Source organism: Moschus berezovskii, chromosome 8 (assembly GCF_049115385.1).
Source record: "Moschus berezovskii isolate FMDL1 chromosome 8, NW_MosBer_1.0, whole genome shotgun sequence".
Classification (NCBI taxonomy): Eukaryota; Metazoa; Chordata; class Mammalia; order Artiodactyla; family Moschidae; genus Moschus; species Moschus berezovskii.
In genome coordinates this window covers 58,598,309-58,669,485 of record NC_142467.1, presented here as the reverse complement: position 1 = coordinate 58,669,485, position 71,177 = coordinate 58,598,309, and the positions used below count along the sequence as shown (strand labels likewise).

Here is a 71,177-nt window from a genome sequence, read left to right as displayed (position 1 = left end):
CTGACCACTCAAGACCCACCAGCCTCATCCTTCCCACAGGCTATTCGGAAAGGGGCCCTCTAGTTGGGACTCTTCTCAGGGGAGAACCAGCCTGACACCCTTCGGGCACAGAAAACCAGTTTGGCAGGAGTAAAGTGTCAGCAGTTTTGATGTCATAGTCAGGTGTGTATAGTGCCTGCCTTGGACACGCTGAGGGCTTCCCTGGTGGCTCAGATGGTAAAGAATCTGCCAGTAATGCAGGAGACCTGGATTCGATCCCTGGGTTGGGAAGATCCCCTGGAGGAGGGCATGGCAACCCACTGCAGTATTCTTGCCTGGAGAATCCCATGGACAGAGGAGCCTGATGGGCTACAGTCCATGGGGTGGCAAAGAGTCGGACATGACTGAGCGACTAAGCATAGCACTGGACTCATTGCATCCCATGGTCGCATCCCTTCCCAGGCTCTACATAGCTCAAGAGAAACTGCATTTGTTTTATTTTGTTTGTCAGGAGTCTGGGGCTGTGGACCCAAGTCAGGGGGGTGGTGGTTTACCATGAGCGGATTTTCAGGAGTTTTGCTGGGATATCTTGGCTGAGAAGCCCAGGCACAAAGAGCCTAAGGAAGTCTCGTGGAGACAGGATGTGCTCAGGAATCTGAAATAGGCAGCGTTTGTCCTCACAACTCCTCGGAGTCCCCTCAGCCTAAGACCTCCTTCCTTTCTCACCACCCCCCAGGGAGATTCAGTCTGGAGCCCCTTCCTTGAGCCTCCCTTACAGCCTCGGCTCCCAGCCTGACCTCCACGGCCCCTCCCAGAACGTTAAAACTTATTTAAGATGCTAATAGGTGATAATGACACCTCCCAGGGCCTGGGACCCTGGCAGTAGTTAAGGGTGGGAATTTCAGGCACCAAATGGAGCCAGCCTTTTGGCCCCCAAGTCATCCCGTCACCCCTGGGAGATAACTCCTTTTATTTCCAGAGTCTTCCATAGTTGGGAGATGTCCCCTTATCTATCGGAGCCCCCCACCCCCACCCCTGGTTCTGTGGTGAGGAAGGAGCCTGCAGCTCACTGAGCCGAGGGGCCCCTGGCCCAGCGAGAGGCAGGAGAGAATGAGGCAATTGATTGAGCCTCTGGGCGGCTTCCTGCCAAGGAAGATCCCTTTGTTCACCCTGAGCCTGGCCCTTCGGCCACAACAAGACCAGAGGCCCTTGGGTCAGGAGGCTTGCCCCCTTTATGGCCTTCTAATGGACCTTCCTTCCGGCCACTTGACCAAATGCCCCTGCCTGTGGAGAGGGGAGCGGCCCCATAGCTCTGCCGTTGGTCTCCCCAAGGAAGGACCCCTCCCCCCAGCCTCACCCTGTGAAAAAAACTAGCACCTCCCGGGCTGGAAGAGGATGCAGCCTGTTTTCCCACGGGCTCTTTCGTCTGAAGAAGCTGGAAGTTTCCGCGTCTCCCCAGCCGTGAGGAGATGCCCCATCCCCATGCCTTTCTCTGTGTTGTTTAGTTAACTCTCCGTTCACGGCTTCCCCGTACTGTGTTTCTGAAACTCCAGCACCATTTAGTCAGGACGGGTTGGCCTGCAGTTTGCATAATGCAGAAATGGTGTCAGCAGGTTCCAGGAGCCCTGGGTACCCCCAAACACCACCTCCCAACAATACCTTCGGCTCAGCCTGACACCCCACTGCCTTCTTTGTGTCTGTTGACCCCCAGTGTGTACCTTGTATCCTTGTATCCTTTCCTCCTCTTTCCTCGGAGCCACACTAACTGAGCACCTACTTGACTAATCCTCGAACTGTCTCCTGCCTCCCTGAGCCGTCCTGTAAATGACTAGCATTTGTGTGCCTCTGTTGAGCCCATACTCATGGCAGCTAACATCCTGTGACAATGTCCTGAGAGCCAAGAAGTGTACTGGAAACGTACATTAGGCTGCCGGTATTACCTCCTCTTTGCACTTGAGGAAACAGCCCAAGTCACACAACTCGTGAGCAGCGGTCAGGATTTGAAGGCAGTCAGCCTGCGCTCATGACCGTCATTAACACAGCATTTAAAAATTTTCCTCCGAAGTGTTTATTATGAGGAAAGCTGGAGGTCCTGGGATCATTTAAACATGAGCAGATGAAACGTGCTTCCTCCTGCAGCTCCCACCTCGGGGAGCTGATGATAACAGAGGTCATCTGCGAAGATGAGTAAGACAAGCCCAGAGATGACCTACTGAGGGAAAGGGCAGAGTACGTGCCGTGGTGAAGATACACAGAGGGCCTTTGGTACAGAGGATGGAGAAGCCACATCCGTTTGGGAGACTCAGGAAGTCAGGAAACGTTCCAGGGTGGGGGATGGTGTGGAAAGACAGATGGGGTTTGTGGCATGGTCCTCGGTGAGGAAGGACGAGAGTGAGGGTGAGGGGAATTGAAAGGCATGGGGACGGCAGTCTGATGCCTAAAAACTGCAGAAGAATGAGCGAATCAGACGGGAGGTAAAAGTATTCTGATTACAAGAGCCAGATCCCCGAGAAGTGAGTGCAGTAGTTGAAGACCGCGCACTGCTTGGGTCTAATTTCTGCTCCAACACTTACTTCCCAGCTCTGTAACAAGACAAATAACCCCTCCCCCATGACCCAGTTTCCTCATCTGGAAAGTGGGTTTAATTCAGGGCTAGGACCAAGGTGAGGTGGTTGAGGCACTTGCCTTGAGAACAGAAGGTAAGTGATGACTCATATCCCCCACCCCACCCCTGCCAAAAGCTCAGAGATCAAGACAAATAATAATTTCACGCAATAATTTTTGAGAGTCAAAATCAGTGCCAAAAATCCACGATGAGCACATTGTCAAAAATTTAAATAAGGAAGGGTCATACAGAGCCATATTGGAACCTAAAGCAAAAGGAAAAATCAGTAACACTGATCCTGTTTTTAGTTAAGGTAAAGGCACTCAGCTTATCTTGGCCCTGGCCCTGATAACAACACTAGGCTTTGGGTGGCTGCAAGGATTCAGTGAGATAGACATGGTGACTGGCATGGAAACTGACCAGGGAGCACCATGGAGTGTCTAGGAGTCTGAGGCTGGTGGTTGGGGTGAGAAATAACTGTTTGAGCACCTGCTCTACCACTCTGCACCTGTGAGATTCTGGTGGGAACCTATTCCTTCATCTATAAATGGGGAGAGTACCTTGCTCATCAGGCTGTAGGGTAGCCTGGGATGAAAGATGCTCAGTGCTTCACCCAGGACCTGCACGTGGAGACCAAGAGTCCCCTGTGATACTCAGCAAGTGGACCTACACACCACCAGGCTTTCTGGATGTTCTTGGCAAATTTCTGTTTGTTGGCTTAAAAAAAAAAAAAAAGCAACAAAAAACCCCTGGTTTTCATTTAATTAGACATTGAGGTGAGGGATTTAGCTTTATCCCATGGTCCTAACCACTAAACCAGTGCCTCACTCATATTCCTCTATGGCATTTGCTTCTGTGTGGTACTCCTGACCAGACTCTGAGAGGTTCCATGCTTCTGACTCACAGAGTCCTAATGCTCTGACTGTAGCCTGGTCCACACCTGCTGTATCTCTGCAGGCCGGGAGGGGTTCTGGATTATCTGGTAGGATTATCACTTGAATGCTAGGGGGCCTTGGCCTGGCCCTTCTCTGGTGCTTTCAAAACGTTGTCATTCAGTGAATGTCATTAAGGTGACCCCTTTAAAATTCATCCCCACCAGGGTCAACAGTCAGACTTAACTGTGAAATCAGCAGAGCCATTTCCCATTGCGTGGCCCTCAAGGCCATCTCAGAGATGAGGTCTGACTCTCCTATACAGAAGGGTAACATGGTTCTTGCCCTACATTATACCAGTTTCCCAGGGTAGGTCAGTCTGGGCTAAAACCTGGACTCCACTTTTTACTGGTTGTGGAACCCCAAGCAAATCTTTGCATGTCTCAAGCCTCAGTTTCCTCATTTGCAAAATGGTGCTGGTCTCTGTGGCTTTCCATGAGGATCAGATGGAAAATCAGTGGCCGCTTCCATGTAAGTTGTTTATCTTGACTCGTTTAGAACATGAATTGAGTGAATTCACTCATTGGGCATGTACTATGTGAATAGTTCTAGATTGTACAAGGAGATACAAAGATAATATATATTCCTTGCACTTAGTCAGCAAATCACATGGAGGGGATAAGAAACAAGCAAAAGACTGTACTGCAAGATATAACTGTGAAGTGTCTGACATGATAGGCACATGATAAGTATTTGTTGAATGAATCAAAGAAAGAAAACTAGAAAGACATTAACATTTAAGAGAGATCTGCATGGGGGCAAGCAGGCAGGCTTTGTGGAAGAGACTGAATTTAAGCTGTCAATATGTCATAGCTATTAAAAGATCTTTTTAGCAGGCACCAGAGATAGAACAATATATATGGCAGATAATACCCATACCTTGAAGGAGTTGACCCTTTAATGGGGAAGATGAATCATAGCAAATACTTAAGCATAACTCATAGTCACAAGTGTAAAAAGTGTTAGGCAGAGATGCTGGGGGACCATCAGCTCCTGAAAGACAGGAGCTGTGCTAATGTGTTTTGCTTTCTTTTCCTCTGTGCTTATGTAAGCTAGACCTGAAGGACAAAAGTTTTAAATTTACAGATGAAATTTTAAATTTATGTCTTCTTTGGATAGGTGTTACTTATCCAAGTGGTAAGTGGTACAAAAATTGTAAATGCCAGAGTGTATAATGAAAAGTCTCTACACATCTCCCTGGCAACAGTGAGGAAGCCACCTGGCCTTGGATATCACCCCAGATGTCCAGCCATAATCCAGCCACAGGGCGTCACAAAAGTGGGGTCATGCCATCCTCACTGGTTAAGACTTACCTTTCTCTTAGAGATTGTTCTAAACCAGCACATAATTTTTATGACTGATTTGTTCTGTTACAATTGGTGGACACTTGGTATGTTGTTTTCTTTTTTACACTTAAAAGACTTTATTATTTTTTTAGATATTTATTTATTTAACTGTGCTAGGTCTTGGTTGCAGCATGTGAAATCTAGTTCCACAACCAGGAATTGAACTCAGGCTCCCTGCTTTGGGAGCTCAGAGTCTTAGTCACTGGACTGCCAGGAAATCCCAAGACTTCATTTTTTTAAAGAAGTTTTAGGTATACAGATAAATGAGCAGAAACTACAGAGTTCACGTTACCCCTCCCTCCCCCAATTTTTCCTATTATTAACATTTTATATTAGTGTGGTGCATTTGTTACACTTGACCAACCAATATTGATACATTATTATTAGCTAAAGTCCATAGTTTACATTAGGGTTCACTCTGCTATACATTCTGTGGGTTTGGACAAATAGATAATGGCATATGGGGCTTCCCCAAGTAGCGCTGGTGGTGAAGAACCTGCCTGCCAGTGTAGGAGACTTAGGAGACATAGGTTCAATCCCTGGTTTGGGCAGATTCCCTGGAAGAGGGCATGGCAACCCCCTCTAGTATTCTTGCCTGGAGAATCTCATGAAGAGAGTAACCTCGCATGTTACAGTCCACAGGGTTGAGCAGAGTCAGATACAATCGAAGCGACTTAGCACACACGCATATGACATACAGCCACAATCACAGTGTCACACAGGACAGTGTCACTTCTCTAAAAGTCCCCTGTATGTTGCCACTCTTCATCCTTCCCTTCCTCCCTGAAAACACCTGGTGACATGTAGTTTTTTCCAATCAAAGTTATCTGCAGTTCAGCTTCAGAGCCTTTGTAACCTACCTAAGCCCTTCTTTCCAGCCTTACCTTCTGCCCGTGTATTCCGGCTGCCCCGTGTTACTCCTGCTCTCTGAAACATACCAGCCACTAAGACATATAAGCGTCCCCTGGCCCGCACTCCTGGGGGCTGCTCTTCCCACGGGGTCCCCTCATATGCCACCTTCTCTCTGAAACTTTCCCCAGTCCACAACATAGTCAAGGTCCCTCCTCTGTGTGGCTCCTGTATTAATTTATTCATCCATGCAACAGATATTCAAGGGAGTGCCTTCCACATGCCAAGCAGGGCGCTAGCGCTAAGGATCTGGCAGGGATTTGGGCACAAAGCCCAGCTCACAGATGGCCAAAAGTTCCTTGAAGAAAATAAAACCAACCAACATGATGAAAGATGCCAGTATGGTCAGGGAAGGACCCTTGGAGGCGGTGACATTTAGGGACCAAAGGGCAGACTATTCAAGGTAGGTGAAATAGCATTTGATGCAAACCTGGTGGAACACTTACCACCGCTGACATAGCTGCCTCTCCTTCTCTTTGAAGGAAGGGAACAGTCCCTGGGCAAGAGGTAACCTGTGTGTGCTGTGACTAGCCCGGGGTCAGGGATGCAGGGGAGAACAGGGGAACAGGCTGGGCTTGTAGGGGCTCCCAGCGCACACTCCTCACCTCCCTCTCCCAGCTGGGTGCTAGCAGCTTTGTTTGCTGAAGCATGTGAGCCCTTGCTACCAAAACCCCAATTACCTGTGAGAAGGCTATTGCCTCTTTAAAGAGTTCAAAAGCCCCAGACTTTTCTTTCTTTCTTTTTATAAATAGCTCGTATCCTTTCACCAACCCTTAAGACCAGGATTTATGGCCCACTTCCCCAGAAGCAGACAGACCAACAGACAGGTTACTTCCCTTGGAGTCCGGGTTCCTACAATTGTGGGATGCTCCTACTTCCTCTTTACATTTTATGACCTCCTGGCTGGCTAATCCTGCAGTGGGTTACACGGGAAGGAGGTGAACTGTGTATGGCTGCAGCTGCCTGAGGGCCACGCAGACTCAGGAAAGGGCTGGCAGGGGTGGGGAGCCAGGCAGCTCAGCCCCTTGGCCCCACTGGCTCCTTTGGCTCCCAGGACCTTTCTCCAGCAAGACACCCTGAGTGGAGACTTCAGCGTTATGGGTGCAGGGTGGAGTCTGCCTCAGAGGGACAAACAGGTAACTGTGGTTCATAATCTCAAGATCTAGTGGGGCGATGTGGCACAATTAATGAAGAGTCTCTTGTCACAGGGAAACATCCCCCTTTCACCTTTAGGACATGGGCATATCCCTGTGGCCTTTCCTTTAGTTCTTACAGGACTCCAGTGAGGTAGGTCTGTGATATCCTCACGACAGATAAGGAAACTGAAGCAGAAACTAGCCCTGGTTGCACAGCCAAAGTGTGACAGGTCCAGGTTCTGATCTTGGCTTCCAATGTGAGGTCAGGTGGGGGGTGGGGGGAGTCAGAGGCAGTGAGAGCAGTGGGAGGTCAGAAGAAGGAGTGGACATCGAAAGCGGACGAACGGGTCAGCTTTCAAGAGAGCATGAGGAGGGGCTGGATTTTCTAGGAGGGGACTTAGCATATGCAAAGGTGAAGCTACTGTCAGGGGCCCTGGAGCAGGCTTGGGAGGCACAGGCTTCTGGAGATACCTCTGCAGGCCTCTTCCATTGACCTCGGGCCTCTCCTTTTCCACAGCTTTTTCTCTAGGCCCTGACATCTCACACAGAAGGGCGAGGCAGTGATCAGGAGCTGGGCTGTGAGTTTGAATCCCTTGCACCAGCCATGGGGCTTCGATTGTACCTGTCTGAAGTTGGTCTGCAGCACAAGCTGATGACAGTAGGGCTGGAGTGAGCCCCGGGCTCAGCCATGAGAACTGACACTATATTCTTTCTGGGGTCGTTGCTCCTCCCTGCCCACCCCCCCGAGACAGTGCTTCTCTGTCAAATACAGCTCCTAACTTGTCATTTGTCCTGCTCAAAAACCAAGACTGGATGTGCTATTTTGGCCCTCAAGGCCCCTTGACCTCTGATCCTAAATTCCCCCACAGTGAGACCATCTGCAGATGGTCTGAAATCTTCAGGGGATGGGGACTTACTATATTAAATCCCTGTGATGCAGAGGAAGGAAGAGTAGCTTGGGGGTCAAGAAAAACCAGTGTTCAAATCCAGGCTCTTCCAGCAGTCCCCATATGAGGGGCACCTGGCCTGTCAGAATCCAGCAGTCTTGCCTACATGGAGGGGCCTTCTTTTCTGCCAGCTGCTCTGAGAGCCCAGGACTACAAGGTGCTTCATCTTCTGGAGCATCGTGGGTGCTTCAGTGTGTTACCTTTCCTTCATTTCAACAATAGTCTGTTCATTCAACACAATCTCTGCTTTTACCTGTAATCAGGAGAGACTCACCGACAGAACTGGCACCACGCCCCCCTCCACCTAGGTGGCCGGGCTTCCCAAGGGTGAACCTCAAGCCTGTCTTGCTCATCCCAGATCCTGGCCTGACAAGCAGTCAGTGCTCAGTAAGTATTTGTTGGATGAATTAATTATTGAAAAGAAGCCCTGAGCGCTGTGCTCAGTGTCCAGGAGGCATGTTTGAAACATGTGCTATGAATCTCAAAGGCCCCTGAAAGTAAGCACATGCTCATAGAAGTGGACTCGGCAGGCACCTTACAGCCATGGAGCATGAACCGGTGTGCTTGCAACAGGAACAGGGATCCCTGGTGTGGGTGGCGGTCCTCAGTTTGGCCCTGGTCCTTCTGGCCATGGGCCCCTCTCCCTCTGGGGAAATGAACTAACATCTGACAGTGCCCCTCCTTCGTCCTCTGTCCTCATCGTCCCTCTTAATCCCAACAACAACCGTGTTAGGTGAAAATTATGATCCCCACTTTACAGATGAGAAAAATTAAGACAAAGAAAGGACGAGAAATTCGTTCAGATTTCCCAGTCAGTGGGTGGTAGAGCTGTATCAACCCCGAGCCCATATTCTTTGGACCAACTACCCCCTCCTTCCTGCCTCCGCCCAATGAGCCCGCTGTGGCTTTCAAACTGTGTATCTTTCGTCCTTTTCTTGGCACCCGTTTCTCAAGCTAGCAGGACCACTTTTGAAAGACCAGACCAACCCATCAGAGTTTCTTTCCAGCCTCGGACAAGCCCAAACTGCTCTGCGTGCTGGGTGCTGGCAGCGCTCACCACGCGCTTCCGACAGTCCCCGAAGGGGGTTGAAACGCAGGGCAAGTGGAAACTTCCCCCAGCGTGGTGTTCAGAGACGGAATTGTTTTCTCTCTTTCCCAATTTTGAAACCGTCAGGGATTGGGGCTGCTCTCTGGACGGACGGGGCTCCTCCGGCCTGGATGATTTATTCATCAGGTGGCTTTGGTGTACACATTCTTTGGCAGGAATTGGTTGTAGAGGGAAGTAGCGATACAAGGAGTCCCAGGGGCTTGGTGTCCCCATCAGCCCCTCAGCCCTCACCCAGAGGTGAACAATGACAATCCTCTGGCTCTGCACCCCCACCCAAGCCGGGTGCTTGGCTGCCAAAGCGATAGCATCTGGGCAGCAGGAAACAATTAGCTGCCGTTAGATTATTTAGGCTGGAGCCAGAGCGAGGTTGGGGACTGGGTGGGAGATTTGCAAGTTTATTAGCTCTCTCCTTCCCTTTTACACACAAATGTACACTAATCCCCTGGAGCCCGGGGTTGGCTAAGCCAATAGTCAGGTCTAGTTTGGTTTCCTTCCTTCCACTTTGAATGCTAGCTTTATCACTTGAATGTCAGTTTGCCGAACGCCTCAGTTTCCTAATCTGTAAAATGGCAACATTTATAGTGCCTTGTGAGTTTGTTATGAGGCTCAAATGAATGAATCCGTGTTAAGTGCTTGGCACCTGGCCTGGCGCATAAGAAGGACAAACTAAATGTAAGCTTTCACGATTACTGCTGTTGACTTCGCAAACAGTAATCATTAGCCTCCCATGTATGCATTGTGCTGGGTGTCAGAGAGGCTTCATGCCTTCCAGTAATGTCCAACTAGTAGGAGGAGATGATGGCATATTCAATACCAATTACAACACAGAATGGTAAGCAAAAAGATGAAACATGATATTGGGACTTATATGCCAGACAATTTTTGGAGGTCATTACTTATTTCATCTAATCTTCACGACAATCTCATGGGGCTGGAACTTTTTTTTTCTTCACTTTTTGGATGCAGGAACTGAAGTGCAGAGGAGTGAAGTCACCTACCCAAGGCCACCCAACTGTTGGAAGCAAGACTATTGAATAGGAAGCCAGGCAGTCTCTCCCGGGTGCCACAGGGGTGCCTGGCCCACCTGGGCAGGAGAGGCTGAGTGGACAAAACAATTTCTCAGTTGACCTGGAAGGTCCAGGAGGCCAGGAACACCAAGCAAGAGTGAGCATCAGCAAGGGGAGCAGCATCTGGGGCCCTTTCTGCTGGGGGCTCATCCTGCTGTAGAACGTTCAGTGCTCGGCCAAGTTACCTTTGGCTTTAAAATGGGAGCTCCACTTAGTAACACAGTGATTTGACGACTGAACAAGAGGACATGCAGTATGTAAAGTGCCTGTCACAGTGTTAGGGTGCTCGAGTGCTCAGTCAGCTCATGTATGCATTCATTCATCCATCCATTCAGCATGTTTTTATCAAGTTCCTGCCATGAGCCAGGCACTTTCCTGGGCATTTGGAATATAATGATGAAAAGGACACCCTCCTTGTCCTCATAGAGCTTACAGTCTAGTGGGCAAGAGAGGTGGCAAACAAGTAAACAATATATGTGTATGTAATACAAGAGCAGATAGTGGCGAAATGTATTTCAAATAGGCTAAGGGGAGGCAGGAGATTGAAGGGGGGACTAGTTTGGACAGGGAGGTCTGCTAAGGCCTTTCTGAGGAGGTGATAATTAGGCCAGGACCTGAATGATGTGAGGGAATGAGCTATACAGATGTCTGGGCAAAAGGCTTTTTGGACAAGGGACCAGCAAGTGCAAAGGCCCTGAGGCAGAGCATGCTTATTGTGAAGGAAGGCCATGTGGCAGGAAAGAAGTAAGGGAGGGGTGTTGGAGCAGATACAGTCAGGGACGGATCATGTGAAGCCTTCAGGACCAGAGTGAGGCTTTTAGACACTGTTTTAATGAACGAGAAGCCAGCATGGAGGATCTGAGCAGAGGACTGACTTCTGGCTTTGTGTGGGGTGGTAGGTATGTTCCGTGACTTCCCATAATAACCAGTCTAGCGGGGAGAGATGACTCTTAGAAAACTAGTTACCATACAGCATGATGAGGGAAATGACAGATCGTACTACTAAGCCTTACTGTGTGCCAGACACTCTCATTTTATTTAATCTTCACAGCAGTCTCATGAGGCAGGTCCGATTATTTTCTGTCTTGTTTAGCGGCAGACTGAAGTGCAGGACAGTGAAATCACCTGTCCGAGGTCACCCAGCTGGTGAGTGTCCTCTGTCAGTTCCCTCTGGCCACTGCACAGAGGGTCAGTGAACTAGAGCAGCTACAGGAGAGTGGTCAGGAAGCCGGTGCAACAGTTCAGAGGAGAGAGTTGATAGGTGTCTTGGATGGTGGTGGTGGAGGTGGTGACAATAGACCAGATTCTGAATATATCTGAATATAAACCAATATGATTTGCTGCTGGAGGATCAGATACGGGGTGGGAAATCAGGAGAGATGCCAAGACCGAGCCTAAGATTTTTGGCCAGAGCTATTGGGTAAATTAAATATTTACTGAGATGGGGAAAGCTGAAGGAAGAGCAGGTCAGGAGAGAAAGTCAAGGCTTTGGCTTGCTTCAGATGTGTAAAAATACATGTTTACTGAATGGAGGACACTGTCTGCCGAACGTCCCATATCCGCCCTTCCCACACTCTGTTACCTTTGAGGAGCATCTGTCGTTGAAATGATTGGAAAGTGCTCTTCGGCCAAGTCCTTTTCACACCATCCACCACCCCAGGGTTCCAGAGAGAGAGAGAGAGACCCATCCCCTGTGACCTTCTCACTTTGCTTTTACACCTTTCATTTTGTTTTCGCAGCTTTGACCTGAAGAGAGCAATTTCAACTCAACTTGTGCTCAGGGTCAAGGGGAGGCATCTTGCCTTGAACTCTTTCCTGGGCTTCTCCTGGGCCCCCACCCCTAAGCATTTTTTTTTTTTTTTGGTCTGTAGATTATAGTCCTGTTGGCCTTGGGGTAAGGTGGAGGTGGGTTGGGGGCCTGTGAGGCTAGAAAGTGTGAGTCCCCCCCAACCCCTGCATCTGTCAGAGGAAGTCTGGGTGATTCAGTAAGCAAAGGAGCTAGCATTAGGAAGGAAAATTGCACGCAGTGGAGAAATTTCTATCTGGACCATTTGTCTGTGGCCCCCTCCCCACCATGGAGGGTGACCCTGAGGGCTGGCAACCTCTCCTCCCTGGGAGGCGGGTGGCAACTGAATTGTGAAGAACTGGCTGTCTAGTTCATCTCCGGCCTGTTTTATTTGGGCAGTTCCTGCGGATTTCTCTTTGACTTGTCTTTGTGTGGTGTGTGTGTGTGGATCAGGTTTCTGCAGCTATCTCTTTGACCTCCCTTTGTGGTGTGTGTGTGTGCGTGTGCGTGCGCGCTTGCATGTCAGGCCTGGGTTTCAGCTCAAACATGCCTTCCTCAGTGAGGCCTTCCCTGACTACTCTCTGGGTCATTCTCCACCAGGTCTCCCGATTTCTTTTCCCCAAAGCACTTTTTACTTTTTGAAGTGATGTCGACCATCTCTCTCGGACAGGGCTTTCATCTGTCCTTCACTCTGCACTTGTGAGAACCATGACAGTGTTGTGGGTGACTAGCCCTGGAGCCCAGGCCTGTGCCTGCACGTGTGTGGCCGGTGGTCCCTGCAGGGGACGGCAGAGTCCTGGGGCAGGGCCACTTGCCAGGCACTGCCCCCTCCTCTGTTGGCACTCTGCTTGCTGTGTGAGAAGACCCTGTTAGGACTGTGGCACATCTATTACCCTTAAGGCAGTGGGGAATCTGAGGTGATCACTAAGCTCAGCTCCCAGCATAAGGCCCAGGCAGTGATTTAAGGACCCTCCACGAGGAGAGGAAGCCCCTCTGCCCCTCCTCTCCCCTCAGGACTCTTGGACTCCAGCTCCCTGTGTTTCTCTCTGATTATGGGCTCTGCCTGTCTCTCCCTGAAGCCCTGTGTCTGCCCTCCGTTTCTTTCTTCTTCCCCCACCCCTCCCTCTCCCTGCCCTCCTTTCCCTCTTTGTTCTGCCTTCTTTCAATTTACTGAATTCTTCCCTCACGGTAAATGCTGGTCACGCAGACTGTCACTGACCCCTTACAAGAGTCCATGTAAGACAGATTTTTATCATGCCCATTTTTCAGATGGGGAAATGCAGGCTCAGGGAGACTTGTGACTTGTCTGTTTCCACAGCCAGTATGTGGCCCAGCTGGGATTGGAATCCAGGTCCTGGTGTTTATACTCTACAGTATCATGGTTCTGACAGATAACCAGTGTTACCCTGTGAGAACATGGGGACCTCAGGTCCACTGATCCAAAAGGCTTCTAAGCACAGAAAGAGGAAGAGTGAGGGAGATGAGGCTGGGCAGGTTGAGGGGAGTCTGGGGAGGGGTAGGCTGTGAGGTCATACCCTGCGGTCACCCTCCACGCACACTGTGCGTCTGAGCCCTGCCCGAGGAAAGAAGTGAGTAGCCCCTTGGGTCTTGGGCCAGGTGCTGCCTGCCAGCCAGTGTGGGTTATTTATAATCCCAAGGCCAGAGCAACTGGGGAAGTTAAAGCTGGAAGGGGAGAGGCAGCTAAACACAGCCTCCACCAGTTCATCTATGATAGATGTAAGTGAGAGGCTAACTCCAGCAGATCCTTTTTTTGGAGGGAAGTGAGTGGTGAGGGCAGTAATAAAATTCTCTTCTTATTCAACCTACCGGGAATACGACCTCTCCAAACTTCAGCAGGAGGACAGAATGGCCAGGATGGGTCAAGCTCAACCATGATCTCCCAGACAGCATTTTCAAGAGGAGTCTGGGACAACCTTGGAAATAGCTACTCCCCAGCTCTCCTAGCAAGTAGAAAGTATTTTAGAGAGGGAGGGAAAAAAATGCACCTAATTCACTACACTCCTGGCCTGTCCCACTCAGGAGACCGGTGATGGTTATTTACAAGGCTGGCTTATTCATGGCCACTGAAGCTAGGAGAGGCAGGATGGAGACAGAATCTAACAAACGAGTTATTTATATCTACACCCCCGACCTCAGAAGGAAAATTCCCATACTTAGGCATTCCTAGATGGCCTGCGACACAGGATATTTAAAGTAACAATGGGCCAAATTCCTGCTCACATTTTTGGCAGTGCGCCAGTCTGAAAGTCCGCAGGAGAGAGACTTGTCCGGCTGTGTAGCTTTAGTGGGGTGGGGGGAATAAAGACTTTCTATTTCGGGACTTATTTAAGATCTGACTTCCCCCCTCCTTCCTGGAATCACGAGGAAAACATGAATTAGAGACAACAATCCATGTAATCTACTTTGGAAGATTTTAGGAGCTCTGTGGGTACCCCCAACTTGGATAAAGCGAGGATGTTAAACAAATGAATAGGACACATTTTGAAAAACCCTTGAACTCCTTCTGCATTTCTTTACCTGGGGTTGGAAATAGCCACTACCTGTGGGCAATCTAATAGCCAAACTCTGAATACTGCAACAATTGTATGGAGCTGGATGGACATGGCTATATAATAGTCACTGGCCCACTTCTGTTATGACCCTGTGGCATTAGTTCCAAGGAAACCCCAGAAAGAGCTGAAAAAGGTGACTTCTTGTACTTACACAGTTGGAAGTTACAGTTGACTTCTTATAGCCCCTCCGAAGCCTATGATATGTCTAAGCACCAGCCTTGTAAAGAAGTAGAAAATCTACAAGTTCTATCAGCAAGGATGCCTTTGACAGCAAATCACGAAAATTACCCGGCTCAGACTGGCTTCAATTATATGAAAGTGGGACTTCCTTGGTGACCCAGTGGTTAAAACTCTGAGCTTCCCAATGTTGTGTGGCAGCCTGGATTGGAGGAGAGCTTGGGGGAGAATGGATATATGTATTTGTATGGTGAATCTCTTTGTTGTTCACCTGAAACTGTTACAACATTGTTTGTTAATTGGTTATACCCCAATACAAAATAAAAAGTTTAAAAAACAAAAGCAAACAAAAAAATAACCCCTCCAAGCTTCTAATGCAGGGGGTGTGGGTTTGATCCCTGGTCAGGGAACTAAGATCCCACATGCTGCATGGCCACAGTATATGTATATATACTTCATATATGTGTATGAGTATGAAGAATTTATTCATGTAGATAAAAGAAATCTTCAGGTAGAATGACTTCAGGACTGGCTAATTAGGCAGCTCAGTGATGTCAAAAAGGACCCAGGTTTTCTCTCTGCCATCCAATTTCTGGCCTTTATCCTCAGGCCACCTCTCTTTATGGTACTAAGAAGGCTGCTCTTTGAGTGTCATAAGACACTAATGTAGCTTCCTTTCTTCTTGGTTTGTCATTTGAAGAATGAAGAAACTTCCTAGATTTCCCCTCCCATCCTATCGGTCATTTCTGTATTACTTGTCCATGCATGAACCAGTCACTAGCTGGGAGACTGGGGTCAACATAATTTGATTACACTCCTTAGGGCTTAACCCTGCAGCTGTAATAGTTACTTCTGCCTGAACCCTGGAAGAAATCCAAACAAGTACAGTGGATGGATATCAAGGTGTCTGCCTCATTAGCTATGAGAGTAAAACTTTGGAAGTAACTTAAATGTCCATCAATAGAAGATGGGTTCCTTTGTAAAAAAGAAAAAATGATTGATAACCAGTATGCCAAGAACTGTTTAGACCTGCAGATACATCAGTGAATAAAACTACTCTTGACGGGGGAAAGACAGATAGCGATAAGTACATGAACACATATGTGTATAATTCCAAATTAAAATAAGCGCAGTGAAGGACAAGAGACAGCCCAGGAAGTCCTCTCTGAGGAGGTGATAGTTCAGCTGAGAGAAGAGACAGGTGAGCCATGGAAGAATATTTTAGCAGGAGCAAGAGGCAGTGCAGGGGTTCAGAAGCAGGAAGCGGCTTCTTGGGGTTGAGAGTCAACAAGATAAGGGTGGGAGGGCTGGATTAGGCAGGGTCTTGTGGGCTTTGGTAAGGAGTTTGATTTTGATTCTAAATTGAGTGGGAAGAAACTGAAGATTTAAAAATACATATTCCTTTTTAAAACTTTATTTTTAAAAATTAATTTTATTGAACTAAGTTGATTTACAATGTGTTAATTTCTGCTCTACAGCAAAGTGATTCATTATACATACATACATACATACATATATTATTTTCCATATTCTTTTCCATTATGGTTTATCACAGGATGTTATAGTTCCCTGTGCTATTCAGTAGGACCTTGTTATTTATCCATTTTATATATAATAGTATGCATCCGCTAATCCCAACTCCCAATCCATCCCCTTCTTCCCCCTTGACTGTTACAAGTCTGTTTTTTATGTCTGTGAGTCTGTTTGTTTTGTGGATAAGCTCATTTGTGCCATATTTAAGATTGCACATTTAAGTGGTATCACACAGTATTTGTCTTTTTTCTGACTTACTTCACTTAGTATGATAATCTCTAGGCTCACCTGTGTTGTTGAAAGTGGTATTATTTCATTCTCTTTTATGGCTGAGTGGCCAGTCCATTGTATATGTGTACCACATTTTCTTTCTTCATTCATCCGTTGATTGCACATTTAGGTTGTTTCCATGTCTTGGCTATTGTGAATAATGCTGCTCTGAATATAGGGATGCACGTATCTTTTTGAATTATATTTTTTGGGGGATCTATGCCCAGGAGTGGGATTGATGGGTATATGACAACAACTCTATTTTTAGAAAAAACTTTGTATTTTGAAATAATTTTAAATTTACAAAAGAGTTACAAAGATAATACAGAGAATTCCTGTACTCTTCACCCAGCTTCCTCTAATGTTAACATCTTACATAAACCATGGTAATTTATCAAAACTAGGAAATTAACATTGGCATAATACTCTTTATTCAGATTTCATCAGTTTTTCTACCATGTTGCATGACTTGTTTTTCCTAGTATGTGACACTTTCTCACTCTTTCCTTCTTTTTATGGCCTTGACATTTTGATACCTATCAGGTATCTCCTAGAATCTCCCTCAGTTTGAGTTTTTCTGCTGTTTTCTCATGATTTGACATTGTCTATGAATTTGGGGATGAATAGGAGAGGTGACAGGCCTTCTCTTCACATGATTTCAGAGAGTATGTGACATCAATGTGACTTTAACTGGTGATGTTTAACCTTGATGACTTGGTCAAGTGGCATCTGCTAGGTCCCTCACTGCAGAGTTACTGTTTTCCCCTTTCCATGCTCTATTCTTTGGAAGTCAATCATTAAGTCCAGCTTACACTCAAGTAGAAGGAGGAGCTGGAGGGTTTTAAGGGCAGTGACAAGAAAAGATTGGATAAATGACTGTCATTGTGGAATACATGTCTCTAGTACAGACCTGGAACTGTCAGTGAAAGTTGCGTATCTTAAAGATGATTGCCTTTCACATTACCCTTCAGTTTATTTTCACGGTCATCTGTAAGGTGAATGCTGTGCTATCTAGGATTCTGCACTATGTGAGAGATGTTCCACTTGGCAGTTCTTCTGAAGAGAGAGGACTTTGCTGTGTCTCCCAGTGGACTGCCCTGTGCACAGCCCTGCCACCCAGTTTGGGCCCAATGAGGCTCCTGTTTTTAACCAGTGGCCTCCTTGGGCAGGATGAACAAAGGGTGTGTCAAGTGTGGTTTAGTTAAGGTTGGGTGGTTGGTGTGGACAGCAGTGCATATGAAAGGGAAGGTGGGAAGAGGAGGTGGTGAGGCAGAAAATAAAGTGACATGTAATAACAGCTGTTAAAAATCAGAAAGTGGAGTGGCGGGGGTATTATAGAGAGTCCAAGTGAGTTGTTGAGTGAAGAAACCTTTTTGCAGGAACAGCTTTGTGAAGTATGATCCCATGTATGACTTTAAAGATGAAAGGATAGTCCCTAGCACATAGTAGACACTCACTATTTGTTGAATGAATGAATGGTGTATAGCAAAACGTTAAACTGAGGCTGGGAATGGGGGGTGAGTTTTTCCCTGTTATTTTCTTTTTTTTTTTTTGCAACATTCATGTTATTTAAAAAAAAAATAATTAAGTAACACCTTGATTTTCCCCTTGAAGTTGATGAGTAATAGTTCTCAGCTGGCCTGGTTTGAGTGGTGCATATTTAGTACTGACCCTTAATGCTTTTAGTAACCATACATCTTCTAGAAAGGCCAGGAGAACCAATAGCTTAAGTTCCTAAACTGACTTCCTTTTTCCCTCCTTGGGGATGTTCTGTCACAGTCAAGTGATGAAGGGAGCAGAGGACTGGGAATTTGCCAGATTCAGTTTTGCAAACTACTGGCCCCAAAGACCTTCGCATTCCATGAATGATCCTACAGCATGCAGCCAGGGCTCAGGCCTCTTCCCACACATCAAACATCCCCATAATCCATTGACCAGACACCTTCTTCCCAGTGTCCAGGGATGGGAGCACAGGTAGGAAAGCAGGGGCTCTGGAGTCAAGCCTGTGCAACCTTGGGCATGTGACTTCACCTTCTAGAGCCTCAGTTTCTTCAACTGTAAAATGGGTGTAATAGAAGTATAGGCACAGAGTGAGGACAAAAAAAATGGGTCAAAAGCACTTGGTTGGCATCAGGCCTTAAATACCCACGTGTCAGCCGCTGGAGGTAAAAGCTGGTCCTGTCGTTCACATCATCCTGGTTATGTGGTGGGAACCCTCCATCCCCCAAGGCTGGCTTGGGACAGAAATAAAGCCTGAGGCCACTTGTCCCTTCCCCTTTGACTCTCCTTTTGGTATATCATTAATTAATTAACACATTAAACAAATATTTATTGACTGCTGCTCACATGCCAGATGCTGTGCTGGAAGCTTCCCAAGGGGTGTGGTGTGTATGGGAATGCTGATCCCCAAACTCAGGACAGTGGGTGTGGCTGGGGGCGGACAGAGGCCTGGACTCTGGAGTCTTGCCAGTCACCAGCAAGCAACCTGCTGCTTTACCCCAGTGGACAGTTTCTAAGTGCGCCGTGACAAAGGCCAGGTGGTCCTGAAGTTGAGAACAAGAAGCCTCAGAGCAAGAGCTCATCTGCTGGGGGGAACAGACAGGCTGTGAACAGACAGGTGTGGATAGGTCATCCCAACACTGCATGTTGCAGGAGTGTTAGGAGGAGCCCAGTAAAGATCAGAGAGGAGCGGGGTGGGACTGAGTGGGGAGGCGTGGTGCTGATAGCATCATCACTGTTGCTATCACTTTAGGGAAGTTTTTGGTAGAAGACACTGTAGACTGCCACATAAGTGCTCGGAAACCACAATGTCCTAGGGAGACAGAAAGCCTGGCTCCTCTTCTTGGCTTTGCAGCTAACCTGTGGTGTGACTTGGACAAGCTGCACTCAGGATCTCATCCATATAATGGAAGTGGGTGGATTGGACCAGCGATTCTGAACACTGTAGTGGGTCACATACCCCTCTGAGAAGCTGGAAACTGCCTCTCAGACAAAAAGCAAAAATACACAGAAATTTATCTACAGTGTCAAAGGGCTCCTTTTACCACTTCCTCCACCCTCAAATCCTAGGCTAAGAATCTCCAGCTTCCATGACCTCAGATATCCTTTCTGGCATTATGACCTGACACCTGTGCCTGAGAGACATGCCTGCAGGGTAGGCATCCTTAAGAAGCCTTCTAGATGGGGGTTGGGACATCTTGTCTTGGGTTCAACTGCCCAAAGAGGCCAGTCAGACTTGACACCAGCTGGCATTAGGAACGGAGAGCCAGGAAGATGATGTGAAAAAGAGAAGCAAGGTTGGGCTAAGGGACATCAAGGTACAAACACCATGATCAGTGCAACCGGCACTCAGTGCAGGGGGTTTGGACAGTGAAATGGGTGGGGGGATGCTGTGCCAGAGTGAGGGGACCCTGCCCAGTTTGCAAAGAGTAATTAGTTGCCTTTTAGCTTCAGCCATCTGCTTCCACAGGCGATGGGGGGCCCAGAGCAGCCAGTGCTTTTTGTTTTTCATGAGAAGTTTTAGATCTGGCTTTGGAAGCCTCTTCATTTTCAAATAACAACCAAGTTTCTGAAAAAGCTATGGGCCACTGTCTGCGATTTCTTGCCTATGTGATCCATATGTCTAGGCTACAGATGGAGACACAGAGGCTAAGGGGAGAGGAGACCGCGTCCTTATATTCTCTACTCTTCTATGAACCGTGTTTCTGCCTCTAAGACAATGAGTAATGTTATGTTAGTGCTGCACACAACCACTGTCAAACCCTCCAAGTGTCATTAGAAGGGCAGCGACCCTCCCAAGGTCACAAGAGAGGTGGCGGCAGAGCAGGGTCCCGGGCAGTGGGACCATAAGGCTCAGCTGCTCTTCCCCACACATGGTCCTAAGGGGAGGGGTCTATGGAAGTGGCAGCCACTTCTCAGAGAGCCCCAAGGCCCTGGCTGTGCCCACTCTGGGAAAGGGCTCCACCTGGATGGACACTAGTTCTTTAATCCGATTAGATCTGGCACCTCAGAGAGCCTTGGTAATCCAGGGCTGGCTGGAGCATTGCCTGGAAACTCGTCAAGCAGTGGCCTCAGGTTGGGAGGAGCTCTGCTTAGAAACACGGGGTCCCCAGCCCTGCTGCTTTCTGCGTCCACCTGGGCGACTGTGGCTCCTTGGTCTGTGCCTTCTTTGTGCTTTGCCCCTGGAAACCCAGAGTGGGGGCCTGCCCCCTTAAATCCTGTGTATGCATCTCTCTGCACACAGCTGCCGCCGCCCCACCCACCCACAGAGCCACCAGACCACACTTCTGAATTATCTGGGGCAACTTAAACTGCCCCCTCACCCTGTTAAGAGTCTTGCCTCTGGCCACCACAGACCAAGTAATTCCACAGGTTGGGGAAGCAATTCGTCTTTTGATTGCAGAGGAAATGAGAAAGGCTGGCCAAGAGCAGTGTTGGGAGGGTTGTTACCATGTCGTGTGGTGACGCAGCATCCTTCCTGAGATCTGTTTGAGGGGGCCTCAGTATTTTATATGGGGTGTTGTGAAGTGATGCTTAGACCCGGGTTCCAGTCCAATCTCAGTCAGTCTATGTAATCTTGTTTAAATACTGCCCATCTATTGACTTCTGTAGAAGAACATGACGGGGGGTGGGTGCGGGGATACTAGGAGAGCTGCTATTTGGGGAGCGTTTGAAAGTTAGAGTAGGCCCTTAGCATTCAGTACACAGGCTGTGGGGGAAGGCCTACCACTTATCAGTTGTGTGGCCTTGGATGAGTGACTTACTCTCTCTGAGCCTCAGGGGTTTCTCATCTATAAAAGGAGACTGATTATATCAACATACTTTGATTGTTTTTCAAGATTGTAAATGATAATGCAGCTCAGAAGCAATAGCTTTTGTAATGATTTCCTAAGGCCACTTGACCTCTGTAACTCTGTGAAGGCTTTCTAGAATACTGACCCCAAGTAGAGCATCACCTGGAGCTCTTCTCTTGCTTTGTCCTTGGTGGATTTTCTGTTCAGAGTCCAAAGCCACTCACTCCCTCCTTCCCGAAGCCCAGTGAGAGAGAAGCCAGTCTGGAGACTGGTTACCTAGTCTCTGCAGGTACAGGGAAGAAAGAGGGTAGACCAGAGGGAGAAGGTAGGGGAGGAAGGGAGCCGGGAGGGTTGCAACCTCGCAACAGTTAAATGTTAATATAGGTGTCAGCATAGGAAGTGTCTTCTAATGACAGAAGGAAACGAGGGAGTTTTTCAATCATCTCCTGCTTAACAGATACAGATGTATTCATAATTATCCCTTGCCTTGGGCCTTGAGGCCCAGGTGGGCTCCAGAAGGCCTGTGTTCCTGCCAGACAACAGTCCTTAAGGAACGTCATGTAGACAATTGGAATGCCGTTTATCGTGCAAAGCACAATAAAACCCTGAGCTCTCTTCCTGTCTCAGAGACCCATAAATTATGAAAATTATACCTGCCCCAGGCCATGGACATATTGTTTTATTAAAGTTCCGATGAATAAACTTAGGGCTCTGAAAAATGTCCTCTCGGCTTTCATCTGGCACACACCTCCAGCACCGAGCTGTCTGCTGGGGTGCATTCAACGAGTTCACAACCCAACTTGGCGAAGTTGAGCTTATTTCAAGGTGCAGGTTCAGCAGGCTGCAGGGGCCAGCTGGGGAGCTACGGAAGGGGCTCAGGACCTCCTGGCCTGATGACAAGAGTTGTCCAAGGGGTTCTTGTTTTCTGCCATCAGCGTGGGGACTCCCCCTTGTCCTCACCATTCTCTTTTTTGGATGAGCTGAGGCTTGTGGTGCCGTCATATGAGGTGTGTGGTTATGGATGTGGAGAGAGTTTTAATCTATTTTTAAATTTAGTTGCTGGGGAGTCTTTTTAGTCCATCCTGTGTTTCTGCCCCAAACTGAGTTGCTAAACCTTCAGCTCTCCATTTTCTCATCTACCCTTCAACCGTGACAGGCCTGTAACTCCTTCTGACTCAATTTCTGCATCTTTAAGAGGTAACTAACAATGGTATCGGTCAAGTATGTTCAAGACTTGGCAAAAGGAACCATTCACTATATTCTAAGCATTATTATTGCCCCAAGTCATTTCATAACTGGGAGCCAAGAGGAACAGGGCCAGTCGAGGAAAGACAACGAAGGCTCAGGCAGGACTTTTTCTCTGGCCACCAATTTTTAAGAAACAAGCTCACATTTGTTTAGCTTGTTTCCTCAAGAGGTTTTGGGTGGGTGAGACAAACCCAACATCCTGTATAGGTTTCTGTTATTTTTAATCTCTAAACTGTAGGAACAAAACCAGGGGCAGACCTGCCCCACGTCTCCACCTAATAAGATACCCAAGACTTAAAAGCCTGGGTATCAGTAACTGGGATTGAGCCAAGAAAAAGGAAAACCACCTCCAAGCGTCATCAGTGAAGGAAGACGCCATCATCCAGGAGTGGGAGAGGCCACAAGTTCTGGCTGAGGGGGAGGCTGGCATTGTCTTTATTCTGGAGCAGTTCTAGAGCTGAGAAGACCACAGGAGGATGGACATCCCTTATGCCTTTTTGGGCAGTTACCAGGGGATCCTTGGCATGGGCTTGGATGTCTCGAAGAGGAGCCTGAGGCTTTCACAAAGACTGGAAATATGCCATCCCTGGTGACCCCAGAGACAACCCAGAGCTGGATTCAGGGCTCCAAACTGCACCTGTCTGTCTAGCTTCTTCTGTCAACCATTGTTGGGCCCCTTATGGCTAACAGAAGAATATCTTTAAAACAGGAGGCATGTGTTCAGTTTCAAAATAATAGTCAAAGTCTCCATGTGATTGGCATATGCAATGAAAGTAATTAAAGTCTCTCCTCCCCGCCCAGCTACATCCTCTGATTTAAGTGTCTGCATGGTATGGGGGGAGATGGATAGATGGAAGGTGTACTGGAAAGGCAGAGGCATGTCATTTAATAGATGGAAGTCCAAGGGAATGGGTTTGTTACAGTATCCACCAATCTAGAGACTATAAGAAAACTGTCAAGGGTTTGTTTGCCTTCTGTAAGCCTGTGTGTGGGTATATATGTGAAAATCCGCTTGGGGAACACCAAGGTGAAGAGAAAAGAGCTGCAGAATTTGTATAAATTGGACAGGTAGATGAACCTCCCCCACTCCCCAGTCATCCATCTGTTACCAATACACTCTTGCATAGGGGAGGGCTTGCCAGAGGATTTAGCAGCACCTGGCAGGATTCAGCTTCATCAGAAAGTGAAGCTTTCCTCCAGGGGCTCTAAGGTCATCCTCGAGGCAGGACCAGGGCCAGGAAGCCCTGTCCCCCTGCCACACTGTCCACCAGAGCCTGGTCACTCATTTCCATTTGGCAGGCGTTCTTTGACAAACTTTGACACCTTGCTGGGTGAGGATGTCAGGGGTGTGAACACACAAACACGAGAAACGGCAGTCCTATGTATATTTAACAATATATATTTATATATATTTTCTAGATCAGTACATTCAGTTTTTTACTTGCTTTTTCTTCACAAACAGAAGAACTCTTACAATAGTAGACTTTCTAAAATAAATACTATTAAAATAGAGCTTCAAAATAAATATTCTATACAAAGGAAATCTTCTGTGGTAACTTTTGATGTGGGGTGAGAAAGGGTTACAGTGAAGAGGGAAAATGTGCCGGGATGACCCTTGAATAGCTTTTCTGTTTTTTAACACAAAACTGAACTGTGGGGCAGTGAGAAGAGAAAGCAAGACAAGACACCACACCGAATTACCCACAGCAAAAATGGCAGCTTAAGATTTGTCATTGACTGTCACAGTAGGCAGGGGGCATAAAAATGCTTACCAAAGGCATATACCAGAAGGCCAGCAAAGTTCATAGGATGCCCTAGTGACGTGTACGGTGCAAAGTGGTGGTGCCTACACCCTGCCGGTTACCTCCTGGGGCAGCACGGAGACCACAAAGGTGGCGGGATCTGGTGCCAACCCACACTTTCCACACTTGGGACTTGTCATAATCTAACCGGGCCTCACTCGATGTCAAGCAGGGATGCATGCAGACTCCAGAGCGCTGAAAGAACCAGACACATCACCTGATAGTCTTCCGTCTGTCAGTTGTGAAGGGGCCCCTATCAACAGCAGGGACTGGTCTTCACTCCTCCCAGACAGGGCGAGTGAGGAGCCTTGGTGTACCCCATCTTCTACCTAGAAAGGTTTGGCTCTCCTAGACCCAGTTCTCAGGGCGCTTGCCAGAGTTTTGGGACTTTATGAACCCACCCTCCAGGGGAAGCAGCTGTGGCCCCTTAGGACAAGGGTCCTGGGCCCAGGCTTGTGGATCCCACCCCCAGTTCCAGGCAGACCCACCAGCCATCCCAGATTGAATCTTAGTGGGAAGCAGCTGGCACTCTGATAAAAAGGTCAAGATGAGGAGGCATCACCCAGCCAAGCAAGACATTGGTCACAGGACGCACAATCAGCCAGAAGTGGCCACAGAAACGCGCCGTGTTGCTGAGAGCTTGACTGGCCCCTGGGGGCCACAGGCAAGCCAGTTTTGTTTTTTCTTTTTGCCAGAAAATCATGCTGAGGGACTGCTGTGCAACAGTGCTGGGAGAACGAAAGCTGAGCGAACGAGACAAGGAGAATTCTGCAGACATCCTGGCAGGTTAGACGCAAACCAAAAAAAACAAGCCAAAGCAGGGGAAGGAAAAAAAGAAAACCAAAACCCAGAGAAATCTGTGTTTACAACTATATACACAAAGCCAGGGTTCAGGAGGCTACTTGCCAGGAAACAAGGGTCTTTGTAGGGATGGTGGGGTAGGGTGTGTGTGTGTGTGTGTGTGTGTGTGTGTGTGTGTACACAGCTTATGTAAATCATTTCTCCACAGAATGGGCACGTAGAACACCAAAGATCACCAAAGTGCAACTTGCCACTGGGTCAAGTTTCCCGTGGAGACATTTGAGGGAGGGGCTTTGGGGAAGGTTCTGAGGCCTCTCCCAGAGTGGACATATGCCCTCTCTTTTGCGGGGGTAACCTCTGCACACCTGTTCTGAGGAAAAACATCTCCAGTCCCTTCAGTACACATCTGATACATTCAATTAGGACAAGTGGTTGGCTGAATGTGTTTTTTCTATCATTCCCTCTGATTTGTGCAAGAACATCCATACATCCATGATAACTGTGGCAAGGGTAGCTACAGGAATCAGCCTTAGAAAACGCAGATGCAGTATTTCATATTCGCCTTTTACAAGCTAGCAAATGTTATATAAATAAAGGCTAAAATAATAAGACCATCCCCTCCTTTCCTCCAGTCAATAAATACCTACAGTTACAATTAACTTATTCTAAATCATAAGATGTTACTACCAGTCTTCAAAAAGGGAAGAAAAAAGAAAAAGTCCTTGAGAAACATTGGGTGCATGACCATCACAGCTACCTGCCTCCTTCCAGGAGGCTGTTCTGTTCCTACAGAACAAACTGAAGTGCTACAAAGGCTGTGCCTAGTACACTTCCAACATCACCCCGGGGTAGCTCTTCTGACCCAAGCGACTTTCTCTCATGGCGGGGAGGGGGAAAGGGAGGAGGCACAAAATACATGAAGCAAAACCCCCACACAATTGCTGGGGAGTAAGGACCAGACACACTACAGCTTTTGCATGCAACAAGTACCTACCCACGGGACGAGCTGCGCTTTCTGAGTCCTTTAGCACCTTGAGAGAGAGTTGCTACGTCTTTGGGGGCTGCTGGGAGGGGCTCATGTGGCCATGCACAGAAGCAGGGCTCAATCCCAAGAAGCCCCCCGGAGAATCTTCCCCCCACCTGCATTCTTCTGACTCCCCCCGCCAGGGCCTCCTAACACTAAAATAGACGCTTTTGTCACCATCTGTCTATTTACATTAAAGATACAGACACTGTACACCAAAAGGCTAGGACAGCAAGCAGCAGAATCAGGAGAGAAGAAGCCCACACCCAGCCGTCACTGCCAGCGCGAGGTGCTGCCTCTCTTCTCTGCTGTTAAAATCTTCTTCTTGGTGGGGAGGGGGGGATTGTGTTCCTTGAGGTTGCTCTCCCCCCAGATTTTGAAATCAGCCCTTCCTGGGGGGTGGCCCAAAAGGAAGCAAGTGTTATTATTTTTTAAAACACCATTAGTATCTGATATAAAAATGTGTAACGACTGGATCCAGAGACCACAGCCTCAGACTCATTGGCAAAATGCTATTTGGTCTCAAATTTGCTGCCCCGGTCTTCTCTACCTGTAGTGAAGTTTCTGGAAAGGATCTGGGTAGAGAGAACTGGGGGCACACAGCCGGCAGGTGAGTCTGTGACTCAGTAAGAGCCGAAGGACGGTATTATGAGTGGAACACCCCCGAGAGTTAGTGAGGAAGCTGGAAGGGAGAAAAGGTGCTGTGCAGTGGTTCCTAAATCCGATGGCTCCAGGCAGAGCAACGAACGAAGGGTGGGGGCTCCAGAGTATATACAACAGGGATTGTCAGGGTCTACACCTTCCCCAAGGTGGGGGAGACTGGGGTGGAGGCCGGGAGGAGAAGGTACAGACGATAATACTCCAAGTGTCTTCTTCCAAGTCCCCTGGCCACTCAGATTCCTCCCAGGCCGCCAGAGAGAATGCAAAAGAGCAGGGAGAAAGCGAGGGAGGAGGAGGGCCAGGAAGGCATTCAAGCAGCTGCAACTTCCGGATATGTGTCCACATCTGTGTTCCATCTTCTGAAAAAGAAAAATCGCCCCCAAACCACACCACACCCCTGCCACTGTCTGTTTCACACAAAGTTCCAGGATCCTGAACAAAACAACCCCAAAGTGCTTCTTCATCCTTTTGGGGAAGAGGGGGTGGGTGATGGTGGTCCCTATTTCTTCAGCAGCTGGGGATGCGGGGTGGGTGGACTAGCAGGGTCAGCCTCAGGATGCTAAAACCTCTGGCTGTGCCATGGTGCTCTTCTCAGGTGCCAGAAGGGAGCCAGGGTTCTAGGCGGAGCACTGGGACTTGACCCCGAGCGTCAGAAAGGCTTGTCAGGTCTGCTGGCCTTGGCGTCCCCAGCGGCCGCCTTGCAGATGACGCTGTTCGTGTGCTTGCAGCGGCACCCGGGGCGGCGCAGGCGGTCGTAGCCGCGCTGGGCCAGCTTCACACAGCCAGTGGCGGGCAGGTAGCAGAGCAGACAGGGCAGCACCAGGGACAGGGCGCCCATGAAGGACCAGCGGGCGCAGCAGTTTGAGCGGGAGCAGGAGCAGGGGTGGTCAGCGCAGGAGCCCTCATCGTCCTCGTTGGTGCAGTGGTAGAAGATGCCCTGCACCAGGCACATGCAGGTGCCATAGTTGACCAGTGTCTGCGCCGAGCACAGGCACTCCTGGTTGCAGACCCAGCAGGAAGGCAACGTCCGAGGGGACGCGCACTCCTTGCACTTACACTTCCCACAGGCCTCGCACAGCAAGAAGTGCTTGTCCAGCTCTGGGGGGCCAGCGGGGCCCTTGAGGTCCAGCGGCTTGCAGTGGATGGCCTTGGGCTGGATGCGCACAGCCCTCGGGGAGGCCTGATCAGCCACGGGTGGGGGTGCCATGTGGTCTAAGAGGCGCTGGTCGGAGGACGTGCTGCTGCTGCTGCTCACAGAGCTGGGGCGCCCGCTGAAGGAGATCCAGTGGTGGGTGACGTCCTGGTCACAGCGGGCCTGGGTTGGGGCCAGCTCTGGGGCTCCACCCCGGGTCCGCTTGGGGCCAGAGGGGGGTGCCAGGCCAGGGTTGTCGATATAGTCGTTCTCCACGTGGCTGGTCTTCATCTGGTCGATGGGAAGGATGGTGAGAGGGTGCTGGAGCCGGCTGTGGGCCGTACGGCTGTCCAATAGGGGCTGGACCATGACTGAGCTGGGAGTCAAGGGGACGCTCTGTGGGATCGGGGGCTCCATGGGGCCGGAGGTCCTGGGATGTGCGGAGTAACAGGCTTCTAGGGGCCCTGGGTAGGGGGGGAGGAAGAGAATGGATTCCAGGCATCAATAGGTGGCCTGTTAACACCCCCATCCACCATTAGGTCCTTGGGAGCCCAAATGAAATAGGATTCCTTTGGTGGACTACCCAGCATTAAGGCTTAGATGATTAGTATTAACAGTAATGACAATTTTAAGTGGTAGAAATAACTTATTTAGCACTTACAAGGACTCTTCTAAGCATCATATTATGATGTTATCAACTTTTCACAATAACCCTAGAATGTAACTACCCATTACCCCTTTTCTAATAGGAAACTAATGTTCAAAGTAACTTGTCCAAAGTCGCACAAAACCATCAGTAGCAGAACTAGGGTTCAAACTTGGGCCATCCAGGTTCATTCTTATAAACCCCATGAAACATGCTTCTGATTTAAGACAGACAGAGCTTAGCAGTTATAAATGCAGGCTCTTTAATTAGACCCAAGTTCAAGTTCTCACCTTTGCCTAGCAGTGTTGCTGTGCATGAGGTTCTTTTCACTTCTATGCCTTAGTACTGTCACCTGTAAAATGGGTTCTCGTGAGAACCAAATGAAAAAACGCATATCCAGGACCTAGCATTTTGCCTGATACACAGCACGTAGTCTAATTTACCACCATCCCAGAGAGATTAGACTCCCGGAGCACTAATAAGCACGACTAATAAGTACCAAGTGTTCTGCTGCGTGTGAGGATGCAGTGACTACAACAGTCAGTCCCTGTGTGCTCCTGTGGAGTTTTTATCAGCCAGATAAACAAAAGCCTTTATTTCACATAGTCACAAGAGAAGGAGGAGCTATATCTGATGCCTACACATCCAGGATATTAACTTACCACCACTACTTCTAAGAGCAACAACCTCCACTGGGTAATAACCCCTGGGCAGGTGCCCTCCAACAACTTGGATGGGAAATCCTCTCCAAGGGGCACTCACTTCACCCATTTCCAAATACTGAGCTGAACATTCAGCCTAAATGCTGTTTACTAGAATAGCTAAGCCAAGCCTGGATCAGTTTCTAATTTCACCGAGAGAGTGCAATTTTAAGTTGGAAACTGGCCAGAGATTCAACTGCAGTGCCTGACACGGAACCCCAGGAAGTCACTTAAATCAAAGAGCGGAAACGGCTTGGTTCAAATTTAGAAAGTGCACATTGTTTTCTATTAGAAGTGCCATTTCCTCGCCTGCTGACCTTTACATTCGGAATTCAGCTGGAGATCAATTTAAAGAAATAGCAGCAGAGGCCAAGACCTCTGCCCAATTTGGAATCCCAGAGAAAGATTAGACTCTGGAAAGATTCTACTGGACTTGTGGCTGGGGGATAGAACAGACAGCCAGGGTGAAGATAGAAGGAGATCATAACCACCTTTGAAAAAAAAAAAACCACACTGGATTAATGTGCTATGGGGTAGGGTTTCAGTAAATGCTTTTTCAAGATGCTAATGATGTTCTAATTTGGAGAGCTGACACTGTACCTCTGCTATTAGGTTCATCTTGCCTCAAAGGTGATACCTAGGGACTTCCCTGGCAGTCTAGTGGTTAAGACTCCAAGTTTTCACTGCTGGGGATGGGGATTCTATCCCTGGTTGGGAAAATAAGATCCCACATGCAGTGACAAAAAATGAGAAAAATCCTTAAACTGAATAAAAATGAAAATACAACACATCAACTTAGAAACAATTAAAAAAAAAGATACCTAAGAGGAGGATGTGGACAGGTTTCCACTTCCAGTTCTAACCTCACATCCCTCCAGACTTGGGCCACAGCTAGTCATCCTAGTATTCCAATTACAGGAGAAGGATACCTGGCTCTGAGTGACACATCCATACTTATCAATGTCTATAATAAAGAATGAAGAGAGAGAGAGAAAAGCCATTCAGGACAACTCCGCATTATACCTCCTCTGCTTGGAAACAATGGTTTGATTAAAAATGGTTCAGTTGTTGGGGAAGGACTTCTTAGACGCTTTCCAGCCTGACTGAAATAAAAAGCTCGGTCTCGATGCAAAGTTCATGAAGTGAATGAAAGGGAGCTTATCCCCAGGGTTCTCATCTGTGTACTGCAAAATGCAGAAAAAAGCACTAAGTCTTTTCTACAAGGTTCGTTGCTCAGTCAACTGATATTTCCCCTTCACAAGGGCCATGAACTATTGGCTTTGGTCCCACAGCCCTATCTAAGAGATGCTGGTGTTTCTGTGCAGAGTTTTACCCATTTCGGCGAATGTGTGCCTAGGGATAGCCTCTCTCCTGCCTCGTGTTCCCTCCACATGGCAGGAAAGCATCATCTTCAAAGAGGAGACTTTCCTATGGCAGCGTTTGACTTCAGTGTCAGGCAAGTCTGCCATCAAGAAGCCATTCTTTGCCGAGACAGCCTCCTTTAGGGGTCCTGGGTTTGGGGCTGGATGGAAGTTGTCAGTTGAGCATTTTGGGAGAGGAATTTTTTCCAAGGCTCAAGCTGGTCATGGGGTAGAACTTCAGGAATGCTAAAGTGGGCTCACGTTGTTCTTTGCAGGGATTCCAAAGCCTTGCTTCTAGAATAAATGGGTTTGGGGTCAAAAGAAGAGGGTTAGGAGCCCCAGGTTCCAGCTCTTTGCCTGGAGGAAAAGGTGTGACTAGGCAAAAGAATGGAAAATGCTGACAAAGGCTCAGGAGACGACTCTCTGGCGCCAGCCAAAAGGTGCCTCCGCCAGAACCCCCACCCCGGACAAAGACAACGTGATTCTCTTATGCCAGAAGCTCAGGTCACAAGGCTCAGGGTCCTGCCAACAAAATGTCAGTGGCAGTTTGAAGGCTGTATTGCCCCATATAGTTGAGCTTTCATCTCTGAGGACCAGGGCTGGGACTTGCCATGCTGTGTGTACTCCCTCCCCTAAACTGATTACCCACTCTCCTTCCTCCAAATCTATTCCTGAGAGTCTTTAAAAAACGAGCACACTTTCTATGGATGAATCAAAAGGCATGGGCAATTGTCAGGGATTTTAACAGGCCCTGGAATCACAGGCAGATTCATGGATAAGTCCCACCAGGAAGCCAGGGTGGGGTCAGTGGCTGCTGGTGATGGGATATTGGCATTACCCCACACCCATCACCCTCCAGAGGCAGCTGTCAACATCTGGGTAGGTACTTAGGGCCAGACAAGGGGGTGGGAGCTAGGTCCCTGATAACTCAGCTCTCTTGGGGCAAGCCACGGCCTGGATGGCTCCAGCCGGCATATTCTAAAATGCATCTTCCCCATCATAACACTGATGCAGGATTCCTTCTGGCTACAGCCCAGCAAAAGCCAGCAGCTGGCTCAGACCTATAGGTCTCCAATCTTCTCAGGCTTCATCTCCTAGTTAGCTGGGACCATCCGTCCATAGGTCGGTTGAATTCATTTGACTCACATGAAAAAAAATACTTGCTGATAGCCTGATTGATAACACTTCAGCACAGCTAAGTGAAGTTTCAAACCCCCACCTCCCCATTCCTCAGTTTCAAAGATCGATCTCTACTCACTGGGACACACCTACCCTCCAGTCTACCCAACACTGCTGAACTTGAGTGCAGTTTGATATGTACTCTGTTTCCCCTGCAAGGAAGGAAGAGATTTGTAATATAAATAGGAGAGAGGAGGCTTCTGCTTCCTTTAGGTCATTTGGGAGACTGATGGCCCATTTGGAAGACTGTGGACAGAGAAACAAAGCCAGCACTCCACTTAGCCAGAGAAGCACCTCTGTGGAGCTGTTAGGTGACAGCCTTATGGATTAGCACAAGGAAAGGAAACTTTTACCTCCACTCCAACTTTCTAATAATAATTAATAGTTAGGAAAGCATCTAGCATTTACGAAACATTTCTTGGTGACAGAATCTGTGCTAAATCTTCAAGTGATGTTCTCCTTAAATCCTCACCATCACTTTGGAGAATAACACCTACTTTGCAGAGGAAGAAACAGAAGAACAGAGGGTCACAGAGCAGGCAAGTGGTCAGGGCAGGACTTGAACCCAGTCATCCCTGCTGCCCGGACTTGCAATAACTTCTGGATATTCAGGGAAGGGCGTGAAAGCACCCTTCTCTCTTGTAGCTAAGAACTCTGCCAGTCTCCTGGGTCTGTCATCAGCCCTCGGGGAACCTCATCAGTCCATCTTCCGGCTGTTAACCCAAGCAGCCTGGAAATGAAGCCAGACAGGGCTGGTATCAGACTGGCCCCCAGTTAGGGGAGTTTTCAGTGTGGAGAGTGGAGGCCAGGGGTTTGAAACCTATCACTAAAGGAAGCATCAGTGCTTAAGACATCTTTGCTTCCAACTCCGTTTTCTTTGCTGTCCCTTTTGTCCTCCACACACCCCCATTTTACTAAGTGTTTTCATTTTTAGTTTTCTTAAGGTTGAATGGGTCTCACTTGTAGGATCTCACCACAAAGCAGCCCCTAAAAGGGAAGCCTAGAGTGGGCGGGAATCCCCGCTCCTCCCACCTGTAAAGCTGAACTTCAGGGTCCCCAGGGCACAATCATGGATGGGGCTTCCTTGTCCAGGTCTGTGGGGAAGAGGAGGAGCTAGGGAAAGAGGAAGGCAGAAGAAAGAATACCCAATCAGTGGATATTAAAAAGCCTAGAGCACAATGCCCTGTATTTGTAGCCTATGATACCTGCAGGGAGGGGCTGAGCATCAAGGTGACACACAGCTCAGTGCAGGCTGGCTGCAAAGAATCAAGACCAATGTTAAATATCAGCTCCAGCCATCCACCACTCCCCCTGGACTTAACCCGGGGAGAGGAGTTGGGAAATATTAGGAAAATCTGACAGCTGTACTTTGAAAACTACAGGTCAGCTAATGCCAAACTGACAAGAAGCTCTGAATGAAGGGGCACTTTTTGTACTGCCTCGTTCGGTCCTAGCAGGTGCTTTCAGGGAAGGTTGTTTAACCCTTTAACAGATCAGAGAAAAAGGCCTCTAAGCAATGCAGGAAACACGGGTTCTATCCCTGGGTCAGGAAGATCCTCTGGCGAAGGGAATGGCAACCTACTCCGGTATTCTTGCCTGGGAAATCCCATGGACAGAGGAGCCTGGCAGGATGCAGTCAGTCCATGGCATTGCGAAGATTGGACGCGACTGAGCAACTAAACCACAGGTTGTGTGAGAGCCCACTGCTACGTCTGTCACTACCCCTTGGGTTCTTTGGGACAACATCTCAGTTCATTAAGCTCCAATTATTGCTTCAGAAAGACTTTAAAGGGGAGGAAGCGGGGAAACGTCCCTGGTAATCCAGTGGTTAAGACTCCATGTCCTCAATGCAGGGCAAAAGAGTTCAATCCCTGATCAGGGAACTACAATTCACTAACGATCCTTAAGATCCCACATGACAGATTTAAAAAAAATAAAGGGGGTGAGGGGGATGAGGGAAGCCAGAGCTTGTCTTCCCTGTACCCTACACAGAGGGAGATCATCTTGTCTGAGAATAAAACATTTAGACAGCTGGATTTGTCTGAGAATCCTTCCCCCCCACCCCCCCCACCCCATTCCAGCACCACACTAGGAGCTGACCTCTGGCCTGTCAGAGATCACAAAAGAAAACAGCTGCTTATCCTCACTTTATCTCATCCTCAGTTATCAGTTCCCAAACTTCTTTTTCCACAATCAGCCAGCTGCGCTCCAGAGCCCCTGTGCAAGGCTGAGTTGGAGAGGTCTTACTGTACTTTTTGGTTCTGGACTATTCTAACCAGTTACACATTTTGGCTTTGATGTGTTCCCCTCATAACTGTTGTCTGCTCAGATCCCCTTAAAGAGGGATTAGAAGTCAAGAGTGAGAATGGAGCTAGAAGAAGCCTGTTAAATACTGGTACAGTTTGAGAACCCCTGGCCTGCATCAGTTTGGGGGTGGGGGACCAGGAACCTAAACTCCAGGGGAGGGATCTCCCCCTATTGGCACAAAGATCATTTTATTGGTCGCACCACCCTCCACTAAGAACTGGAGTTACAATAATAGGTTTTAGCTTACTCTTGGGATGGGGCAGGAAATGACTCCCCCTCCCCCCAATCAGAAAAGGACAAGGGAAACCACTTTTCTGCAAATGGCCACCTGCCCCAGAAGGGCCCCTTCCCTCCTCCACAAGATCCAGCACATCTGTGCTCCCTCCCTGGTGCCCTAGCTTCCTCCACTGACTGTCCTTGGAAAGAACAATCATGATCACAGCTGAACGGTGGAGCCTCTTAAACCCAGCCACATGTCCCGGATACACCCCCAGCCTTGTCAGCTGTCTGGATCTGCAGGGTGGCCCCAGGCCCCTTTCAGAGCTCCGCATCCTCCACCCTGTACATCAAGAAGTACCCCACGTCTCCTGTGGAGGAAGGGGCGTCCTTACAACCAGGCCCTCCTAACAGGCATCCCTAGTAACAAGGGCACAGCCCCAGCCCTGTACACTTGGCTAGCTGCTGGGCTAGCCCTGGCCCCTGGGTGGGGGGCGGGGTTTTTTCTCCCCACTCTGCAGATGGGGAGACTAAGGCCCAAGTTTAGCATATTTCCTAACCTCTCATCCGCTCTGACCCAGTTCCCTACCTTGGTCTAGAAGAGGTAATACAGTCTTCCGTTATGTTGCCCTTCATCACCTTCTTCCTCTGGCTCTTTTGAAAGAGTAAAAATATATTCCAGTGAGTCATTGCTTTCCCTTCTGTCCAATAGCTCCAGGTTGGCCATGCGATGGAAGCTTCTCCACTCTTGCCCTTCCCCTTCCTTAAAAACACAGTCGTATCGACATCCCAAATTCAAAATTTTCACTTCTGTCCCTAGATCCAGAGATTTTCCTCACAAGGAAACTTCTGCCTCAGTTGGGGCCAGATGATAGACAACTCTGGATGCAGAACCAAACCGAATCCCGTACTTTTCACACTGAACTCCTTCTCTGAAGAGAAGGGGTTACTTTCTAAGCACCCTGGTACCATTACTTGGGCCCTATCCAAGAGGACAGCCTGGGAAAAGAAAAAGGCTTGTGGGGGCCCAAAAGCTGGTGCTGGAAGATGTGACAGGAAGGGACTAACAGCATCAGAAATCGGAAGATAATTCCACACATGTGATCCCAAGCATTAAGCTCCAGAGCAGTACATCTCAGGGGCCATTTCTGGAAGTGTTAATGGGTGCTTTTTCCTCCCTTAATTTTAAAATCACTGACTTTCAAATTTTGCACTGAAAGGCTGCCTTCATTTGTTATTCAAGTCAGCTGAACCTCTGGGCAGACGCACCGTCAGGTTTACCAGAGTGGGGGATGGAATCCCAAAGAGCCGTCTCTCCACCTATTCTGGAAGGATAAAAACAAAAAAGACGTCTGCAAGCTCCAAATGTCTTCAGCCCCTGCCCTGCTTTAACTAGGAATCATTCTGTTCCATGTGGTCAGTCTCCTCCCACAAAGCCCCTTGGAAGCTGTAAGGAGACACTGCCATTGCAGAGGGTACTAGGAGAAAAAGGTGGTGGGAATGAGCAGGAGAGCACGTACTCTCCACAGAACAGAGAGCAAGAATCTAAAAAGGAAGATAACCAAGAGATGTCTTCCTCACTGAGCATTTGTCCATCAAGGAGATTTTACAAATCTGCCACCAAAATGCCTACCTTGTACTAGCCATGCAGCTCAGTTGGTCAGGATGTGCACTGTTCATATAAGAATTCATCTAGAGCCTTCTGGTAAGTGAGAACCCTCCCAAGGGCTAGGAAAGAGGCAGCTTGATTTTATACTAGACGTGTCTACAATTTCTTTCCCACCCTTCTGCTTGGAGAAATAGAGGGAGACAGAGAAAGGGGGTGGGGGGTAGAGGGAGGAAGGTTGAGGTGGAAGGGTGTCAATGGCTGCCTTCCTTTCCTAGTCTGCCCCATACCCACATACCAAGAGGAAAAACTGAAATTTTCAGATGTTTATGCCCCATTTGTGTTACGATCCAGGGAACTCTAAACATTGTGAAATCACCAGTGCAATATTGGGTAGGGCCTCAGGCCAGACTGAGCTTAATAAGACATTGATAAACCCACATTTCCTAAATGCTCTGGGCCTTTACCTCCCAGCTTTGTATCCCTGAGAGGATCAGAGGCACTGGAGAGCCTCCTCAGTCAGCGAACCAGACTGACAGGCACTTTCTCTTACCCAACCCCAAAGTGGAGAGAATCATGCCACTGGTTTGGAAGCAGGAAAGAGGGGGTTCACACGGGGTCTGGGCACCCCATTGAGCACACACCCTTCCTTTCTTCACAAATCATCCTGGGGGGAGAGGTGCTCTCTGAGCCCTAATGGGCAACAAGGCAACCTTCTGCCCTCATCCAGGCCTGGCAAAATGGATACCCATCCAGCAGCTGGTGCGTGAGGCAGCCAGCATCTCTCCCCTCTGCCCACCATCCAGCCCTCCAGCCCAGTTCTATTCTTTCCTTCATCACTCAGCCCATCTAGCCATGCAACCCTTTTCCACCTCTCTTGCTTCCTCTGCCCACAACCCCCAGCCCCCAATCAAAGAGAATTGAGTAACTGGCTTCTTGCACAAGAGCAGCTACTGTCTAAATGCTTTTTGATCATCTGCAGGGAGGGGAAACTGGGTACAGCCCTGGCCCCAGTGATGGAGCCAAGCTCCAGCTGTCCTGGCTGGCCAAATCTGCCCTTACCCCCCTTCATTGCCCCCCAAACCTTGGCGATTCAGAATTTTCAGAACGTACCGTGTCTGTCCTTCTTTCTTCTCGGTGATGTCAAGCCTGGTACCACCAAGAAGGAAGGAGGGAAGGCGGGAGCCTTATCTCTCCTACGCACGCAACCTCTTCCTCCAGCTCCCACACGCCCAGCGTTATGTAAACGCACCTTCAGCCCTCACCACAGCCCAAGCGCGGCCGGGGGCCTCGGGGCCTGGCACAATTCGGTGCCAGGGTATAGGGGGACACGAGGAGGCCGAGGGGCCTCAGCCCCTGCAGAGGCCGGCGAAAGGAAGGCAACTGCAAGGCAGTTGCACAGCATAAAATGCGGCAGCAGAGCAAAGGTCAGACGGCGAGGAACCGCCTCGCCAGAGAGAGAGCAGAAATGCCCGGTCCCGGGCCAGCCCTGCGCTGACCATCGAGGGGTAGGCAGAAGGAAAGAAAACCTAGTCCATCACGGCTCCGAAGGGTAAACTAAAACCTCCGTCGAGCATAGGCCGCTGCGGCGGGCTGGGGAGATCTACGGCAGACTGGCACCGTGGGCAGAGGGCCTAGGGTGGGCGAGTCGCCCAGGGCGAGGGTGCCCGCCGGACCCAAGAGGTGGCTCCTCACGGAGCCCAAAGTCGCTGTTCCAGCGCCCGAGGTGGGTAGTTAGTGGCAGGCGGAAAGGGGCCAGGCCAGAAGTAAACTCCCGGGACACGCATGGGGCTTCTGAGTGGTAGAGTGGGAAAGCCCGGCTTGGCAATGCCCGGGGGTCGGGAACGCCGGTGCCAGGCTGTGAGCACCCCCGGCGCCTAACTGGCCCAGCCGAGGGCGTCAGGGAGCTGCGGCGCACCGCAGCGGCTCCAGGAGGCGCAGGGAGAGGGAAAGAACATTGAGGTGGGTATAGAAATAGCGCAGCCTCTGCCCCAGCCCGAAGGGGAGTCGCGTCGCGACTCAGAGAAGGGCAGCTTCACATCCCGAAACCGGTCGAGGACTTACTTTGAGGAGCCGCAGAGTCACAAGCATTGCTCCACGTCTGTGTAAATCCCCGAACCCGAGCGGATCGGACGCCGCTGTCCTCGCAGACGCCGGCCGGAGGAACCGGCTCGGCTCCCTGCGCTCCGCAGCGCCAGCTCCGCGCTGTCAGCCTCTCTCACTGCCTCAGCGGCGATGTTGCAACCACTGCCTGGGAAAATGGCTTTTTTATGAATGGGAGGGAAGGGACCTCCAGTGCGCACGCGCGCCGCTCGCGATTCTATGAATGGGTGGGCACAAGAGGCCCCGCGCGCGCATGCGCCGCGTTCCTTTTTTTATGAATGGGGGGCCGGAAAAGGACTTAACCCGTGATTGCTGGGGCTGGCTCTCGCTCCTCCAGGGGCCGTCGCTCTTTTACAAAGAGGGGTGGAGGTTGTCGTTGCTTTTTTTTTCTTTATGAATGGAGGGCGGCGGCGACTGCTGCAGCTGGTTCAGCTGCGCGGGCTGTACCCCCTCCCAGCCTGCGAGAGGAGGTAAAGGCCACCTTCACGCCACTGCGGACCTGGGTTGGAACCGTCCGTGTTGCTGGGGAGGGGGGTGGGGAGGGCGGGGGACACAGCGACCTCAGGATCCTGGGCTAAGAGCTGGGTGGGGGAGGACACACCTAGATCCAGGGATTCCTGCCCGCCGCAAGCAGTCAGAGGGCGGGGGAACGGGAGGACCCCTGGTAGGGGCCTTCTCTTTCTCTAGAGTAGGGGCGTCGGGGGAGAAGGGTCTTGAAGCTGTGTTTACCAAAAATTTTAAGAAAATGTCAAAGGTCCATATCAAAGAAGGGCGGAGTAGGGGGTTACTGAGTGAATCTGGTTCCATTCTTGAGGCTGAGTCTCCCTTGAATAAGTGCAGGCCACCCCTCCCCCACTTCTTGGGTGTGGACAGGGACTGGGCCGAGCCTCTTCGGGCCCTAGTACCCCCCGGAGTGGACTGGCTACTCAGCTAGAGACCTGGCTCTCGCCTGGCAGCGGCCCACTTCCTCCCGCCCCAGTGTAATGTCCGCAGTGTCCGGGCGTCCGCCCGCCCTCTGCTGCCCCGGCTAATTCTCCCCTCCACTCCCGCGCGTTTCGCAGCCCTCACGGGACGCAGGCCTGAGGAAGGCCACAGCCTTTTCTGCTGTAGGCGCCTCTCCCCAACCGCCCTGACTAGTGCCCCGCCGGAGAAGCGGGAGCGGTGCAGAATTGGCCAGGTGGATGGGTGGAGCCGTCTGCGCCAAGGATGCTGCTGGGGTGGCCGCGGGATTAAATAACAACAGGGCTCTTGAGCCGCAGAGGAAATGGAAATGGCCGGGATCTTTTCTTTGCAGTTAATGATGGGGCGTGTGGGGCGGGGGGGTGGTGGGAAGAGCCTCAGTCCCGGCGGGTGAAAAGAAAAGCCCCCGCCATTAGGCCCGACTCCGGGAAGGCGGGGAGCCCTCGCAGCAGGCCCAGCTCCGCCCAGGAACGGAGCAGGCTGTAGCCTCCGGGCAGTACGGTGTAGGGGGTGGCTTTGATGCAAGGATAAGGCTGGGCGATGGCCTGAATCCCCCTGAAAGGTTTATTTTGGTGGTGTTTTCGCTTCACCGGGAGGTGGTGAGGCTGACTTTTTCTTCCTACGCCACCATAGGACTGCGCTTGGCAGTTGTCAGTGGAGCAGATGCAAAGCTCCTAGCCCAGACCAGAGGTCTGGCCTTGGACTGGAACTGGGACCCAGGGGATCGGCAGAGGGAGAGACATTTTACAAATCCAGACCAGAGCCCAAGGTCACCGAGTCTAGGCTAAAATGGCTTCTCGCTAGTCAAATGCACCTGTGTAATGTGATTTACTTACTCATCTCCTGGGGGCAGAGCAGGCCCTCCGCTATGAAAGCTTAGTCTTCCTTTGAGGACCAAGATCTTACTGAATGCCAAGAGAAAAACACTTTACTAGGATAAGAGAGTATTTGACAGTCTTTCAGTTCTTTTCTTTACAGGCACCCAAGCTCAATATCCTTATTCCTATTTATCAGATGTAGAAATTCAGGCCAAGGGTCCTGCTCCTGATAAATGAAAGATTTACTAAATTGTGGTGCTGATTCCCTAGACCTTTGCAACCCGGAACTTTCTATCACCCCTTCTCCATATCACCAACCGTATCGTTCAGCCACTCAGTCAGTGTCCAGCTCTGTGACCCTGTGGACCGCAGCACGCCAGTCTTCCCTGTCCTTCACTATCTCCTGGAGCTTGCTCAAACTCATAATCACAAACCTAAAAACCTGTTTTTTGCAAGTCATTTAAGCATGTTAAACAAGGAAAGTTGGAGCAGTAATTTTCCAGCCAGTGGTTGCTCATGGCCTTGGTTAAACAATTAAAAGAATGAGAATAAAGAAATCCTTTCTGAACTCTATAAGAAAGTCAAGATGGGGGTGGGCAGCGGTGAGGGTGGGGGGCGGAGTTGTCCTGGGTTCTGTATTAGAGAAATTAGCCAAGAAACGTGTTCCTTTTCATTCCTGGTCTTTTTTCAGCTTTTCTAAAGGAGGAGTGAGGAGACCCCAGGTCTGGTGGGATGGTGGGTCCATAAAGGATACCTGTTCTGAACTGGGAGGAGCCTCTGATGCCTGAGTGGACTGTGACTCAGTGTCTGGGAGGGCACTGAGGACCATATTCCACTGTTCCTGGAAACGTGAAGAGTGGAGAGGTTTGGGAGTTACTCATGAGAGATCCATCCATTCATTCATTCAGTCATATATTCTGTGCTGCGGCCTGCCCTGACTCTGGGGACTTGGTCGTGAGGGACAGAGAGCCCTCCCTGCCCTCCTGAAGCTCGCAATTTGGGGAGAAGGCAGACTATGCAATTTGAGTCTATGATAAGTGCCAAGAGGGAGATGTAGCAAGATCTGAGGGTACGTGGAGAGCCAGGAAGGATCTGATTTTAATTTGGCATGGTGGTGAGGGGGTCAGGTCTCTTTCTCATAAAGTGGTTATGAGTTGGGACTTGGAGACAGGGAAGGAGTGATCTGAAGGAGGGTGAGGAGACAGGCAGAGGGGGCCCAGCGGGGAAAGAGAGGTGGATGGTTGCCTGGGGAAGGCCTCATTAAGTTGCCTCCAGGAGGCCTCTGTGGCCACAGCTTGGCGAGCAGGGTTGAGATCAGCCTGGAGTTCAGATAGTGTCCTCTTCAGGTTTTAAGCAGGGTCCCTACACACTCTAATTTGTGTGTTAATACTAGCCGGAGGAGAGGGGAGAGAATGAAAGATGGTGGGGGAATGCTAGACATCTGTGCCTTCCTGGTTTGATGGTACCACCTTCATTCTTTAGATTGAGTGGCAGGTAGACCTGTGCTGGATTTTTTTTTTTTTCCCTACTTCCTGGGACTTTGTTCAATTCCCCAGGTATAACTTTCCTGCTAGAGGTGGATCCTAACAGCCCTGCATTTCTACCTACACAATTATAGTCCTTTCACCCTAACACAGGTGTAAACATCTTCACCCCTACTGGATTGTGTCCAGAGTCCAGTGGCTTCAGTTCTGTGCTTTGTCCTTTTATTAAAATGGGAGCTGAGTACAATGGTAGTGAGGAGAGGCAGGAATTCCCATTCAGTGCCACACATTTATGGGGAACCTACTGTATGCCATTCCTGTGCTTGACCTGTTTTCATATGTCATGGTGCTTCAAAAAAACTGTGCTCTGGGTCTTATCTTCTCTCTTTTTCAGATAAGAAGTCAGAGGCTCTGTTTTAATTATTTATTAATTTCACAAAACATTATTATAGACTTCTTGTGCATCAGGTGTTGGGTTTACAGTGATGAAACAGATAGATGCTATTTTTACCCACATAGAGCTTACTGTCAGTGGTGACACCATGGTGTCATCCTTTATCTTCATCAGCAACCTCATTTGTGTTTTCAGTTGACTTTTTTCAACCTTATATCAAATAGGAAGCCCTGGAACCAAGCCCCCAACACAAATAGATGACCTGCCCCCACCTATAATAGAAACTCTGGAACTGCTATTATTTATATAGTCAGGAGGGGAGACAGATGTTAAAAAATAATAATTTGTTTGTTTCAAAGGATGATTTAATTACAGTAAACATCAGTGATCTGAGAGTACAGAAAGCAAAGGAAGGCCCTGGGGGCCCTGGCGATGCTTTCCTGCATCTCGCATCTGCAGGAAGCCGACTCAGCCAGGCGAGGGGTGGCAGAAGTCCCAGGAGCAGGAAGGAGCCATGCGGAGTGGTCCTGCAAGCTAAGATAGCCGGGACAACATGTCAGACCTAAGGTGAGAACTCTGTTCTGGCACTAGCCCCTAGGGTTTCTGGCTCAGTGTATTGAGATGTTTTGAAGCCTGGAAAGTTTGAAAGACAGATGTACAAACATTGACCACAGGCTGCTGGGATTCAGTTCCACCCTTACAAGCTCCACAGCCTTGGACAAGTTAGCTAAACTTTATGTGCCTCTCTTTCATATGACAGAGTTTCTTTCTCATATGAAAACTAGTTCAGTTCAGTTCAGTTGCTCAGTCGTGTCCGACTCTGCGCGACCCCATGAATCACAGCACGCCAGGCCTCCCTGTCCATCACCAACTCCCGAAGTTCACTCAAACTCATGTCCACAGAGTCGGTGATGCCATCCAGCCATCTCATTCTCGGTCGTCCCCTTCTCCTCCCGCCCCCAACCTTTCCCAGCATCAGACTCTTTTTCAGTGAGTCAAGTCATCGCATGAGGTGGCCAAAGTACTGCAGTTTCAGCTTTAGCATCAGTCCTTCCAATGAACACCCAGGATTGATCTCCTTTAGAATGGACTGGTTGGATCTCCTTGCAGTACAAGGGACTCTCAAGAGTCTTCTCCAGCACCACAGTTCAAAAGCATCAATTCTTCGGCGATCAGCCTTCTTCACAGTCCAACTCTCACATCCATACATGACCACTGGAAAAACCATAGCCTTGACTAGACAGACCTTTGTTGGCAAAGTAATGTCTCTGCTTTTTAATATACTATCAAGGTTGGTCATAACTTTCCTTCCAAGGAGTAAGTGTCTTTTAATTTCATGGCTACAGTCAGCATCTGCAGTGATTTTGGAGCCCAAAACCCAAAAAGGCCTGAGTGGACCTTGAATGGAATAATGCTCATAGAGCACTTAGGATAACCCCTGGCACATTCTGAGTGCTAAATATACATTTTGATGATTATTCAACATATCCAACCATTCTAATGTAGGGAGTGAGTTAGAATTTAAATAGAAGCCTATTTATCTGGGTGCATCAAAACCTCAGAAAAACACCCTAAAATGCAAACAAAGTTTTCTCTATCAACACAGAGTTCAAAGGGTCATACTGTGCTGTCGTCGCTGCTTTAACTAATACAGTTTTTATAGGACAAAAGTTATATTTTTAACTGTGTGTCTGGGTATCTTAAATAGTTTGCAAAAAAGTTGATTTTAGATGTTTGGCTTTAGGTAGTAGCAGATCCTGTAATATGCTGGGAATGATGGCTCTCATATCAGTATTGGGATGGGGATTGTTAAACATTTGGTGACTTTACATAATTCTTAATCTCTTCAAATCTCTATTGTGAAAAAGGAGATAGTCATAGTATCTGCTTCAGGGGGTTATGATGAGCCCTAAAAGGCATGATATTCTTCAAGCAATCCAGCTCAGAGCCAAGTGCGCAAGTAGTTTTGAGATCCTCTCATTGCTCTGTTTAACAGAGAAGTTTTGAAGATTTTAGTTTGGTTACGATAATACAGGTCACTAGTCTCCTCTTCCCCATTTCCCCATTCTTCCTTCACGACTGTCCAAGAACAGGGCTGTGGAAGGCTATGCAAAAGAAGCTTTCCTAAACTTCAGATAGTCCAGAGTGGTTTCCTCATAGGTGTGACTGTAAAGTCAGAATTGTATCATTTTAACTTTGGCTAACTGAATCAAGATTTCTATGAATATATTTAAATGGCACAGTTCAAATTTGCATTAGTTCAGGTTCACTTACAATGAAGCACACTGCTCATTTCAGATGTGGGAGCTAAATCCAGAGCAACCATTGAGAATAGTAAGTAGGAAGTGAAGAAGAAAAAGAAAAAAAATGAGTAGCTCTCTTGGTCCTTGCTTGCAAATCACAGAAATTCCCTGGTAATCTTGAAAAACTCAGCTGATTTTGTTGTTCAGTTGCTCAGTCATATCTGACTCTTTGCAACCCCATGGATTGCAGCACGCCAGGTTTCCCTGTCCTTCACCATCTCCCAGAGTTTGCTCAAACTCATGTCCATTGATGCAGTGGTGCAGTTAATACCTCCTAAGTGTCTTTATAAGACAGAATGGGGACCCTGAGAGAAACACAGGGATAAGGAACAGATATCTGGACTCTGGAGGGGTCAGCAACTTTTTGGAGGCTGATCTTGGCTTTCATGTCTCTTGAGAGAAATTGGAGCTGCATCCACCTTTCCATCTTGACAGTGTGCTTTGGGCCATCGTTTGTCCCTTGGCCTCACGCCACTTCATTTGGTCAGTCATTCATTGTTCATTCATTCAGCCAATATTTAAGCAGCTTCTAGGTACTAGGTGCCATCCTGGGCCCTAAGGGTACAACAGTGAATAAGTTGTAGGAATCTCCTGCTCTCATATACCTTAGTCTAATGAGGAAAGCAAATATTAAAAAATAAACACCCAAATAATAACATAATTTCAGAGGTTGATCAAATCCATGAAGGGAATGTGACAGTGATGAAAGGAAAGATCTTTAGGGAGGTCAGAGAATGCCTCTCTGAGAAATCTAAAGGCTGAGGAGCAGGCACCTTGCAGATGTCCAGGAAGAAGGTCACTTAGAGTGCAAAGAGTAGGTCCGTGGTGACCTGATGTGTTGTAAGAACAATGACGCCTTGAGCCTTAGGCTGGAGTGGTTCCTTCATCTCTGCCTGAGGACGTCCTGGCCTCCTCTAGCTGACTTGCACCACACCAGGGCTGGCTGGACTCTGGACTCGAGTACAAGGCCAAGTGCACCAGCCTCAGGCCCTGGGGAAGAATTTATAACTATCCTGAACCTGTTTGCTGCTGCTGCTGCTGCTAAGTCACTTCAGTCGTGTCCGACTCTGTGCGACCCCATAGACGGCAGCCCACCAGGCTCCCCCGTCCCTGGGATTCTCCAGGCAAGAACACTGGAGTGGGTTGCCATTTCCTTCTCCAATGTGTGAAAGTGAAAAGTGAAAGTGAAGTCGCTCAGTCGTGTCCGACTCGTAGCGACCCCATGGACTGCAGCCTACCAGGCTCCTCCATCCATGGGATTTTCTAGGCAAGAGTACTGGAGTGGCTTGCCATTCATTGCCTTCTCCCCTGAACCTGTTTACCCCCTGCCAAAGAGCCCTTGGAAGGCACAAGCTCTTTCTCATAACTAGTTTTTACAGAACTGTGTACAAAGCAGTTCAACTGGGCAGGATTTTTTTTTTTTCATAAGTAATTCTTTCATTAAAGTATAACATTTTAGTTGAACCATATGAAATTGCTAATATTCAGTGACTTTTCATGGACAAAGTAGCATTTCATATGATTCAACATAAATAATTTTACAACATAAAAGTGTACAAAATCAGAAGTGTATATATAACTGAATGAATTTTCACAAAGCAAACACCTCCATAGAACTAGCATCCAGGTCTAGAAACTACATTACCTGATTCAGGAAGCCCCACTCACACTCTTCCCATCCCAAATGACCACTGGGCCCCACCTGCACCCCCAAGGTAGTCACTATTTTGACTTTTAGCAACATAAATTAATGTAGTCTATTTTAAAAACCTTTCTTTAAAGGGAACTGTATAGTGGATACTTTTTTCTTGGTGAGATTCATTCATGTTATTGCATATAGTTGTGTTTTCTTTTTTGCTGCTGTATAATATTCCATTTTATGATTATACTATGTTTATTCATTCTATTTGATGGACATTTAGGTTGTTCCAAGCGTTTGATTTTAAGAATGTTCCTTCTGTGAACATTCTCGTACATGGCTTTTTGTTGGACAGATGTTTGTGTATCTGTACCTATAAACTAAGGACTGAGTCATTGTTAGTATTTCCAAACAGTTATCCAAAGTGACTGTACCAGTTCATACTCTCTGAACTGATTTAATCAATGCCTCTTTACTGTCTAGCTCTTAATCCAGGCTGCATGTAAAGAATGAAAACAGGAGTAGTAGTGGGGAGGATACAAGACATGATTCATGGGATGAATCCCAGGCCTAGGGCCATTACCATGCATGGGTAAAGTCAATCAAGTCAGAGAACAGGATGTAATGATTCAGAACACAAGTCCAGGAGGAAGTAGGCCTGGGTAAGATTGTTACTCATTGCCTCTATTTACTCATTGTCTCTGTGACCTTGGACAAGCCACCCAATGTCATTAAGCCTCAGGTCCTTCATTGACAAAATGGTGTAGGTATAATATCTTACAGGGTCTTTCACCCTTTTTTTTTAACTTGAGAAATGTTTGTGGAAGGCCTGATACATGCTGGGCTCTGTTCTGGCCACTGAGAATTCAAGACTGAACAAGATAGATAAGACTTTGCTATCATGGAGTGTATGTTCTAGTTAAGACAGACACATAGTAGTGAAGCAAACAAAAAATTAATATAATTTCAAATAGTGATACTTGCTATGGAGGTCATAAAATGGTACGGTGATGGAGCTGTGGGGTGGGCGGGGTAAGGGAGTCAGGGAGGTAGTGACTGAGGTGAGACCCAAATGACCAGCAGGAGGAACCCATGTAGATCTGAGGGATGAGCACTTCAGGCAGAAGGGTTAGTTGGTGCATCAGTGATAAGGTAGGAACAAGCTTGACATCTGTGAGTTGTGAAAGGAAGGTTCATGCTGCTAGAACCGACTGAGGGGGGAGACCATTTAGTGTAAAACAGCAGAAATCATTCATGTAGGGCCTTGAAGGCTATGATAAGGAGTTTGCATTTTATTTTGGTATCAGTAGGAGTCACTGAAGGGTTTTAAGCAGGAGATCAACCTGAGTTCATTTATGTGAAGATTAAGAGATACTACATATATGTATACATGTATAAAGAACAGCACAGTCTTGTCACAGAGTGGTGTTCACTACATGTTCGCTAACTAAATGGTGTTCACTAACTAAATGTTAGTTGCTGCTACTGCTCTTATTGCTATTTACTGATGCTCTTTAAGAACCTAAAAGCATTCATCCTTGTTGAAGATGAGGAAGCTGAGGCATACAGCCATTACCGTTCATGCGTAAAGTCAATCAAATCAGAGAACAATGCAAGGAAATGCTTTTTGTCCCTTTCCCAAATGGGAATTTTGAGGCAGAGGATTTTCTCTGTAGTTAGCCATTGGTCTGGAGCCAACCAAACTCAGCTCCATCAGCCCCACTGTGCCAAAATGCCCAGAGTTCAGTCAGTTGGGTGCCACTGACTGTGGCCTTGGACACCATTTAGGGCCCTGGGAAAGGCTCATGGTTGACTGTTCAATCCATCTGCCTTAGCTCTGGGTCTGATGGACCAAGAGTAGAGAGGCACTCCCTATTATCCACCTTGAGTGCCCACCAGGTTTACTGAGATGCCATCTACTGCCCTGGCTTGAAGACTCTCCCACCATGTTCTTGCTATGTATTCCGAAAAAAATTTTTGAAGGAAGCTGCCTTCAGTTCTGACAGAAATGGCAAGTAAATAATCTGTGAATGAATGAACGCAAATTTAACGAAATTGGGCAAAACTTCTTAGGGTATATAACACTTATTTCTGTGCAAAGTGCCCTTCTTTTAGGATATTTTCTTTTTTTATTCATCAATATATATTGAGCTTCTGCTAGATGCCAAGTGCCACACACTGCACAGTAGTGAGCAAAAGGGTGCCTTTCTTGCCCTCATGGAGCTTCCAGTGTAGTGGAACATACATACATCAAACAACTGCACAAATACGAATTGCTGTTCAGTTGCTAAGTCTTGTCCAGCTCTTTGCAACCCTATGAGCTTGCAGTCCAAGGGACTCTCAAGAGTCTTCTCCAGCACGAAAGTTCAAAAGCATCAGTTTTTAGTACTCAGTCTTCTTTATGGTCCAGCTTTCACATCCATATGTGACTACTGGAAAAACAACAGCTTTGACTATATGGACCTTTGTTGGCCAAGTGATGTCTCTGCTTTTTAATACACTGTCTAGGTTTGTCATAGCTAGTCTTCTAGGAAGCAAGTGGCTTTTAGTTTTGTGGCTGCAGTCACCGTCAACAGTGCTTTTGGAGCCTAAGAAAATGAAATTTGACACTGTTTCCATATTTTCCCTATCTACTTGCCATGAAGTGATGGGACAAGATGCCATGATTTTAGTTTTCTGAATGTTGACTTTTAAGCCAACTTTTTCACTCTTCTCTTTCATCAAGAGACTCTTTTAGTTCCTCTTTAGTTTCTTCCATTAAAGTGCTATCATTTGCATATCTGAGGTTATTGATAGTTCTCATGGAAATCTTCATTCCAGCTTGTGCTTCATCAAATCGGGCATTTCACATGATGTACTCTGCATATAAGTTAAATAAGCAGGGTGACAACATGCAGCCTTGACATACTCCTTTCCCAATTTTGAACCAGTCCATTGAATAGAAAATTACAATAGTGGTTAAGTGCTCTTCAGGAGAGAGATTAATGTCCTGAAGGTATATCATGAAGGTGGGGTTTTGGGAAAGTTCCTCTAGTAAGTGACACTTGAGCTCAGCCCCAAAAGATGAGTGGGGATGAGTGGGTTTAGAGGGTAGAGTGAGAAGTATTGTATGCAGAGAACAGCACGTGGAAAGCTCCTGAAGTGGGAAGGAACATGCTTGGTGAAGCCAAGAATATAAGAGAAGGCCATTGTGACTAAAAAGCTGAAAGAGAGGTAGACTCTGGTCCCAGAAAAAGCTGGAGATAAGGCACAGAGGACAGATCACAAAAGGCTTCTGAGGCTCTGTGAAGGCGGTTTTAACCTCAAGGACTGTGAGGTTCTCTTAAAAGACTCTAAGCTGTAGATGTGTGTGAGTGCATGCGTTAGGGAGTACGTCACTCTGGCCACAGTGTGGAAGATGGATCGGAAGGAGCCAGTATGGGTTCTCGTAACTGCCCAGCTCTCCTTCGCCTTTCAGTCCTGGAGGGGATAACAGAGCCCTATGTTTTCTAGTTCCAGGGTGTTGCACTTATCCCTCTGGTTTCCTTATATTATACCCGATTGTTTGCCATTAGTTCCTTTATCAAACACTTGTCACATGACCACATTTGTTCTGGTTGACTTTATGGAAAAGTTGCATATGGATAAAGCAGGAAGAAACTTTCAGTTCAGTTCAGTTGCTCAGTCGTGTCTGACTCTGTGACCCTGTGGACTGCAGCATGCCAGGCTTCCCTGTCCATCACCAACTCTCGGAGCTTACTCAAACTCATGTCCATTGAATTGGTGATGTCATCCAACCATCTCATCCTCTGATGTCTCCTTTGCCTCCTGCCTTCAATCGTTCCCAGCATCAGGGTCTTTTCCAGTGAGTCAGTTCTTTGCCTCATGTGGCCAAAGTATTGGGGCTTCAGCTGCAGCATCAGTCCTTCCAGTGAATATTCAGGGTTGATTTCCTTTAGGATTGACTGGTTGGATCTCCTTGCAGTCCAAGGGACTCTCAAGAGTCTTCTCCAACACCACAGTTCGAAAGCCAGATCTAATCCCTTGAATCTATTTTTCACTTCCACTGTATAATCGTAAGGGATTTGATTTAGGTCATACCTGAATGGTCTAGTGGTTTTCCCTACTTTCTTCAATTTAAGTCTGAATTTGGCAATAAGGAGTTCATGATCTGAACCTCAGTCAACTACTGGTCCTGTTTTTGCTGACTGTATAGAGCTTCTCCATCTAGAAGAAACTTTAGCAGCTCCTTAACCTAGATCTTTTACTTGTAATACGCCTGTATTACTGGATTTTGTTTTTTAGCCATTCGGACAACCTTTGTCTTTTCAATGCAGAGCAAAATATTTCAGTCAGAGTGAATGTATGTAAGAGCTGAAGATTATTGAATTAGTTAGATTTCTTTCTATCTTATTTTGTGCTGTTTGTGCTGGGTGTATGTGTGTGTTTAAGACATAATTTTTTTAGCGCAATTTTAGATTTGTAACAACATGGAAAGGAAGGTACAGAAGTTCCTATATACCCCATCCCTACACATAAATAATTTCACCTATGTCCTAGTTTTTATTTTTGTTTTTTCCTTCTGCTTTCTTATATTTTTACAGATTGAATTTTTTAATACCCCATTTTTTCCCCATTGATTGCCATGGAAGTTACAGTATTTATTCTTTTAGTGGGTCCTCTAGATATTTAAATTTTAATCAGAATTTTTAACTTCTAAAACAAAACAGTGTATGCTGTGCTCAGTTGTGTCTGACTCTTTGCAACCCTTTGGACTGTGCCCACTATGCTCCTCTGTCCACGAGATTTTTAGGCACGAATACTGGGGTGTGTTGCCATTTCCTCCTCCAGAGGATCTTCCCAACCGAGGGACAGAACCCACATCTGCATCTCCTGCACTGCAGGCAGGTTCTTCACTACTGAGCCATCCGGGAAGCCCAAATAAAGCAATAAAGGACCTTAAACTACTTTAACGTAAGCCCCTTCCCCTCTCATCATTTATTTCCTGTTACGGACCAATGTTTTCATTCTGTCTTTTTTTCCAGGATAGATGAGATATCGTTGTTTTTTTATGCAATCAAATGTTGTTCATTGGTGGCTTACAGAATCACCAATCTCTCTGCTCACAGTTCCTTTTTAAAATTAATTAATTTAAAATTTTTGGCTGTGCTGGGTCTTTGTTGCTGTGCACAGGCTTCTCACTGCAGGGTTTCTCTTGTTAGGGAGCACAGGCTTCAGTAATTGTGGCATACAATTAGTTGCCCCACAGGATGTGGAATCTTCATGGGGCAGAGATCGAACCTGTGTCTTCTGCATTGGCAAGCAGATTCTAAACCACTGGACCAACAGGGAAGTCTCCACAGTTCTTTTTGTAAGAGTATCCACCTGAGATTGCCTTCTTTTTGCCTAAAATCATCCTTCAGTGTTTCCTTCAGTGAGGGTCTATTGGTAATAAATTCTATTAGTTTTTGTGAGTTTGAAAATGACTTTCTTTTACTCTTGGGTACTTCCCTGGTGGCTCAACTGGTAAAGAATGTCTGCAATGCAGGAGACCCTGGTTTGATTCCTGAGTTGGGAAGATCCCCTGGAGAAGGGAATGGCTACCCTCTCCACTATTCTGGCCTGGAGAATTCAGGTTGTAAAGAGTTGAACATGACTGAGCAACTTTCACGTCTTTCACTCTTATATTTAAGTTCTTGAATGAAATTCTCGATTGCCAATTATTTTATCTCAGTACCTTGAAGATACTGTTCTGGCTTCTACTGTGGCTGCTGGGAAGTCTGTGGTCAGTCTAATTGTAGTTTCTTTTTTATTGATCTGTACTTGTCCCTGGCCCTCTGCAGTTTTCACTTTGCTGTTACTGCACGTGAGTATATTTTTATTTATGCTTGGAATTTCTGGATCCAGAGTTTGGTGTCTTACAACATGCTGGAAAAATTCTCAGCAGGACCAGCACTAGTGTATAGCCAGTGACATGCCTAGAGCCTCGGATGTAAGGAAGTGCTCATTTTTGAGTTTGGGCAAAGGCAGGACTGGCTCTGAGAGTGATTGTCTAAACTAAAGTGCCTGAGGTCCCTCAGTCAACTCCTCTAGTTCTTGTGTTGACTCTGCAAATACCTCTTCTTCCTTATTCTTTCCTTTACTTTCTGCTGTAAATACAATTAAATACATATTAGACCATTGTATTCTACTCTCCAGTGTCACATATGTAGTTATTTTATTCTTTGTCTCTTTGTATCCCTGGTCACTTTCTAGATTTCTTTAGATTCATCTTCTAATAAATGAATTCTGCCTTTTTTGTTCAGTTGCTCAGTCACGTCCGACTCTTTGCAACCCCATGGACTGCAGCACAACAAACTTCTCTGTCCATCAGCAACTCCCAGAGTTTACTCAAACTTATGTCCATTGAGTCGATGATGCCATCCAACCATCTCATTCTCTGTCATCCCCTTTGCCTACTGTCCTTAGTCTTTCCCAGCATCATGGTCTTTTCCAGTGAGTCAGCTCTTCATATCAGGTGACCAGAGTATTGGAGCTTCCGCTTCAGCATTAGTCCTTCCAATGAGTATTCCTTTAGGATTGACTGGATTGACCTTGGTGCAGTCCAAGGGACTCTCAAAAGTCTCCTCTAGCACCACAGTGTGGAGAAGGCAATGGCAAGCCACTCCAGTACTCTTGCCTAGAAAATCCCATGGATGGAGGAGCCTGGTAGGCTGCAGTCCATGGGGTCGCTAAGAGTCAGACATGACTGAGCGACTTCACTTTCACTTTTCACTTTCACACACTGGAGAAGGAAATGGCAACCCACTCCAGTGTTCTTGCCTGGAGAATCCCAGGGACGGGGGAGCCTGGTGGGCTGCTGTCTATGGGGTCGCACAGAGTCGGACACGACTGAAGTGACTTAGCAGCAGCACCACAGTTCGAAGGCATCAATTCTTCGGTGCTCAGGCTTTTTTACTGTCCAGCTCTCACATGCAAACATGACTACTGGAAAAACCATAGCCTTTAACAATATCTAATCTGCTATGTGAGACGCGAGATACGCCGGCCCCGGCGGCGCAGACGCGGGAGACGCCAGCCCGGGTGGCGCAGACGCGCGAGAGACGCCGGCCCCAGCGGTGCAGAGGCGGGAGACGCCGCCCGGGCGCAACCGACCACGCAAAGAGGCGGCAGAGAGGAGCTATCCCACGTCCAATAGGCGGTGGCTGCGCGGGCGCAGGAGGGCAGAGAGGAGCTACTCCACGTTCAAGGTCGGGGGCGGCCTTGAGGAGATACCCCTTGTCCAAGGTAAGATGCAGCGGCTGTGCTTTCTTGGAGCAGCTGTGAAGAGATATCCCACGCCCAAGGTAAGAGAAACCTAAATAAGACGTAAGTATTGCGAGGGGGCATCAGAGGGCAGACACAGGAAACTAGTCGATCTGATTGCATGGACCACAGCCGAATGTGGTCGACTGGAGAAGGGAATGGCAAACCACTTCAGTATACTTGCCTTGAGAACCCCATGAACAGTAACAAAGGACAAAATGATAGGATACTGAATGAGGAATTCCCCAGGTCGGTAGGTGCCCAGTATGCTACTGGATATCAGTGGAGAAGTAACTCTTGAAGGGATGGAGCCAAAGCAAAACCAATACCCAGTTGTGGATGTGACCGGTGATAGAAGCAAGGTCCGGTGCTGTAAAGAGCAATATTGCATAGGAACCTGGAATGTTAGGTCCATGAATCAAGGCAAATTGGAAGTGGTCAAACAGGAGATGGCAAGAGTGAATGTCGACATTCTAGGAATCAGTGAACTAAAATAAAATGGACTGGAGTGGGTGAATTTAACTCAGATGACCATTATATTTACTACTGTGGGCAGGAATCCCTTAGAAGAAATGGAGTAGCCATCATAGTCAGCAAGAGTCTGAAATGCACTACTTGGATGCAATCTTAAAAACGACAGAATGATTTCTGTTCATTTCCAAGGCAAACCATTCAATATTACAGTAATCCAAGCCTATGCCCCAACCAGTAATGCTTAAGAAGCCAAAGTTGAACGGTTCTATGAAAACCTACAAGACCTTTTAGAACTAACACCCAAAAAAGATGTCCTTTTCATTATAGGGGACTGGAATGCGAAAGTAGGAAGTCAAGAAACACCTGGAGTAACAGGCAAATTTGGCCTTGAAGCACGGAATGAAGCAGGACAAAGGCTAATAGAGTTTTGCCAAGAGAATGCACTGGTCATAGCAAACACCCTCTTCCAACAACACAAGAGAAGACTCTACACATGGACTTCACCAGATGGTCAACACCGAAATCAGATTGATTATATTCTTTGCAGCCAAAGATGGAAAAGCTCTATACAGTTAGCAAAAACAAGACCAGGAGCTGACTGTGGTTCAGATCATGAACTCCTTATTGCCAAATTCAGACTTAAATTGAAGAAACTGGGGAAAACCAGTAGACCATTCAGATATGACCTAAATCAAATCCCTTATGATTATACAGTGGAAGTGAGAAATAGATTTAAGGGACTAGATCTGATAAAGTCCCTGATGAACTGTGGACGGAGGTTCGTGACACTGTACAGAAGACAGGGATCAAGAACATCCCCATGGAAAAGAAATGAAAAAACGCAAAATGGCCGTCTGAGGAGGCCTTACAACTAGCTGTGAAAATAAGAGATGCGAAAAGCAAAGGAGAAAAGGAAAGACAGAAGCATCTGAATGCAGAGTTCCAAAGAATAGCAAGGAGAGATAAGAAAGCCTTCCTCAGCGATCAATGCAAAGAAATAGAGGAGAACAACAGAATAGGAAAAACAAGAGATCTCTTCAAGAAAATTACAGATACCAAGGGAACATTTCATGCAAAGATGGGCTCGATAAAGGACAGAAATGGTAGGAACCTAACAGAAGCAGAAGATATTAAGAAGAGGTGGCAAGAATACACAGAAGCTGTACAAAAAATATCTTCACGACGAAGATAATCATGATGGCATGATCACTCACCTAGAGCCAGACATCTTGGAATGTGAAGTCAGGTGGGCCTTAGGAAGCATCACTACGAACAAAGCTAGTGGAGGTGATGGAATTCCAGTTGAGCTATTTCAAATCCTGAAAGATGATGCTGTGAAAGTGCTGCACTCAATATGCCAGCAAATTTGGAAAACTCAGAAGTGGCCACAGGACTGGGAAAGGTCAGTTTTCATTCCATTCCCAAAGAAAGGCAATGCCAAAGAATGCTCAAACTACCACACAATTGCACTCATCTCACACGCTAGTAAAGTCATGCTCAAAATTCTCCAAGCCAGACTTTAGCAATACATGAACCGTGAACTTCCAGATGTTCAAGCAGGTTTTAGAAAAGGCAGAGGTACCAGAGATAAAATTGCCAACATCCGCTGGATCATGGAAAAAGCAAGAGAGTTCCAGAAAACCATCTATTTCTGCTTCATTGACTATGCCAAAGCCTTTGACTGTGTGGATCACAATAAACTGGAACATTCTGAAAGAGATGGGAATCCCAGACCACATGACCCGCCTCTTGAGAAACCTGTATGCAGGTCAGGAAGCAACAGTTAGAACTGGACATGGAACAACAGACTGGTTCCAAATAGGAAAAGGAGTACGTCAAGGCTGTATATTGTCACCTTGCTTATTTAACTTATATGCAGAGTACATCATGAGCAACGCTGGGCTGGAAGAAGCACAAGCTGGAACCAAGATTGCTGGGAGAAATATCAATAACCTCAGATATGCAGATGACACTACCTTTATGGCAGAAAGTGAAGAGGAACTCAAAAGCCTCTTGATGAAAGTGAAAGAGGAGAGTGAAAAGGTTGGCTTGAAGCTCAGCATTCAGAAAACAAAGATCATGGCATCTGGTCCCATCACTTCATGGGAAATAGATGGAAAAACAGTGGAAACAGTGTCAGACTTTATTTTTGTGGGCTCCAAAATCACTGTGGATGCTGATTGCAGCCATGAAATTAAAAGACGCTTACTCCTTGAAGGAGAGTTATGACCAACCTAGATAGCATATTAAAAAGCAGAGACATTACTTTGCCAACCAAGGTCCGTCTAGTCAAGGCTATGGTTTTTCCCGTGGTCATGTATGGATGTGAGAGTTGGACTGTGAAGAAAACTGATCGCCGAAGAATTGATGCTTTTGAACTGTGGTGCTGGAGAAGACTCTTGAGAGTCCCTTGGAGTGCAAGGAGATCCAACCAATCCATTCTAAAGGAGATCAATCCTGGGTGTTCATTGGAAGGACTGATGCTAAAGCTGAAACTGCAATACTTTGGCCACCTCATGCGATGAGTTGACTCACTGGAAAAGAGTCTGATGCTGGGAGGGATTGGGGGCGGGAGCAGAAGGGGACGTTAGAGGATGAGATGGCTGGATGGCATCACCAACTCGATGGACATGAGTTTGGGTGAACTTCGGGAGTTGGTGATGGACAGGGAGGCCTGGCGTGCTGTGATTCACGGGTTCTCAAAGAGTCGGACATGACTGAACGACTGAACTGAACTGAAAGATCCTTTGTGTAAATATCGTCACACTGTGAGGTACCTGGGGTTAGGACTTCAACATATGGAATGGGGAGAGAGGGAGGGGACACAATTCAGCTCATGACACAAATCAGGAATCAGGCACTGAGATGAGAGACAGGTGGATAACTGAAAAATATAGTGACCCAGAGAAACCCATGGAGGAGAAACGTGCTGAAAGGGAGGTGATTGTTGTTCACTTGTTAAGTCATGTCCAAATCTTTGTGACCCCATGGACTGCAGCATGCCAGGCTTTCCTCTACTTCACTATCTCCCAGAATTTGCTCAAATTCATGTCCATTGAGTCAATGATTCTAACTATCTCACACTCTGCCATCCCCTTCTCTTTTTGCCTTCAATCTCTCCCAGCATCAGGATCATTTCCAGTGAGTCAGCTCTTCACATCAGGTGGCAAAGTATTGAAGGTTCAGCATCAGTCCTTCTAATGAATATTCAAGGTTGATTTCCTTTAGGATTGGTTTGATCTCCATGTAGTCCAAGGGACTCTCAAGAGTCTTCTCCAGTACCACAGTTCAAAAGCATCAGTTCTTTGGCGCTGAGCGAAAGGTAATGAACAAGAGTGGAAGAAAGTAGATTAACAGTGGGGTCTCCAGAGGACTACTTGCAAGGAAGCCATTCAATAGAGAGGTAGGGACAGCCTTGAGGGTTTCAGTTGGATGCTAGCATAGGAAGAGAGTAGAGGGGACAGGGCCAAGAAGGGCCCTTCTAGCTTCAATTTCAGGCACAGTAGATGCTCCTTATATGTATTTTTTTTAAGTGTTTGTTTTTTTAGCTGTTTCAGGTCTTAGTTGCTGGGCATTTGTGATCTTTCTTGTCATATGGGATCTTTCCATGTGGTGCATGGAGTCTAGCTGTGGCTTGTGGGGGTGGGGAGCTCTGTAGTTGCACCACATGGTCTTAGCTTCCCTGAGGCATGTGGAATCTTAGTTCCTTGACCAGGGATTGAACCCCTATCCCCTTCTTTGCAAGGCAGATTCTTAACCACTGGACTATCAGGGAAGTCCCAGATGTTTCTTATATGTATTTATTGAATCAATAAGTAAATTTACTTTCCTCCTTTCTCTGATACTCTGTGGTTCTGGGAGGCAGCTTCTCTTTAGAAATTGACATGAGGCTGCATTCCAGGACCTTGGCCTTCACCTCATTGTTTTTATTTGGCTACTTCTTAAGATCAAGCTAGGGAGAAAAAGGAAGTCTTTTTTCCTAGGAATAGGGAGAGGGAGAAGTGAGAATGGGGTGGTGTGAGGTTGGAGAGACCTTAGAAGTCATTTTGCAATTTTCTTATCTGCCCTCCAGAAATGAAGAGGTTATTCATTCATTGACTGAAAAAAATGTCTTCATTAATCACGTACTCTGGATTATGCACTGTGTTAGGCAAGGGGGACATATATCAATGAAGCAAGTATCACAGATTGATTGACTGCTTATGGAATGCCAGGCCCTGTGTCAAATGCTTGGTGTACTTCCTGCTCTCAAAGGCGGTATATGACAGGGACTGTTGATGTTGCCTTTTTTTTTTTCCCATTGATAGGGCATTGACCCAACTGAAGCTTAGGATGGTTTGCTAACTCACTGTAAGTAACTTGAACGCAGCCCAGGGGCACTTTTTTCAGCCCTAGCTTCTGCTAGGCCCCTGGGTCTTCTCTCAGGGTACAGCAGTTGACTGTCTTAGGGTGTTCTGCCTGACTCAGGCCAAGCTAGGGATAAGCAGTCTCAGTTCCTGCCCTTCCATCCTGTCCTTGGCCTGAGAAAGGACGCTGTGTAAAGGGACGGATGTGGGTTAGGATAATAATGCCGAGTCACTGCCTATGAAAACCCTGTGTCTTCCCCTTGTCCCAGCCACCACCTCCTATAGCCTGGCTCAGCCCCTGTTCTTGTTGCCATACTCATATCCCTCCCGGTCACACTGACAGCAGCTGGCATTGTGTCTCGCAAACCAAAAACATGTTTCCTTCCTTCTCTGGAACTTCCTCAGAGCTACCAGAGAACATGGCCAGATTCCGAAATCCTATCCCTCAGTGCCAGGGATTCCCCTTGTGGTTCCAGAGAAAGAAAAATGGGTGTTCTCTGACTTCTGTTGCATGAGATCAAGAGGAAAACAGTCCAGTGACCTGTTTCTTCTATTTTAAAGTGAGGAGGAAGGTGGTCCTGCAGCTGACCAGTGAGTCAGTGGGTCTAGGGACTGAATGCTAGGTGTGGGTGGAGAACTCAGGAGGTAGAACCAGAGGTGAAGAATCACCTCCAGTCTGGTCTAATCTGGCAATCAGATGCCTTAAAGACTTGGGAGTCCACAGATTTTTATCTATATCTATCTGTTTCTATATATGTGTGTGTACATATATACACACATATAAGTATGGGTATGTGATGAGAGGGCTGGATGACATTGCCGACTCGATGGACATGAGTTTGAGTGAACTCCGGGAGTTGGTGATGGACAGGGAGGCCTGGTGTTCTGTGATTCAGGGGGTCACAAAGAGTTGGACACAACTGAGCGACTGAACTGAACTGAACTGAAATATGCATATATTCATCACATTGTTTTAGTTGTAGCAACGTACCTGCCCATCTGGAGGGGATTCATGAAATCAATAAAGGTTTGTTCTCTACAAAAGAAATCTAAGATGCCATTAATTACTGTGTGGTGGACCTATCAAGTGTGGGTGGATTTGGAAGGGTGTTCAAGACGGTTATGTGAGTAAAGCAAGTCACAGATGGTGTATGTTTCAATAGCCATGGTTGATTTCTAGAAATACTCTTGGGAAGCTAATTGGTTATTTCCGAAGAGCAGGAATGGAGCTTTGGGTGGTGGTGAGACTTTTGCTCTTGTGCAAAGACTTTACATTCTTCTATACTTTAAAAAGATTCTTTTTTTTCTAATGAGTGTGTATTGCTTTCATAATACAATGAGACCGAGAAAGGAAAGTAGAAGAAAAAAAGGCCTAAGAAGTTTCACAAGCCAAAGACACCAAAACAATTTCAGTGTTGAATTCAGGAGTGTTGAGGGCAGGAGGAACAACACGGTGGGGCCTGAGATGACCTTGCATGATGGAACTTATCCCTAGCCACTGTTTGCAGAGATATGCTTTAAAAACCCAGGGGTGGACAGAGAGGTAGGAACTGGCAGGAAATCCTATTTGCCAGGCTGACTCATGACCGTAAGTCTAAAATAAAATCCAGGCCAAAGTTCAACTTCATGAACAGGGACTGGAGCCTCTTATAACCCTAGCTAACATATATTGAGTGTTTACCATGTTTCAAAGTAATGTACAAATTGCTTAACTTCAGTTCAGTTCACTTCAGTTCAGTTGCTCAGTCGTGTCCGACTCTTTGCGACCCCATGAGTCACAGCACGCCAGGCCTCCCTGTCCATCACCAACTCCCGGAGTTCACTCAAACTCATGTCCATCGAGTCAGTGATGCCATCCAGCCATCTCATTCTCTGTCGTCCCCGTCTCCTCCCACCCCCAATCCCTCCCAGCATCAGACTCTTTTCCAGTGAGTCAACTCGTCGCATGAGGTGGCCAAAGTATTGGAGTTTCAGCTTTAGCATCAGTCCTTCCAATGAACACCCAGGATTGATCTCCTTTAGAATGGACTGGTTGGATCTCCTTGCACTCCAAGGGACTCTCAAGAGTCTTCTCCAGCACCACAGTTCAAAAGCATCAATTCTCCGGCACTCAGCTTTCTTCACAGTCCAACTCTCACATCCATACATGACCACTGGAAAAACCATAGCCTTGACTAGACGGACCTTGGTTGGCAAAGTAATGTCTCTGCTTTTTAATATGCTATCTAGGTTGGTCATAACTTTCCTTCCAAGGAGTAAGCGTCTTTTAATTTCATGGCTGCAATCAGCATCCGCAGTGATTTTGGAACCAAAAAAAAATAAAGTCTGACACTGTTTCCACTGTTTTTCCATCTATTTCCCATGAAGTGATGGGACCAGATGCCATGATCTTTGTTTTCTGAATGCTGAGCTTCAAGCCAACCTTTTCACTCTCCTCTTTCACTTTCATCAAGAGGCTTTTGAGTTCCTCTTCACTTTCTGCCATAAGGGTGGTGTCATTTGCATATCTGAGGTTATTGGTATTTCTCCCGGCAGTCTTGATTCCAGCTTGTGCTTCCTCCAGCCCAGCGTTCCTCATGATATACTCTGCATATAAATTAAATAAGCAAGGTGACAATATACAACTTTGACATACTCCTTTTCCTATTTGGAACCAAACTGTTATTACGTGTCAAGTTCTAATTGTTGCTTCCTGACCTGCATACAGGTTTCTCAAGAGGCAGGTCAGGTGGTCTGGGATTCCCATCTCTTTCAGAATGTTCCACAGTTTACTGTGATCCACACAGTCAAAGGCTTTGGCATAGTCAATGAAGCAGAAATAGATGGTTTTCTGGAACTCTCTTGCTTTCTCCATGATCCAGAGGATGTTGGCAATTTTATCTCTGGTACCTCTGCCTTTTCTAAAACCTGCTTGAACATCTGGAAGTTCACGGTTCACATATTGCTGAAGCCTGGCTTGGAGAATTTTGAGCATGACTTTACTAGCGTGTGAGATGAGTGCAACTGTGTGGTAGTTTGAGCGTTCTTTGGCATTCCCTTTCTTTGGGATTGGAATGAAGACTGACCTTTTCCAGTCCTGTGGCCATTGCTGAGTTTTCCACATTTGCTGGCATATTGAGTGCAGCACTTTCACAGCATCATCTTTCAGGATTTGAAATAGCTCAATTGGAATACCATCACCTCCACTAGCTTTGTTCATCGTGATGCTCTCTAAGGCCCACTTGACTTCACATTCCAAAATGTCTGGTTCCAGGTGAGTGATCACGCCATTGTGATTATCTTCATCGTGAAGATCTTTTTTGTACAGTTCTTCTGTGTATTCTTGCCACCTCTTCTTAATATCTTCTGCTTCTGTTAGGTTCCTACCATTTCTGTCCTTTATCAAGCCCATCTTCGCATGAAATGTTCCCTTGGTATCTGTAATTTTCTTGAAGAGATCTCTTGTTTTTCCTATTCTGTTGTTTTCCTCTATTTCTTTGCATTGATTGCTGAGGAAGGCTTTCTTATCTCTCCTTGCTATTCTTTGGAACTCTGCATTCAGATGCTTATATCTTTCCTTTTCTCTTTGCTTTTCGCCTCTCTTCTTTTCACAGCTAGTTGTAAGGCCTCAGACAGCCATTTTGCTTTTTTGCATTTCTTTTCCATGGGGATAGTCTTGGTCCCTGTCTCTTGTACAATGTCACGAACCTCCGTCCAGAGTTCATCAGGCACTCTGTCTATCAGATCTAGTCCCTTAAATCTATTTCTTACTTCCACTGTATAATCATAAGGGATTTGATTGAGGTCATATCTGAATGGTCTAGTGGTTTTCCCTACTTTCTTCAATTTCAGTCTGAATTTGGCAATAAGAAGTTCATGATCTGAGCCTCAGTCAGCTCCTGGTCTTGTTTTTGCTATCTGTATAGAGCTTCTCCATCTTTGGCTGCAAAGAATATAATCAATCTGATTTCGGTGTTGACCATCTGGTGATGTCCATGTGTAGAGTCTTCTCTTGTGTTGTTGGAAGAGTGTTTGCTATGACCAATGCGTTCTCTTGGCAAAACTCTATTAGCCTTTGTCCTGCTTCATTCCGTGCTCCAAGACCAAATTTGCCTGTTACTCCAGGTGTTTCTTGACTTCCTACTTTTGCATTCCAGTCCCCTATAATGAAGAGGACATCTTTTCTGGGTGTTAGTTATAAAAGGTCTTGTAGGTCTTCATAGAATCGTTCAACTTTGGCTTCTTCAGCATTACTGGTTGGGGCATAGACTTGGATTCTTGTAATATTGAATGGTTTGCCTTGGAAACGAATAGAAATCATTCTGTCGTTTTTAAGATTGCATCCAACTACTGCATTTCGGACTCTTTTGTTGACCATGATGGCTACTCCATTTCTTCTAAGGGATTCCTGCCCACAGTAGTAGATATAATGGTCATCTGAGTTAAATTCACCCATTCCAGTCCATTTTAGTTCACTGATTCCTGGAATGTCGACATTCACTCTTGCCATCTCCTGTTTGACCACTTCCAATTTGCCTTGATTCATGGACCTAACATTCCAGGTTCCTATGCAATATTGCTGTTTACAGCATCGGACCTTATTTCTATCACCAGTCACATCCACAACTGGATATTTGTTTCACTTTGGCTCCATCCCTTCATTCTTTCTGGAGTTATTTCTCCACTGATCTCCAGTAGCATACTGGGCACCTACCGACCTGGGGAATTCCTCATTCAGTATCCTATCATTTTGCCTTTTGATACCGTTCATGGGGTTCTCAAGGCAAGTATACTGAAGCAGTTTGCCATTCCCTTCTCCAGTGGACCATATTCTGTCAGACCTCTCCACTATGACCCGTCTGTCCTAATGGCCCCCCACCGCATGGTTTAGTTTCATTGAGGTTGACAGGGCTGTGGTCTATATGATCAGATCAACTAGTTTTCTGTGATTATGATTTCAGTGTGTCTGCCCTCTAATGCCCCGTCCAGAAACCTATTGTCTTATTTGGGTTTCTCTTACCTTGGTCGTGGAAAATCTCTTCACAGCTGCTCCAGCCATGTGCAGCCGCTGTACCTTACCTTGGATGAGGGCTATCTCCTCAAGGCCGCCCCTCCTGACTTTGAACGTGAAGTAGCTCCTCTCGGCCCTCCTGTGCCCGCACAGCCACCACCTCTTGGATGTGGGACAGCTCCTCTTGGCCACCGCCCTGACCTTGGGCGTGGGGGTAGCTCCTCTCGGCCAAGCTTCTGCCCGTGGTCGGTTGCGCGGAGCCGGCGTCTCTCGCGCCTGCGCCGCCGGAGCCGGCGTCTCTCGCGCCTGCGCCGCCGGAGCCGGCGTCTCTCGCGCCTGCGCCGCCGGAGCCGGCGTCTCTCGCGCCTGCGCCGCCGGAGCCGGCGTCTCTCGCGCCTGCGCCGCCGGAGCCGGCGTCTCTCGCGCCTGCGCCGCCGGAGCCGGCGTCTCTCGCGCCTGCGCCGCCGGAGCCGGCGTCTCTCGCGCCTGCGCCGCCGGAGCCGGCGTCTCTCGCGTCTGCGCCGCCGGAGCCGGCGTCTTCACAACTCTGAGGTAGCACTGTTCTTATCCCAGTGTTACTGAGGTTGAGGGCTCTCAGTCTCAGAGTCTAAATCACTTTGCCAAACACATACAGTTAATTGGTTAGGCTGGGGTTAACCCAGGTCTATGTGGCAGAAGGCCACTGTCTTATTACTTCCTGAGTACTGCTACATGTTGATCTCTTAGGGTCTTAGGAGCCCTCAGGTAGAAGAACAGGACATCCTTACTGTGCCATCAAGGAGCACCCAGGCTAGTTGGAGAAAACCACACCAACCTAGGTAGACTGTATAGTGACTTATATAATGCAGTCATCTGGATTTAATTGGGCTACAAAGTTGATAAGCTTTATTTGGATTTTCAACTTGGAGAGATCAGCAAGGCCTGAAGTTGTCAATGAAGGCATCTTGGAGGAGGAAAGATGTAAACCAGGCCTGGAAGGATGGATGGACTCAACAGAGGGGTAGGGAGGGCATTCCAGAGAAGAGAATGTGCAAACTGTACAGAAGTCTGCTCTGTTGTTTCTGAAACAGTAAAGCATCTTGCCTAATCAGCATGAAAGTTGTATATATGGTAAGTGAGCTGATGTGTCGAGAGGGAAAAGAGAGCAAGAGAAGTCATTCTGAAGGTTGAAAACCGGAAGAAGAGTGGAAACTTAATGTGGAAAGAAAGAAAGAGCCTCCAAAGCCCTTTGGGGCAGTGAAGAGACACTATGAGTGATGATTCAGAGAGGTTAATCTGATAGAGCTCTCAAAGTGACAGTGAAAGAGAGAGCCATGTGAAAACCTAGGTGTGGGGGCCTTGAGGGGGTACCAGCAAGAGGAGTGAAAAAGAAGGGCCAGTGTGAAAGCCGCTTATGAAGGAAGAGGAAGCAACAGGACTTGAAGACTGAGAAGAAACAGACTGTGAAGGAGCAGGTCTGAGCCAAATAATTCCAGGGCTTCAAATCAAGGTGTCCAAAGAAGGGAACACATATACCTGGAAAAAGGAATTGGGATAGGGTTTTGGTTTGCTATGGGCTGGGAGAAGATGATGGATTGTATCTTCATTCCAAACCTCTTTTTTTCCTCCCAAGTTTGTATGACAGCTTAGGGACTTTTTCTTACTTTGTTTTCTTAGTTGTATAATACACAGGACTTCCTTTGGACCGGTTCATTCAGTCAACAGCTGTTTATTAAGCTGTCTTATGGTCTGGTTTGGAGAAGGCAATCACAAGCCACTCCAGTACTCTTGCCTAGAAAATCCCATGGATGGAGGAGCCTGGTAGGCTGCAGTCCGTGGGGTCGCTAAGGGTCGGACACGACTGAGCGACTTCACTTTCACTTTTCACTTTCACACATTGGAGAAGGAAATGGCGGCCCACTCTAGTGTTCTTGCCTGGAGAATCCCAGGGATGGGGGATCCTGGTGGGCTTCCATCTATGGGGTCACACAGAGTCGGACACGACTGAAGTGACTTAGCAGTATGGTCTGGTTGTTGGGAACACAGCAGTGAGCAGGCGGACCTGGTCCCTGTCCTCATGGAAGACATATTGAATAACAAACCATAAGGGTTCTTTCTTTGCTCCTAATATCAAAGTGGCATTTCTTCGCCAAGGCTAATTCTGTTCTATACCTGAAAAATGTGAAGTATTAGGGGCATTTGTCAAATACTTTATTATAGTCTGTATCTTGTAATAAAAATCACCGCAATCGTTCATTTATTCCTTTGCTCTACAAATATTTATTGAGTGGCACTGTGGCTCTGTATTTTTAGCCCTTATGTTCACAAACTAGGGGAGGACATAGACAAGTAAGTAGGTAATGATAATATGGTGTAATAAGTGTAGTAAGGGGTAAACACCAGGTATTGTGGGAACAAGTAGGAGGTGTTCTGATCTTGGAGGGGCAGGTAACTGGACAGGAAAATGTCCCTGATAAGACTAATGAGATGTTAGCTATACAGGGGAGGGAGTGAGAGTGAGTGTATGTGTTCCATGCAAAGGGGATATCTAGTTCAAAGACCTGGACACTAGAGAGGCCTAGACTTGTTGGGGAATGATTTGTAACCTAGAATTTTATACCTAGCACAATTACGTTTCAAAATGTGAAGAAAGAATAAAAGAAAAGGCATGTTTGGATATCAGTTCAGTTCAGTCGCTCAGTCGTGTCCGACTCTTTGCAACCCCATGAATCACAGCACGCCAGGCCTCCCTGTCCATCACCAAATCCCGGAGTTCACTCAAACTCATGTCCATCAAGTCGGTGATGCCATCCAGCCATCTCATTCTCTGTCGTCCCCGTCTCCTCCTGCCCTGAATCCTTCCCAGCATCAGAGTCTTTTCCAGTGAGTCAGCTCATCGCATGAGGTGGCCAAAGTATTGGAATTTCAGCTTTAGCATCAGTCCTTCCAATGAACACCCACGATTGATCTCCTTTAGTATGGACTGGTTGGGTCTCCATGCAGTCCAAGGGACTCTCAAGAGTCTTCTCCAACACCACAGTTCAAAAGCATCAATTCTTTGGCGATCAGCTTTCTTCACAGTCCAACTCTCACATCCATACATGACCACAGGAAAAACCTAGCCTTGACTAGACGGACCTTGGTTGGCAAAGTAATGTCTCTGCTTTTTAATATACTATCTAGGTTGGTCATAACTTTCCTTCCAAGGAGTAAGCGTCTTTTAATTTCATGGCTGCAATCAGCATCTGCAGTGATTTTGGAGCCCCAAAAAATAAAGTTTGACACTGTTTCCACTGTTTCCCCATCTATTTCCCATGAAATGATGGGACCAGATGCCATGATCTTTGTTTTCTGAATGTTGAGCTTCAAGCCAACCTTCTCACTCTCCTCTTTCACTTTCATCAAGAGGCTTTTTAGTTCCTCTTCACTTTCTGCCATACAGGGTGGCAAAAAATTATCTCCCATGTGTCTCTTCCCAGGAAGCTAGTGGAGGACCTGCAACGACAAAACCAAAGAATAAAGCAAGAGGATAGACACCATTGAAATAACTATATGGGCCTCAGGTAGGAAGGGCTGAATCAAAAAGACATAGTGAGCATTTGGGATTTCATTATAATGACAAAATTACTTAAAGTAGTAATAGAATCATATTGTAAAATAGTGCTCCCCCCAACTTTGAATACTAGGGACATCTTTGAGCACCATTGTGATTGGATTCAACCAGGAACAATAGTTTTAATGTTTTTCATATTTTATATTCCTTTGAATAGGATGCTGCTGAGTTTTAAAGAATTTGGAAGTCATTGTACTAGGGAAACCTAAAAATGTGTGTAACTACTTCTTGAGTAGCCTTGTGCAATTTGGCAGCGCCCCCAGAAATTCCCAGCGTCAAGAGGTTGTAGAAATGTGAAGGCCTATACAGACGGCCACAGGGCTATGAAAGTTCCTGGAGCAGTGCATTGTGGGAGAGGGATTGGTTTGGAGAGGTAAGGGCCAGATTCCAAATCCCAACCAAACTCTTTGATGGTCTTTCTTTTCCATAGAAAAGGAGACTCCTAGGAGAACATTTCTGCTAGAACAGATCTGCTTACCAATGAAGTGCTGAAGCTGCTCTCTCCAGTGACTTTCAGAGTGCCCAGAAATAAAATTTTAAGATGCCACCACAGTGTGACCAGAGACCCTTTCCTGCTGAACTTTTCTGTAGCTGGAATAAGGCAGTGTATGTTTGAGACAGCGAGAGACAGAAAGGGAAAGGAGGAGGGAGGAGAGAGAGAATACGTGTGTGTCTGTTCAGTGGGCTCAGAAGAAATTTATGGCTATGTTATATTTTAGCAAATCATGGTCAAAGCCAGAGCAGGAATCCAGGTGTTCCCTAAATCTGAAGCTAAGCAGAACATTTTATTTATGGATTCAGCAGACAGACGTTTGTTTTCTTTGTTATATCTGCATTTCAAGTTTGGACAATAAAAGATCAGCCCAGAAACCAAGCAGCATGTTATGGTGTTTACTGGTTTTACTGGCCATAAAAAAGGGCGTTACTCAGTTCCCCATCAGCTGAGAGAAATCCCTCCCCACCCACTCCTGGCCAACCTCTTTCCCTCCCCCTAAGCAAGTGAATTTTAAACACCACTCTAAAGTTGTTGGCTGGTGACCTGGAAAATTCCTTTTGCTTTGTTCCGCTGTTAATGGCCCATCAGTTTAAACCTCCTACCCCCAGAAACTTTCTTTCTCATAACTAGACAGAGGAAGGAGGAAGTAGACGTTGAAAGAAAGAAAAGATTCCTATTCTAAGGGCTTTGAGAAGATTCAAAGATGGCCCAGCCCAGATGAATGGAAGGAAGGAATTTCATTTGTCCTGACCTGTCTGTACAGAAGCCAGCACAAGGGCATATGTAAATAGGGCCTTATTGAATACTTCTGATGAAGTGATAATTTTTGAATGCAGCAGTGACTCAACCATGTGGGATTTTAGTGGACACAGGTCTGGAAGTCTTCTAATTCTGGAGGCCAAGATTTGGATTTATGTTTGAGCTGTGTAAGCTAGTAAATGTGTGAACCTCATCGAGCCACTAAGCTCAATAACCTTCCTTATTCTTATCGTATCATATTTAATAATAGTAACTGTTTTTGATCTTATTAGTTATTAACAATAAACTATTTAAAGATACAGTTAGCAACTGTTTTGGATCTTGTTGTTATTAGTCCGACTCTTTGTGACCCCATGGACTGTAGCCTGACAGGCTCCTCTGTCCATTGGGATTCTCCAAGCAAGAATACTGGAGTAGGTAGCCAGTTCCCTTCTCCAGGGGATTTTCCCAACCCGAGGATCAAACCCAGGTCTCCTGCATTGCAGGTGGATTCTTTACCCTCTGAGCCACCAGGGAAGCCCTGTTCTTATTGTATCATATTTAAAGATACAGTTAGTAACTGTTTTGGATCTTATTGTTATTCGCTGTAAAAAACAGTAATTATCATTGACTATGTGCTAGGTATAGGTCTCAGGACACTTCCTGTATTATCTCATTTAATCCTCACTGAACAACTCTATGAGGTAAGTACTATTATTATTTCCATTTTAAAGAAGAGGAAACAGAGGCTTAGTGAGGGTGGTAGAGCTGAGATTCCCACCTAGGTTCTCTGTCTTTCTATTAATAGCTGATGCTCTTAACCTCAACATTATTCTGTTTATAAACTACAAAGATCTGAGAAAACACAATTAAGAGGAAGCACAGAGTGGCCATGCAGTTCTCCCTAGAGCATGACAGTTGGTCACCTTGAATTTGCTGAGCCATCACTGGAGGGGACAATTCTGCATATAATGTTGAAAGCAGGTCACTGCCCCTGGCCATTCAGATTTCTGGAATAAAGTTCTGTCCACAAATCTCTCTTAAGGTTTTGGTCTGTCAAATTCCATTTCTCAGCTGCCAAAACAACAACCTGGATGCACAGAGAAATCAGAGCCTTTGAACACCAGTGCCACGCCCTTTATCCATCCCCACCACCAAGTGGCACCTATGGCCTCTCAAATGAACTTTGTCATCTCTTACATCAGTTGGAGATGGCAGATCTCAAATCCATCTTATGTAACTCAGAAATGCTGAGGAACCCTCCCTAGCTGGATGGGAGGCAGCTGACCAGGTGAAAGACTGCCACTGACCTGACACACTGAGGACAAAGCAACTGTGGAAGAGCAATGGGACAATTAACACCAGCTAGAAAGCTCTGAAAACATGGCATTAGTACAGGTTTACTGAGCCCTTGCTCTAGACCCCAGGAGTCACAACTACTGAAGCCTACATAGCTCAGTCGGTAAAGAATCTGGCTGCAATGCAGGAGACTTGGGTTTGATTCCTGGGTCGGAAAGGTCCCCTGGAGAAGGAAATTGCAATCCACTCCAGTATTCTTGCCTGGGAAATCCCATGGACTGAGAAGCCTGGCAGGCTACAGTCCATGGGGTCGCAAGAGTCGGACAGGACTTAGTGACTAAATCACCACCACCACTTGCCATACAGCCCGTGCTTCACAACAGGAGAAGCCACTACAATGAAAGCCTGTGCGCCGCAACTACAGAAAGCCTGTGCAGAGTAATGAAGATCCAGTGCTGCAAATAAATAAAAAAAAGAAAAAACAAAGTAATAATCAACATCCAAATGAAATTACCAAAAAAAAAAAGGCATTGCTGTGGGTGTACCCTGGGTGGAATTCCCAAGGCCCAGGGTGGGCTTTTATGTTCTCTCTTTAGTGAAAGTGTGTCCAACTCAGTTGTGTCCAACTCTTTGTGACCGTATGGACTGTAGCCCACCAGGCTCCTCTTTCCATGGGATTCTCCAGGCAAGAAAACTGGAGTGGGTAGATGGCATTCCCTTTTCTAGGGGATCTTCCTGACCCAGGGATGAAACCCAGGTTTCCTACACTGCGGGCAAATTCTTTACCGTCTGAGCCACCAGGGAAGTCCCTTATTAGAAGTATCTTTATCTTAAAAAATTAATACATGATTGTTGTCAATAATACATGATTGTTGTCAATAATTTGAATAATATGGATATTAATACAGAGAAATTAAAAGTATATCATTAACAGAACATATTCCCTGACTCCCTTCCCCTGATCACTGCCCCCTGCCCCCATGCAACAGTCCTGGCATTACTGGTAACAGTTTGATGTCTCTCCTTCCAGATGATTCTGCTGATTTCCTGTGTGTGTGGCATTTACATAAGTATCAGTGAGAAGATCCTATCTGTACCTTGTATATCACAAGTGCATTTCTAGTCCATCCATACAGTTCTCTTCTCCTTTTTGACAGCAGCACAGTATTCTACCATAAGAATGGATCAACTTCCTTTTTCTCCTTTTTGTTTTATTTTTATTTAATTTTGGCTGTGGCATGTGGGATCTTAGTTCCCTGACCAGGAATTGGACCCATGCCTCCTGCAGTGGAAGTGTGGAGTCTTCACCACTGGACCAGCAGGAAAGTCCCCAACTTCCTTTTTTTCTAATCTCTGCTTTGACAGATCTTTTACTCTCCTGAGAACCTGTCTCAGCTCCCACTTAGCAAGCCCTTGTCTGGATCCTGCCTCAGGAAACTGCACAGATGGGAAGGTGGTCAAGAGGTGAAAAGGACAGTGGTGGGCACCATATGGGAGAGTGTGGGGATGAGTGTATTCTATCCTCACCCTACTGGGATACACAGGAAGCTCTTTTCTCTCTTCCTCACCCTGCCAAATGGTTCCACTGTCTGGCTAAAAAGCTGCACATTTTATGGGAATATCTTTGAAAACGATTAGGAGGATCAATTTAGAGAAACATAAAAGCCTGTCGTCTTAGAGTCACACTCTATCATTTGGGAGCTCCACTCTGGGCATGCACGCCTTGGGGCTGTCAGGATCACCAGAGGTCATCCAGGCCAGTCTCCTGCCCCTATCCAAGATGGATGAGTAGCTCCTACTGAAAGCACTCCGTGGTTCTCTCTTGGTAGCTACTTTGTGTGACTAACATCTCCATATTACAAATGTGCTCTTTCTCCCTGGAAAAGCATTCTAGCTTAAGAGGATTCAGGCAAGACCACTTATATTAGCTAAGTGCTCTTGACCGAATTTCGTATTTTTTCTGTCTCAGTTTCCTTATCTGTGGAATGGGGATAATAGTATGTGTCTAATTTGGTAGGGTAACTTGTCTTTTTTTTTTTTTTTTGGTAACTTAACATATATATATAGCATATTTGGTGTATTATATAGTAGATGCTAAGTACTCATTGATGGGAATGATTATACCCTGAGTCCAGACAAGATCACTGGCTTCTAACCCTGACTGCACACTAAACTCACCTGAAAGTGAAAGTGTTAGTCTCTCAGTGGTGTCCTGCTCTTTTCGACCCATAGATTGTAGCCCATCAGGCTCCTCTTCCCTGGGATTCTCCAGACAAGTATACAAGAAGCCATTCCCTTCTCCAGAGGATCTTTCCAACCCAGGGACTGAACCCCTGTCTCCTGCATTGCAGGCAGGCCCAGGCTTCTGCTGGTCTGTGGTGGAACGGGACGGGACTATTGAGGGTTTTTTAAA

At 47.1% G+C, this 71,177-nt stretch overlaps 1 protein-coding gene and 1 long non-coding RNA gene across 4 annotated transcripts; one reads left to right on the top strand and one right to left on the bottom strand.

Annotated features, from left to right (window-relative positions):
- Window positions 1-14,982: 14,982 nt before the first annotated feature.
- On the bottom strand, window positions 14,983-38,083 carry SPRY4 (sprouty RTK signaling antagonist 4). Of its 3 annotated transcripts, XM_055429921.2 has the most exons (3): window positions 37,909-38,083; window positions 34,828-34,892; window positions 14,983-28,292 (listed from the first exon to the last, which is right to left on the bottom strand). In XM_055429921.2, exon 3 carries the CDS (start codon window positions 28,243-28,245, stop codon window positions 27,346-27,348), a length of 900 nt encoding a protein of 299 aa, XP_055285896.1. In that variant the 5' UTR covers window positions 28,246-28,292; window positions 34,828-34,892; window positions 37,909-38,083; the 3' UTR covers window positions 14,983-27,345. The 3 variants fall into 3 exon arrangements, with proteins under 3 accessions (XP_055285896.1, XP_055285895.1, XP_088694717.1); XM_055429920.2 differs by lacking the exon at window positions 34,828-34,892; XM_088838591.1 differs by lacking the exons at window positions 34,828-34,892; window positions 37,909-38,083 and adding an exon at window positions 28,765-33,726.
- Window positions 38,084-38,271: 188 nt separating this feature from the next.
- LOC148777065 (uncharacterized) lies at window positions 38,272-67,641 on the top strand. Its single transcript, XR_016038027.1, has 4 exons — window positions 38,272-38,417; window positions 41,963-42,170; window positions 66,098-66,181; window positions 66,662-67,641. It is a non-coding gene; the product is annotated as an uncharacterized LOC148777065 (long non-coding RNA).
- Window positions 67,642-71,177: the final 3,536 nt, after the last annotated feature.

Bases quoted from the DNA above. Each gene is read 5' to 3' on its own strand.
- SPRY4 (XM_055429921.2), bottom strand. From the start codon at position 28,245: ATGGAGCCCCCGATCCCACAGAGCGTCCCCTTGACTCCCAGCTCAGTC.